This window comes from Cervus elaphus, chromosome 9 (genome assembly GCF_910594005.1).
Source record: "Cervus elaphus chromosome 9, mCerEla1.1, whole genome shotgun sequence".
Taxonomy (NCBI): domain Eukaryota; kingdom Metazoa; phylum Chordata; class Mammalia; order Artiodactyla; family Cervidae; genus Cervus; species Cervus elaphus.
Genome location: NC_057823.1, coordinates 9,032,920 through 9,101,105, shown reverse-complemented (window position 1 = coordinate 9,101,105; position 68,186 = coordinate 9,032,920). Strand labels below are relative to the sequence as shown.

Below are 68,186 nucleotides of genomic sequence, written 5' to 3'. Positions count from 1 at the left end.
GCACGCGCCGCCTGGGGTGGGGGGCGGTTCTCCATGCGCAAGCCCCGCGGTGACGTCACGGAGGTGCGACCGGGCCGGGGCCGGGGGAAGGAGGTAGGAGCGACAGCGGCGCGGGCGGAGCCGGGGGGCGGGGTGCGGGTGAGCCCCGCGGGGTAGCAGGACCTGAGACCACCTCCCTGGGAGGGCTGGAGGTGGGGTTCTCAGAGACGAATGCTCTTCCGACCTCCAGTCTCCTGGGTTCCCGCGGGGGCTATCCCCATTTCCCAGAGCGGACGATTGAGATCCAGCGGGACAGCGTCGTGTTCGAAGCTCCTTAGTTCTGGTAGTGCTCCTGAGCAGCTTACAGGCTTGGGGGTGAGAGAGCTGGGTACGGACGTCCCTGGCCTCATGCAGTAGGATCAGGGCTGGAGAGAGGGACGACGGGCTGGAGGAGCCTAGAAGGGGTAGCTGGAGGATTTCTTGGAGGGGGCGGCGTTGAGTTTCATGTTTTATTCTATCTCTTACTTTCACATCTAATCAGCCACGTGGGTTTTGATTCCCTCCCAAGTGTACTCCCTGCTTTAACCAAAACCACTCATTAGACCCCCTCCTGCTTGAGTTTCATGCTTTTGTCTCAGTCCTCCGTTCACCATCTCAGCAGCCCCAGAGGGCTCTGAGGTCCTAGGAGGGCTGGGAGGTCCTCCGCACCTTCCCTTTACCCTGGAATAGAAATCCGCTCTACCCAGCCTGCCTCCCCCCGACCACTGGGGGCTTGGGTCTCCCCACACCCTTAGGGTTTTCCTTTGATGTCTCCTCCAGGAAACACTTTGACACCCTCTGGGTCAGAAGCTCCCTCCCGACTTCCCCTGGCACCTGCATGGTCCCATCGCAGCTCTGATCTGGAATTAACACTCCTGTTGTCTGTATCGCACCCAGCCTGGGAATCCCGTTTAATCTGGAAGCCCATCGGCACTGCCTCTTTCCCCAGCATCCCACTGATAGTAGGTGCTGCAGTTCATGTTTCAGTTCAGTCGCTCAGTCATGTCCGACTCTTTGCGACCCCATGAACCGCAGCACGCCAGGCCTCCCTGTCCATCCAGCAGTGCATGTTTACTGAATGACAAAGTGTGTGTGTGTTTATTAAACAGAAGAAAAGCTGTCTGTTTTAGTCAGCTCTGGCTGCCCTAACAAAATACCACTGACTGGGTGGCTTAAACAGCAAAAATGTATTTGCTCACAGTTGTGGAGGCTGGGAAGTCTAAGATCAAGTTGTCAACCAGTTTGGTTCCTGGTGCAGGCTTCTTCCTGAATTGCTGCAGATGGCCACCTCACTGTGTTCTCACATGGTGAAGAGAGCAAGTTCTGGTGTCTTTTTCTTCTTAAAGGGGCACCAGCTCTGTTAGATTAGGACCCCACTCTTACGACCTCATTTACCCGTTATCATCTCCTCAGATATCTTGTCTCTGAATACAGTCACATTGAGGGTTAGTCAGTCACAAAATCAACATGTAAATTTTGGAGGGACATAACTATTTCAGTCTTGGCCTGAAGGAGGTGGTCAAAAAAGCCCTTTTCAGGCTTTGGGATGGAATCAGTCTTAAGCAACAGGGGGAGGGGAGGGGACTCCCCCATCTGAGTTGCTGTGAGTGGGCAGGGTTTTCACAGGAGGTGGGTGTATCAGGTGAAGGCACAGCTAGAGAAAAGGCTCAGAGGCTGGGAGGAAAGTGAGCGGGAAGAGAAATGAGAAGCTGAGTTTGGACACAACACAGAGTGTGAAGTAAATACTGAGGGCACCCTGGAAATAAATGCTTGTTTATTCATTTGCTCAAAATATTTTTGAGCCCCCATTGTACAGGACACTGATCAAGGCAGTCCCAGCCCTGCCGTTGCGGAGCTCTCTGCCTAGTGGGGGAGATGGTTGTTGTTCAGTCGCTCAGTCGTGTCTGACTCTTTTTGAGTCCCCATGGACTGCAGCCGGCTAGGCTCCTCTGTTCTTCACTATCCCCTGGAGTTTGCTCAAATTCATGGCCACTGAGTCAGTGATGATATCCAACCATCTCATCCTCTGCCACCCTCTTTTCCCCTTGCCTTCAGTGTCTCCCAGCATCAGGGTGTTTTCCAGTGAATATACTCTTCGCATCAGGTGGCCAAAGTGTTGGAGCTTCAGCATCAGTCCTTCCAATGAATATTCAGGGTTGATTTCCTTTAGGATTGACTGGTTTGATCCCCTTGCAGTCGAAGGGACTCTAAAGAGTTCTCCAGCACCACAATTCAAAAGCATCAGTTCTTTGGCAGTCAGCCTTCTTTACGGTCCAACTCTCACATCCATAACATGACTACCGGAAAAACCTTAGCTTTGACTATGTGGACCTTTGTCAGCAAAGTAATGTCTCTGCTTTTTAATACACTATCTAGGTTTGTCATAGCTTTTCTTTCAAGGAGCAAGCATCTTTTAATTTCGTTTGTTCAATAATCCTGTAAATGAACACAAGACAGCAACCCAAACAAGTACCTCAGGAGAAAGTTTGTCATCTGAGAGTCAAGGGGAGTTTCCAGAAAGGGTTCCTGAAGGTGGCAACACTTTTGCGCTGGGCCCCCGAAGTTTCAGTTGGAATTAACTGGGTAAAAAGAGGAACAAATGTGGAGGGCACAGCAAGTGCAAAGGCCCTGAGGTAGGAACCTGCATAGTAGGTTTGAAAAAAGGCAAGGCAACTGGTGTGGCTGCTGTTGAGAGGGTGAGGGGGAAATGGGGGCGTTTGCTCTACTGAAAGTGTGACCTCCACCGACTTCTTAGTGATCTCCTGGGGAGTCCAGAAGAGGTTTTCTGGTGGGCACAATGTAGATGCTCAGTAATGAATGTTTGATTTAGGGGGCTCAGGAGCAGGATGGGGATCAGGCTGGCATATTCAGCCCTTTTGTGGCAGGTCTTACAACCTGTGCATAGAGGGACTGTAATCAACCTCACTTCTCAGATGAGGAAGCTGAGGCTCAAGGGGAGCATGTCAGCCGCAACTGCAGAGCCAGGACTTAACCCTGAGTCTCCTGGGTCCACTGATCTCCCCAACTGTGCCCTGCTCTTCCCTGTGGGACTTGGTCCCCCACCTCAGCCTGGAGGGACTACCTCTGTGTCAGGGGCACCAGCGGCCTCAAGACCCGGTCTGCCTTGATGTTCCCTGAAGGGCCAGCTGGCAGCCTGGGGTGAGGCAAGGATTGGGACCAAGTTGGGACTGAGCGGCTGGGCCTGGGTTGGAATCTGGGCCCCTCCACTAAGCCACGGGGTGGCCTTGAGCATGTCACCCTGTCAAAGCCTCAGGTTCTTCATCCGTAAAATGGAAGAAAAGTACCTGGCCTTTGCTGCTGTCAGGGGGTGACAGAATGTAGACTGCAACATCAGTCAGTCGGCGCTCCGGTTATTGCCCAGCTCCATCTGACTCCAAGCCTCTGGCTCTGCCCACAGCACCATCCTAATTCCCTCAGCATTGACTGCCACCCTCAGCCCTCGCCCAGCCACGTGACAGCATGAATCAGAATATTTTCATGACCTGCTCAGAGCTGCCTAAAAGTTCTCTGGTGCCCAGAGAATAAAATCCTTGCTCTTCCTTACCCCCAAGATCCTGATCGATCAGCCTCTCACTTTCCCTGTCCCTTCCCCTCCCTCCCAGCAGCACTCCATGCCCCCACCTCCCTCCCAGTCTCTTCCTCCCCCTCCCCTCCTCCTCTCTCCTCCCCACCTCCCCTTCCCTCTCTCCTCCCCTCCTCCCCTCCCCCCTTCTCCCACCTCCCCTCCCCCTCTCTCCCTACTCCCACCTCTCCTCCCCCTCTACTCCTCTCCTCCCCTCCCTCTCTCTCCCTTCTCCCAACTCCCCCTCTCTCCCTTCTCCATCAGCCCCTTCTCCCACCTCCTCCTCTCCTCCCCACCTCCCCTCCCTCCTCTCCTCCCCACCTCTCCTCCCCCTCTCTCCCTTCTCCCACCTCCTCACTCACCCCACTGGCCTCAGTGGCTTCCATGCTTTCTCTAGTGCATGACTTTCCTGCCACAGGGTCTTTGCACATCCTGGGCCCTCTGTCCAGGCGTGTCAGCCGTTCATTCCCACAGGGCTGCTTCCAGTCCATCTTTCAGGTCTCAGCTTGGCCATCACCTGCCAGGGTTGTGAGAATTCACTAAGACACTGTGTGTAAAGCACTGCAGCTGCTGCAAATGGGAGCTGATGTTAGAGTTTCCAGAGGGGCTCGAGGTGGATTTCCCCTCTTCCATAAGCCACACAGCTAGGAGGTGGGTGGGGGTGGGTTGCCTGGTGGTCCTGAGTCAGGATGGACCCCACATTCTCTCCCCTTCTTTCTTGGTTGCTGGGCCTACTTCTCCAAGATTCACTGAGGGACTGAGCTGGAGATTCTCAGTGGGGAGAGAATGACTCAGGAATGAGGAACACCAGCCCATTTCCCAGATGAGGAAAATTGAGGCCTGGAGAGCTGAAGGCTTGTGCCATGACCTGGCAGTGCTTGTGTCAGCACTCTGGGGGGAGGCTGCTCTTAATTTCTTGGTTTCCCTTCCTCACCTGAAAGGCAGGCTTTGGAGGTGAGGCCCCAGGCTCAGGCCTGTGCAGCTTGGCTAGGTACCCTGACTTCCCATTCTCACAAGGGAATGAGGACAGTCCCCGTGTTTAAGACTTTGTGCTGTGCCAATGAGCTGAGTCACTCAGTCGTATCTGATTCTTTGTGACCCCGTGGACTGTAGCCCACCAGGCTCCTCTGTCCATGGGATTCTCCAGGCAAGAATCCTGGAGTGGGTTGCCATGTCCTCCCCTAGGGAATCTTCCTGACCCAGGGATCGAACCCACGTCTCCTGCATCTCCTGCGTTGCGGGCAGATTCTTTATTCACTGAGCCACCGAGGAAGCCGGTTTAAGACTTTGGGAGCATTCAGTGAGGTTGGGCCAGATAAAATGCTTAGTACGGGGCCGGGTGTGGGGGGGTAGCACCTCCCATTTGAGTATGTCATGACTACCCCAGCACCCAGCGTGGGGCTCACACAGAGCAGGCGCCCGCCCTGGACAGCAGCTTTGCGGTTGTTGTAACCTCTCCTGGCTGTGTGAGCCTGGGCCGGGTCACTGGGAGTTCAGGGCAACTGCTTACCCAGGGGCAGGGCATTCAGTTGTGGGATCAGAGGAGTGTGGCCTCAGAGGTGGCAGAGTGGGAGGGTCCTCACAGACTGGCCCACAGGGATCTATAGCCACATGACTTGTAAGAGCCGAAAAGTAGAAAGCAACCACAGGTCCACCATCGTGGACAGATGGATAAACATAACGTGGTCCGTCCATACAGTGGAATATTATACAGACACAAAAAAAGGATCAAAGCACTAGCACATGCGCAAACGTGGATGAACCCGAAGCCATGGTGCTAAGCGAAAGAAATGCAGAAGAGGCAAATCCAGAGAGAGGAGATTAGTGGTTGCTGGGGGAGGTGGGTGTGGAGTGATAGCTAATGGGGTCAGGTCTCCTTTTGGGGATGATGGAAATGTTCTGGAACTAAAAAGAGGTGATGGTTACACCGTATTGTGAATGTGCTAAATACCACTGACTTGTGCACTTTAAGATGGTTCCTTGTGTATTACGTGAACTTCACCTCAGATTTTTAAAAAAGAGATTAGTGAGTCTGAAGCCCTGGTTTTATAGACGAAGCCAGAGGCCCCAAGGGGGTCACGGCTGCACAGGTGTGTGAGGCTGTGGATGGCGGATGCCCTTGACTCGCTGTTCCCTGCCCTCGTCTCACAGCCTGCTGAGGGATGCCCAAGAAGTTCCAGGGCGAGAACACCAAGTCGGCAGCGGCCCGGGCACGGAGGGCTGAGGCCAAGGCGGCAGCTGATGCCAAGAAGCAGAAGGAGCTGGAAGATGCCTACTGGAAGGATGAGGACAAACACGTCATGAGGAAGGAGCAGCGCAAGGTGAGTGGGCCCCGGGCCCCCCGCCCCACCTGTGGGCGAGGCAGGGTGGGCAGCGGAGCGGAAGGTGGCGAGAAGCCCCGGGTCTTTGGCCTGAAGGATGAGGCAGCATTGGACATGGAGCACGGGCAAGGAGGGAGACAGCAGCAGAGGCAAAGGCTTGTGCAGAGTCCCTGAGGAGGCCAGGGTTTGGCACGTTTAGGGAATCACAAGCCCTCCCTGGGTTTCTCTCCTTTATGTGATGCCAAGATTAGACAAGACTGGCAGTGCCTCACCCCTGCGCACGCAGGGACACCTGGCAGCAGCTGGCAGCGGAGGGGCTCCTGGCGTGGGCGGGCCGAGCTGCGGGAGGGTGCTCCACACCCAGTGGTCCCACTTCCGACCTGCTGATGCGGCTCTTCCGGGTGTTTATAAAACTACCAGAGGGCAGGGATAGTCGACTGTCTTCTGCTGGGCCCCAGTGCCTGGCACACCGTGGGTGCTTCATTGATGAGAGGTTCAGGGCTGACGCTGACCCACTTTGTCCAGTAGGTGGCGCCAGAAACCATTCTGAGCCGCTTCTCCTCCTCGTCGTCTGGGCGGGTCCCAGGATCCGCCGGGCTGACCCAGGTTCTAGCATAGCAGTGGGGACACCATCCGTGCATGCCCAGTTCTGGGAGAGCCTGGGTACTTTTGTGAGGTTTTCCCATTGTCTTTTTGCGTAGGGAAAGACAGATCCTGCCTTGTTGTTGTTTTGTTTTGTTTTAATTTTGGAAAGAATCATGAAAGAAAGTGAAAGTGAAGTCGCTCAGTCGCGTCTGACTCTTTATGACCCCATGGACTGTAGCCCGCCAGACTGGGATTTTCCAGGCAAGAGTACTGGGGTTGCCATTTCCTTCTCCCCTGCCTTGTTTTTAGTAGGAATTGAATATCACTGATTCCCTTCCCCTTCAACCCCTCCTCCCCCCAATCTCTCCTCCCGCATGCTATATTCTGGGCCCATGGACGTCTTTCAATTTTTCCTTTTGTTTGGGCGGCTTGCGGGATCTTAGTTGCCCGACCAGGGATCGAACTTGTGCCTCCTGCAGTGGGAGTGCACAGTCCCACTAAACTGCCAGGGAAGCCCCTGTCTTTTTTGACTGTCAACATTTTGACAGTACAGGAAAGTTAAAACCCAAAAGAAAAACGAGTGTCTGTCAAGGATCTGTTACCTAGCCAGAAAAGCCAGAGACCTTTCCACAGTCTCAGAGGCAGCAGTCCAGCCCAGCCCCGCTCCTCAGGCCTGCATGTCGGGCTTCCCATCCTTCGGGTGAGGAAACCGGGGCACAGACCAGACAGGAAGCCCAGGTCACGGGGCTGTGAGTGGGGGCTGCAGCCGGGCGGGGGTCTGCCTTCAGGTTTGCAGTGAGTGCCCTTGCCCCAGGGGCATGGCCCAGGGAGCACCTGCCCGTCCCATCACCTGTGCGCACCCCTGGAAGGACGCACAGGCGGAGGTCAGACAGGCAGTAGGGACCAGACGGGCTCTCAAGGCCACTCGACCAGTGGCTGTAGCACAGGCCACCGAACACAGGTAGACCACAGCTTAACCAAAACAGGCCACAGTTTGCCAAGCCCTGGTCTCCAGAACATTCCCAGCCCCCATGCCCCTCCCAGACAGACCCCTTCCTGAGTGGTTTTTATTTTTTTGCCGCAGCAGCAAAAGTGCTGAAACCTAACCACTAGACCACCAGGGAACTCTCCCCCCTGAGTATTTTACATGGAGCCTCTGATGGTTCTTCTTCCTCACTGGCTGGTTTTCTGGGTTCTGTTTATCCCTCTTCCTGCTGATGGGTGAGGGGGCCCACAGTCTCCACAGCACACCTGGTCCCTCTTTCCTACGTGACAGTTGCTTTAAAAAGATATTGTTTCTATGAAAAGAAAATTCGTGTTTGTTCTAGAGCACTAAAAAAACCCAGCACCCCCCCAACCATGTGATACCAAAGGCTTTTCTCACCCGATGCAGTACCCTACAGGCCATGTCCTCCGTTAAATTGGATCTTGCAGCCAGATTTCTCCCTGCTGCCAGGCATCAGCCTCAAGCTGGGCCATAATTCATCGCCCCGCCCGGAGGGTAGCATTTTGTCTCCATTTGTTCCATATTAAGCAACTCGGCAATGAGCACGTGACTCTCTGGGTTCCATCTCGATTATTTATGAGGCTCATTTTTGATGGCTCCGGAATATTCCACCAGTGGCTTCATCCTTCACCCGTCACCAGATGCTGCCAATTGTTAATTGCCCTTTGTAAAAAAAACTGCGAGTGACTTTTTCAGAAAAATTCTGCTGAATGTCAGAGTGTAAATGCTCATGTTCCTGCCTCAGTCCTAGGTCCCAAGAGACTCATGGCCACAGTCTGCATGTCCTTATTGGGTTCTTGGAGCCTCCTGGAATTCATTCATGCATTCGTCCAGCACACTTTTACTTAAGCACCTACTGTGTGCTGGGCCAGGGCCTGCCTCCGGGATGAGCCAGATGATTGAAAGAGTAGAAACAGGGATTTGTGGGACACAGGAAAGAGCCATGCGGTAGGGCAGGTGGATAGGGAGCCAGGAGCTCAGGATGAGCCAGAATTAACCAGGAGAGGAGGCTGGCAGTGGCATTCCAAGTGGGGAGAACAACTAGTGCAAAGGCCCTGAGGCAGGGTTGTGTTGTGGACAGGGTAAACATGGGCTGTACATGCACCACGCAGCGGTCAAGGAGCCTCACGAGGACCAATGGGGAAACCAGTGGGGAAACTCAGACTCAGAGCACAGTGGCCCTACCCCAGGCACCTGACCACAGATATGTCCAAACAGCCTTGACCTTTAAACCTTCCTCCTTTCCTATCAGTCAGGCAGGTTGGAGGGCAGAGGCCCGGTCCTCAGGAACCCCTCTTCTGGGGCCCTTAGTCCTCTCACCGGGGGCACTACCAGGACACAGACCATCTCCAAGGCCCAGAGGGCGGGTAGCAGAGTTGCAGGCAGTGGGTGGGCAGGCGGGGATGCCTGCAGCACAGGGCTCTGTGGGGGTGCTGGGTGGGCGGCAGCAGAATATCTCAAGCCTGTGGCCACACCACGCTACACATGAACCAGAACCTCGTGCTGTTCCCGGAGCAGTGGAGGGCCAGCAGCCAAGGACAAGTACTGTAGGCTACACGTCTCCTCGACCAGCTGGCATCAGAGTCTTCCCGGGGAGCCAGCGTGGGATCAGTCCCAGCCTCTGTGACACCCAGCGGGGAACACTTCAGCAGTGCCTCCCCAAGGCGTGCTGGCCCATAAAATAACCACTGCCCCAGCTGGCAGATGGGTTCCGACCCTCGAGTGGCTCCTGTCGCCTTTGGAATCCAGTACAAACCCTTCCCCATGCCCTTGAGGCTCCCCGTGGTCCCAGCTGTGCCCTCCCCACCTCTTCTCCCTTCACACTTCCCCTCCTCATTCTAACTTCTTGCCATCCCTGTCATGCTAGGTGGTTCCTGCCTCAGGACCTTTGGACCTGCCATTGAAGAATGGACTAAGGACTAAGCCACTAAGGACTCTCCTCTTCCCCAGCCTAGGCATCACTTTTTCTTCTAGAGCCCCCCCACCCCACTGCCTTGCCTGAGGTTCCCACAGACATGTAGGATGGGAGCCCCCAGGCAGGCCCATGGTGCTCCGTGTCCTTACGACTAGCATGGGGTTTAACACACAGCAGAGTCCCCATCACATGGGTTGGGATGCCACTGGGGCAGGGTCCATGCCTGACTCTCCATCCCTCAGGAGGAGAAGGAGAAGCGGCGCCTGGAGCAGCTGGAGCGCAAGAAGGAGACGCAGCGGCTGCTGGAGGAGGAAGACTCAAAGCTCAAAGGTGGCAAGGCCCCCCGGGTGGCCGCCTCCAGCAAGGTCACCCGCGCGCAGATTGAGGAGACTCTCCGCCGAGACCATCAGCACAAGGAAACCCCTGACCCAGGTGGGGCCCGGGCCCACGCTGGAGCTGCCCTTTTACCTGAGAAACGAGAGGCAGTGGGTCCACCCCCTGGACTGAGTCCGGAGGGCCGCCTCACCTCCAAGGAAGCTGTGTGGGCTCCGCAAGGTGAAGGGTGGCTGGGTGGGGTCTCGGCAGGCCTGGCTCTGATCACAGACGGTAGAGGCACGCACGTGTGTAATGACTTACGCCGCGCCTGACCCTAGCCTGTGCTCTCCCGGGTACCCAAGGCTGATGTGGTGCCCCGAGGCGAGGAGAAGGCAGCGGCTTATGAGATGTCTCCTGAGTGGTGGGCTGCAGGGAAGTCAGTCTGGGGGCTGGGGGACAGGACTGGCCCACCCCGGTAGGTAGGACTTGCGGAGGGGGTCGCGTTTGCATCCTCAATCCTCTGCCTGCCTTTCTCCCCTCCGTTCTCTCATCTCCCTGGAGCTCAGCATCTCTGCTCATGTCTCTCTTTCTGGTACATCTCTGTTCCCCGCTCCCGCCCGCAGCCGAGAAAGCCAAAAGCCACTTGGAGGTGCCGTTGGAGGAGAACGTGAACCGCCGCGTGCTGGAGGAGGGCAGCGTGGAGGCGCGCACCATCGAGGACGCCATCGCTGTGCTCAGGTACCCGGCAGAGCCTAGGCCTTGGGGGCGGGGCTTGGGGCGGGGCGGGGTTGAACCTCGGGTGGGGCTAGGCCCCGGGGCGGGGCGCACCACGCCCCAGCCCCCCTGACGCCTGCGTCCTCGCCTGCGTCTTCACCAGCGTGACGGAGGAGGCGGTGGACAGACACCCGGAGCGCCGCATGCGGGCGGCCTTCACTGCCTTTGAGGAGGCGCAGCTGCCGCGGCTTAAGCAAGAAAATCCCAATATGCGGCTGTCGCAGCTGAAGCAGATGCTCAAAAAGGAGTGGCTGCGTTCACCGGATAACCCCATGAACCAGCGGGCGGTGCCCTTCAACACCCCCAAGTGAGCCTGGAACTGGAGGAGCCGCCCGGGCAGGCGATCAGAGTCGCAGCCCCACACGCCCTCCCGCTGGGTCAGCTCCAAGGGCTACAGAGATATCTGGGGCCATGGCGTGTGTCCTAGGGGCTCGGTGGCATCACTGGCCACATCTCCCGCTACAGGGTCCCTGCTGCAGTGACACCCCTGCCCTTCTTGCGCGCACCAGAATCCTGGGCCCGAGTGCCCAATAAAGGTGGCCGGTGAGGCAGAGTGTGCACTTGAAGTCTACGTGGGTATGGGTCGATGCTTGAGTGGGTGGTGGGAGGAGAGCTGGAACGAGGGGCCACAGCCAGAGAAGATGGGGGCCCCCAAAGCGCTCCTGTCCTAACAGGCTAGTGAGATAGTGAGATAGTGTAGAGCAGACAGTGCTCTGCTTCTACCTGGGCCATTGGTCCAGTGAGAGGCCTATACCATCGTCCCCTGGAAGCTTTGCTGGGTTGCTGCAAAGGGGTAGCTCAGAGAGGTTGAGGCACTGGCTCCAGGTCACACAGTACTGCAGAGGTAGAACCAGAGGAGAGTTGGAGGCAAGTTGTTGGCATCCTGAGATTCTGGTCCCGAATCAGCAGCCAGGTCACATACTGTGTTGGGGTCAGGAGATGCAGGCTGCTCTGCTGTTATTCCAACCTGGGAGGCATCTGGGTTGAGTCCTGGGCAGGCTTTCTGGTGGAGGGTTTCTTTAGAGCAGGCGTTTGTGGGAAATGAGTCAGATTCCATTGCAGAGGCAGGGCACTGGGCAGGCAAGGCCCTGGAAGCTGGAGTGGGCAGGTGGATCTGGGTAGGAATGAGTGTCCGGTCGGAGGCTGAATGTCTGGGAAGGGCTGGGTGAGATCTCAACATGATTCTGGCTTCCTAAAGCTTAGTTGACCTCAGGGAGCCAGTGGAGAGGAAGGGCAGCTGGGAGATGGGCCCAAGTGTGTGGGGCAGGGTCCAAGCATTTATCATGTCACTGCTGTGGGCTCCCACCCAAGTGACTACCTCTCTGCACTCACAAGCCTGCCTCTGCACCTCTGGCCCCCATCCCCTCACCCTCTGCCACCCTTCAGCTCCAGCCCCATCATCTGCTTGTTCTCAACTTCTCCAGCACAGCAGGTTTTTGCCCCTCATGGCCTACATGCTTAGTTCTTCCTGCCAAGAATGCTTTGTCTCCCAGACATCAAGTCTCAGATGCAGATTTTTACAGATGGCCCCAACTGTGTGGGGTCATGGCCGAGCCAAAGGGAGCCAGGCTCTGCCCGGAAGTAGAGGGGTAAAAGGCTTCGTCGGGGGAGGGCCTTGAAGGATGGGAGTTCTCCACACTGACAAGGGACAGAAAAGGGTGAAGAAAACACACATGCAAAGGCCTGGAGTCACAACTCCTATTCTACAGAGTTGTTATTGGTTAGTCACTCAGTCGTGTCTGATTCTTTGCAACTCCCTGGACTGTAACCCACCAGGCTCCTCTGTCCATGGGATTTCTCAGGCAAGAATACTGGAGTGGGTTGCCATTTCCTTCTCCACAGGATCTTCCTGACCCAAGCGTCGAACCTGGGTCTTCTGCATTGGTAGGCAGGTTCTTTACCAACTGAGCCACAAGGGAAGTCCCTGTGATACCCATTTCCAGAGGGGAAAATTGAGACACAGGGCTTCCTAGTTCAACGGGGTTGGGTGGGGGGGGCTGCCTTTAATAATCAAGTACAGCTGAAGTGCAATATAGCAGGTACCTGAAACAATAGTAGCTGATAACTACTATTATCAACTACTGATATACTACTATTATCAACTACTATTATTTATAACTACATAAAAACTAACCAACATACATATTGAGCATTGGCTTAGTTTGGGGATTTCCCCAGGAGCCAACGCTGAGATAGGACTAGAAGCATGTGAGGGGTCCAGGAAGGACCTTGGGAAGATCTCATAGGGTTTGAGGGAAGGAGCCATTCAGAGAAGAATCTGGAGGGGAGCGTTGGGGGTGGGGGGTGTCGGGGACTGGACCAGCTGTGAGAAACATCCTCTGGATTCTAGACCCTGGCCTAGCACATGGTAAGCTTGCTGGGAGAAATATCAATAACCTCAGATACGAAGATGACACCACCCTTATGGCAGAAAGCCAAAAGGAACTAAAGAGCCTCTTGATGAAAGTGAAAAAGAGTGAAAAACCTGGCTTAAAACTCAGCATTCAAAAAAAAAAAACAAAATCAGCATTCAAAAAACTAAGATCATGGCATCCGGCCCCATCACTTCATGGCAAATAGATGGGGATACAATGGAAACTGTGAGAGAGTTTATTTTCTTGGGCTCCAAAAATCACTGCAGATATTGACTGCAGCCATGAAATTAAAAGACGCTTACTCCTTGGAAGAAAAGCTATGACAAACCTAGCATATTAAAAAAGCAGAGATATTACTTTGCCTACAAAGGTCCATATAGTCAAAGCTATGGTTTTTCCAATAGTCATGTGTGGAAGTGAGATTTGGACCATAAAGAAGGCTGAGCACCGAAAACCTGATGCTTTTGAACTGTGGTGTTGGAGGAGGCACTTAAGAATCCCTTGGACAGCAGGGAGATGAAACCAGTTCATCCTAAAGGAAATAAATCCTGAAAAGTCATTGGAAGGACTGATACTGAAGCTGAAGCTCCAATACTTTGGCCACACGATGCAAAGAGCTGACTCATTGGAAAAGACCCTGATGCTGGGAAAGACTGAAGGCAGGAGGAGACGGGGACAACAGAGGATGAGATGGTTGGATGGCATCACCAACTCAATGGACAAGAGTTTGAGCAAGGTCTGGGAGATGGTGATGGACAGGGAAGCCTGGCATGCTGCAGTCCATTGGGTTGCAAAGACTCAGACATGACTGAGCGATTGAACAACAAATGTCATTTTACTGAGCCCTGGGGACAGTCCCCTGTTACACTGATCCTCTTTCTAGATGGAAAAACTAAGGCGCCTGCCTGTGTCACATACTCAAAGCACTCAGTCAGCGGTGTGGAGGTGGGGCCCAGAATTGGGGCTCCGGGTATCAGCTGAGTAACAGAGAAGCCCAGATGGCTCCCCACAAAGGGAAGCCTCTGCCTCTTACCTCTGGGGGCCTTAGACCAAGGCCTTAATGGGTCCAAGCTTGTTTCCTCCTATATAAAATAGGACTGAAAACAGTATCTAAGCCTAGGCCATCTCGAGAATCAAGCAGATGGTGCCCAGGAAGGGCAGATCCTGAAAGGAGCCTCCCCAGGTTTGGGGTATTTGTTGTGGCCAGGGATTAGGGAAGGTCTGGAACCAGTGATGAATAATCGGAGGGAAGAAGCAAGCTGAGCCTGCAGGGCCTTGGATGCCAAGGGTGGGATGAGTGGGGCTTTACCCCAGGGCGACGGAGAGCCACAGTGGATGTGTGAGCAGGGTAGAAAGTACCAGAGCTGTGCGTGGCAAGCTATGCTGGGGACTTGGAGGGGAATGGCTGGTAGGTCAGAGAGTGAAGGTAAAACTCAGGACAGAAGCTAGGAGGACTGCCTTCATTCCTAAGACACAAAGACGACGGTAACGAAGACTGTTTGAAAGAAAACTTCGATCTTCTGGTCCCACCCCCGCGGAATCCCAGGCTCGCGCATGCGCGCAGGCAACAGGGAATCCCCGGCTTCGCCGCAATGCGCGGGAGGGGGCGTGAGACGGGAGTTCCGTGCGCTCCCAGCCCTCTCCGCGCGTTGCCAGGACGACCGGCCGGGGCCGCGGGGACGCCGAACACTCACTGCGCTTGCGCGGGGGTTGTCTCAACAGGGCCAGGGCTTTCCCGTCGCGCGCGAGTCGAAGAGGGAAAAGCCGCGCACGGCGCGCATGCGTCGACCCCCGCCCGACCCCCCGCCCTGTGGGCCAGGGAATCCTCACCTGCCGCACTGCGCACTGGGGGCGGGGCGGGGAAACCGGCTCAAACTGGAGTGGGGTTTGCTGAGGCGTGGGCGGGGGAGGGAGCGAGCGTGGGGTCTTCCCCAGGTTCCCGCTCTCCCCGTCGCCTTGGCAACCGGGTGCGCGGGCCGCAGTGCGGGGGCGGCGGCAGCCTCGGGGAAACCGAGTGGTTCTGCGCCTGCGTGGGTCTCCGCGCCTGCGGCCGGGGTTCCCCTTCGTGCTCCTGGGGGAGATCGATTGGGGGGGGCGGTGTGGGGGGCTGATTGGAGAAGGTGGGTGCCAGGGAAGAGGATGAACGTGGAGAGGGCCTGGGGGACGGGGGAGGATGGTGGTGGAAAAGAGGAGGCGGAGTGGGTGCCCGAGAAGGTAGGGGGGCACGGGAAAGGGTAGAGGTGGTGGGGAGAGGGGTACTGGATGAGGTCGGAGGAGGGATTAATGAGGAAGATAGTAGAGGAAAGGGAACAACAGAGAAGGGAGGAGGAACGGGGAGCAGCTAAAGGACACGGACAGTATGAGGGGAACAAAGAGAAGCTTATGAAGGGAACACAGAAGGGTATAGGGGTGGCTAGGGGGAGGGGACGAACACCTTCAGGACACCACCCCCCCCCCCCCCCCTCCCCGCCAACCTGCAAACCCTAGGTTTGCTGAGCCAGGAAATCTGGATCTAAGATTTCCAGATTTAGAAGAAGAAGAAGAAAAGGTATAGGACACACCAGTTAAACTTGACTTCCAGTTAAGCAATGGAATAATTTTTATTCTAAGTGTGTCCCATTCCGTTCACCGTTTTTACTGGTAGCTCTAATTTTGGTCGGACCACTCCCTTCTCCTCCCGGCCAACCCCATCCCCTGCCTGTCCCTTGAGTCTTTCTGAAAGCCACTGGGGACCTCTCAGATCAGATGATTCCTTTGTTTCTCATCTCTCTGGTGCCCCACAGCCCTGCACACTGGTGCCCTCCCCTGCCATCTCCGATCCTGGCTCCGAACACCACCCTGAGGTAGAGTCCTAGCCAGGCAATACAATGCGCAAAGGTTTGGCACCTCCACCGCCTTCTCTCTTTGTCTCTCTGTGTGGCTGTCTCTGTCTTTCTCAACCCCTAAAGCCCCTCCAAACTCTCTGCCATGGGCCTGACCCTGCTGAGATGATATAATGTCTCTCCCTATCCCAGCTGCCATCACCTCCTTCTCCCGGAACCTCTAGGGCTCCTTACTCTCAAGCCTGAGACCCAGGAACCTCCTACACCAGGCTTCCCCTCCATCTCTGGGCTCACAAGCATATAGTAGATACGGAGAAAAATTTTGGAGGGTAATTTTATGGAGGCAAGTCCTGGGGGTAGTATTTGATTCTTCAACACAGAGAGCTGCATTTTTCCTACATTAGAGGCACACACACCCTGTCCGAGCTTTTGTACCCTTCAACAAAGTAATTTGCCTTTTATCCTCCTCCTTGGTTTTGAAAACAAGTAAGATAATAAAACATTATAGGAAAGCTAATAACAGAAAAGGTCAGTCCCTGGCCCTAGGCTGCCCCTCGATGCCTCCCCCTATCCCCACTTCTCATCTTTGCCGTTCGTATTTATTTGCCATCCGAACACTCAGTCGAACCTCCTGCCTGGCTTCTGCCCAACAGGCCAAAAACTCGGCCCCATGGATCATTTTTCCCAGGGGCGTGTTATTCTGGAAACCAGCAGTCCTCAGAAGGGAAACATTTGAGCCCCCGACTGTGTTTATAGTTTCAGTGTCCTAGGCAACGCCCCTGCAGAATCAGATCCTGGATCTTTTGTGCCATGTCCTAGGGGTGCTTTCTGGAGGTGGGTCACTGGGCAGAGGGTGATGCCATTCCTTTATTTGGAGCTGGTTAACTCCTGGGGTGGTCCTAAGTCAGAGTTGGACCTCTCCACTCATCAGCCAGGCCCAAGTGGAACTGGGTCCCCATTCTCCCAATCCCCATTTCTTGGGGAAGCCAAAGGTGAGTAAGTGAACTGACGACCGCTTCCACTAGGGATTGAGGACAGCAAACTAGGCTGATGTGCCCAGATAAGGAAGGCCTCTAGGCAGGAGGTGACATTGGACCGGGCTTCTGAAAGACAATAGGGGGTGAGGCAAGCTGGGAAAGGGTGATCCTGGCAGAAGGAGCAGCAATGCAAAGGCCCCAAGGCTGGACAGGGTGACAGCTGAAAAGCTGGGGTTAGACCAGACCATGTGGGCCTTGCAAGGGGGGAGGAATGAGGATCATCCTTTCGGTTCAAGGAGGAGGTGGCCGGTAATGTGGGGCAGGATGTGACCAGTCACATGGTTGATGATGGGATTCTGTGGCTGCATCAGAGAAGGGACAGTGGGGTGACACTGGGGACACATGAGCTACGGGACTGAGGGGGCGTTCCGGGGCTTCTGCAGGGCAATTGTGGGGTTCAAGGGCGGGGACACCCCAAAAGATGCGTGTCCTGTCACCAGTGGCTCCGGACTGTCCCTCACGGGGGCCTCAGCATCCCCCCACGGGCTGGAAGTCACTCCCTGAGAGGTGCTGGGGGAGGCCCCTCCTCTGTGGAGTCCCCGCGGTTCCCGCAGCCCTCCCCCTCTCTGCCCACACAATGCAGACCCCGGAGGCCCCCCGCCGCTTTGTTCTCTTTCCCTCCATACATGGCCACGGTCACGCTGGCGGCTCCCTCTGAGCGCGGCTTACACACACATAATGGGAAGGGGGAGGAAAGCGTTCGCAGTCGCCTCCCCCTCCCCATTCGCCTCCGCGGGCCGCCTCCCACAGCCCCTCCCGCACCGCGGGATCCCCGCCTCAGGACCCCTCCCGGGAGCACAGTACCTTTCGCGAGAAGCTCCCGGCCCGGGGTTGGGGGGGGAGGGGGGAGGGTTGGAGAGGGAGGGGGGGTTGGAGGGGGAGGGCTATTTTTAGAATGAATGGAAGAAAAGAAGGGGGGGGGGACGAAAAAAGGGATGTAGGCTCGTAGGAACCTTCTGGCTCCCAAGAGGAAATTGCCCACACCCCCGGCCCAGGTGGAAGGTGGGTGCGGGTTCAGAGACGGGGCGGGCGGAGCTGCGGGGGCAGCGGGCGAAGACAGTGGTCTTTGGGAGGGTGCCACGCTTCCTGGAGGTAAGGGGAAAGTTGGAGACCAGCAAAACGTAGCCGGCAGCCCTACGGATTCCCGAGAGCTGGAGGGACCCCAGAGGCGGGCCCTGTCCAGTCCAGACACTCCGAGAAACAGACTCGGAGAGGGGCTTGGGCAGCGCCAAGGTCATCGGAGGACTGAGCCCTAGGCTCAATACCCCATCCCCTAGTGACCCAGACCTGGGTAGCCGCATTGTTCTCATTTGGCAGTGACCTTCACAAACCCTGCCACCCAGGCCTCTTCCTTTCACGTTCGGCGGGGTCCTGGCATCCTGCATTTAAGAGGGCTGGTTCCAGGGTATCACGACGCAACAGTAATACGAAGAAGTTTACTGTGGTTAGTTTTCTGGACATCCCGGGTCTCCCCTCCCTTGCTGGGACCTTCCAGCCCGGGCAGCATCACCAGCTGCCCCAAACCCCCTATTCCCCCTGGAGCCCCCGGGTCCCACTCAGGGTTCGTGGAGGGGGGCGCTTAATAGTCTTCCTCTGTTGCCCTGGCCTCGGCTCCTTCCCCCGATCCCGGGAGCGGTCCCCGGGGGTGGGGTGGGGGGGCGCGGACAGCTGTCTTCTGTGCTGCTAGGTCGCTGGGCCGGGGCCAGGGGCTCCCCCCGCCCTGGGTCTCAGTTTCCCCACCTAAAAAATGAGCGCCGCGGGCCAGCGGCGGCAGAGGGTCCTCTCGGCTCTTGGAACCTGGTCGGAGATTTGCTGGCACACCCCTGCGGGGAGGGGGCTTGCGCGAGACGGGGATTCCCGCCCCCCACTTCTAGAGCAGCGTGGCGGGGGAGGGGGCGCGCGGTGGCAGCCGCCGGTTGCCTCTCCCTCGGCGCGGTCGGCGCCCCCTCCCAGGGCGGCGGGGCGGGGCCCGGAACGGCGGGGAGGGGGTCAGCTCTGCGGCGGCGCGCACACTCCCTCCCGGCTCACACGCCCTTGCCCGGCCGGGCACTTGTCTTCGCGCTCGGGCCAGGCGCTGGGGCTCCAGCTGCCGCGGCCGACTACGGCCGGTGAGTAGGCAGTAGAGGGGTGGGTTACAGGGTGGAGGTCTCCGCGGCGCTCGCCGTCTCCTCGGTGGGAGTATCGGCCAGGGTTTGCCCGACTCGGAGAATTCAAAGCGGGAGCTGCGGAAGGGAAGGAAACCCCCTTCCATCCCTCTCCCTACTCAACACCAAGCCCCGAGTCAGCTCCAGGGCCCCCAACCCTGGAGAAGGGGGCTTCCGCTCCCGGAATTTGGGATGCAGAGACAGCCTCCCACGGAGGTGAGGGTGGAGACATGCGGACCCTCCCGCGCGGCCCTCAGTGTACTGGGAAGCGGGAGGACTGGCCCCACTGCCCCCTTCCCACCTCCTCCCCCCTCCCCCCGGTCTTTCTCTCCCAGTCTGTGGCAGGGATTCCCCCGGCCGGCCTTGCTGCGGAGTAGAAGGAAACCCCACCTGCCAGCCTACTGTGCGTTTGAGCGCCTGCTCTTTGGAGCTCTCGGCTCTTCTCTCTTCTCCTCTGACCCCCACCCCCGCGGACAGGGAGCGAGGCCCAGAGAGGGTTAGCACTTAGCCAAGGTCACGCAGCTGGGCAGGAGCAGAGCGGGGGGTTTGTGGCTCACTAACCTTAGAAGCCAGCCGGTGGTGTCAGCTCTAGGGTCCTCCGCTCCCTGCGTTTAACCACAGGTGTGAGGGCCCTCTCTGGGGGCCCTGGAAAGGAAGGAGGGTTTCTGTCACTCTCCCTAATCGCTCTGCCCTGCCAGAGGCCCCGATGGGACTGAATGGAGAACCCCCCACACCCCCGACCTGGCTCCTTCCTTTTGGCTTCCAGGTCTCTCCTGCCTCCTAGCCCCCCTCCCCAAGCCAGCCCAAGAACTGGAAGGAAACCCTTGGGGGTGGGGGGAATTCCAGATAGGCAAGCCAAACATTGTGAGCCTATAGAATAATTTCCACTCTGATCACTCACCGGCTATTGACCTTCTACAATTCCCTGCCCTCCGAAGGGCCAGGGTCAACTTCAAAAGGTCCCCTGGCTAGAACAGGCTGCACCAGAGCCATGAACCTGGCCATGAGCCCCCACCCCAGACCTCTGGCAAAAGAAAGGGCGGCTGTGATGTTCACAGCCGGCTGAGTTTTCCCTTCAGTCCCGTTCTGAGGTCTCCCCAACCCTGCGGCACCATGGGACCATCATGCGTCCCCTTCTGCCCTCTCCTCCAGGGCAGGATGAGGGTACCTTGCTCACATGGGGCTTCTGGAGACAGCGATTTCCGTGAGGGAGCCCCAGTCCCCAGGGCAGCTGCAGACCCGGGAGAATTAAGGGGCAGCCAAGAATAGAGCTGGTCAAGCTGGTGATTCCTTGACTCTATCCTCACACCAGCCCATGCCAGCCTCACCCACCCAACCCTTCCTGTGGTGGAGGAATTGGTGGGGGTGTGGTGGGGGGGCGTGGGAGAGGAAGACAGGGACCAACACAAAGAAAGGGAGATAGAGGGTGTCAGGGGAAGGAGGGGGGGCCTCCAGGGAGGGGGTCTAGTGTGTGTGGGGTGTATCTACAGGGGTTCAAAGAGGGGTCCACAGAAGGAAATAGGCCCCCACCTAGACAGACAGTGCCACCACTGATCACAGGTTACCCTGAAACTTACACGGTAAAACTCAGCTTGTCAGAGTAAAGATCATTGTAGTCTGGGAGCTGTCTGCACCCTGCCCTCCTGGGACCCTGGCTCCACCCCACAACCCGTGTCTGGTCTTTACAGGTTGACGGGTTGGGTGTGGGGTGGGGGGGCAAGAAAAGTGGCCACAGCCCCCTGCCAGCCAAGTGGTCGTCCAGTGGGACTAAAGCAGACAATCCCTTTCATCGCGTCTCATCAGGAAGACCCCTGCACTCCAGGGTGAGTGAGTCACAAGTTCAGGTCACCTTTGGGAGCAGGAGGGTGGGCCAGGAGTTGGATAGAAAAACTGGAGACTTCAAAGTGCCAACCTTTGAAATAATACTGCTAATATAATGATAATAATAATTACTGTCATGACTGTGTGTTCTAGAGCCCCCTCTGGAGAGTCACTGTCCATTTTCTCAGGTCACTGGTGGTGGGGAACCTGCTCAGAGAGTCTTGAGTGATCCACCCAGAGTCACGAAGCCAGAAGGAGGGAGTTGAACTGAGTTGGGGTAGCTCTAAAACCCCTGTAGTTTCCACCATCCAGATCCTGTGACATCACTCCCTAGAGACAAACCCTCAGGGAGCAGCTCCTCTGATCCGTTTTTCTCCTATGAATATTGACTGACATTCTGGGCTTGGCAGTGAGCTGCCTGTGTGGCAGGGACCAGGTGCCATTGTCAAATGTGTGGGGTCATTTCATCAGTCAGCAAAGACTAAGCAGTTATGGTATGCCAGGCCCAGGGCTGGGCACTGGGAACACAGTGAGGAAAACAGAACACAGAGATGTGTTAGAGAATGACTGAGAGGTTGGAGAGGCTTCCATAGTTGGGCCTCTCCAGGGAGCTGACCCTGAGCTGAGACACAAGAGAGGAGGTGCAGCCAGTCAGGCAAGAGCCAGGAGAGCAGCATACCAGGCAGAGGGAACAGCATGTGCAAAGGTCCTGAGGCAGAAACGAGCTTGGCGTGTTTGAGGAACAGTGAGGAGACTGGTGTGGCTGGAACAGAATAAGCAAGCGGGAGAGAGGTGGAGGAGGAGGGTGGGGGTTTCTGCAGGCAGGGGCTGTGGTGAAGGAGTGGACTACAGAACGATGGGGAGCTGTGGATGGTGTGTGAGCTGGGGAGAGGTATATTATGATTTATGATTTTCAAAAGCCCCTGTGGCTGCCTTGGAGAACAAGGACTACTGGGGCAGGAATGGAAGTGATAGAAGGCCAGAGGGGAGGCCAAAGGGGCATCTGAGTAGTCAGTTTGGCTGGGACCAGGTCGGGGCTGCAGAGATGCAGAAAAGTGGGCAGATTCTGGACTGAGCTGGGCATGGAAGATTAACTCTTTGGGGCCAGTTTTCTGCCTGATGCTGAGGGACCACGGGGAGAGAAGGAGGGGTCATTGTGCCTGGGGGAAATCTAGGAAGGCATCCTGGAGGAGGTGTGCTTGCTCTTTGAGCTGGTCTTTTTTTTTTTTTTAATTAATTTATTTATTTGGCTGTGCCAGGTCTTAGTTGCGGCACTTGGGGTTGTTGTTCTTTGTTGTGGCATGCAAACTCTTAGTTGCAGCATCTGGGATCTAGTTCCCTGACCAGAGATCAAACTCGGGCCCCCTGCAGTAGGATCGAGGAGTCTCAGCCCCTGGACCACCAGGGAAGTCCCTGTTGTTGTTCAGTTGCTCAGTCACGTCTGACTCTGCGACCCAGTGGACTGCAGCACGCCAGGCTTGCCTGTCCTTCGCTATCTCCCGGAGTTTGCTCAAGCTCATGTCCTTTGAGTCGATGATGCCATCCAACCAGCTCATCCTCCATTGCCCCTTCTCTTCCTGCTCTCAGTCTTTCCCAGCACTGGACTACCAGGGAAATCCCTGAGTTGGGTCTTGAAGGGAGTTTGCCAATGGCCAGCTGGAGCCATGCTGGGGATCTAATCATACAGATGCTGTGAGGGCCACATGGAGCCACTGAGCACTCAGAATTAGCAGCAGCATGATCATATTTTAGCAAGGAAAGATCCCTTCTGGGACCTGGCAGAGACTGGGCTGGAGCCCAAGAGGCCAGGAAGGAGCTTTTGAAATGGTCCAGATCAGGACTTCCCTGGTCATCCAGTGGTTAAGACTCCGAGCTTCCACTGCAGGGGGCACAGGTTTGAGCCATGGTTGAGAATTAAGATCCTGCATGCTGTGAGGTGTGCCCACCACCAAAAAAAAGGCCAGGTCATGATCAGGCTAGTAGCAATGGGGAACATCCAGTCAGCCATCACAGTATTTGTGGCACATTTATTTGGGATTAGCTCCCTAACTCCTCCCCTTGCCCTTGAAGGGTCCTCATTGGCCAGTTCAGGAAACTGAGGCTCAGAGAGGGACAGCCCCTTCTCCATGACCATGCTAAGAGTTTTGGGGGGCAGCCATAACAAATATCTACAACTGTGGTTGGCTTAAAACAACAGAAATGTGTTCTGTCGCATTTTGGAGGCCAACGGTCTGAAATCCAGACATGGTAGGGCCACATTCCCTCTGGAGGCTCCCGGAGAGGTCGCTTCCAGCCTCTGGTGGCTCCAGATATTCCATCGATTGTGGCTGTCTCACTCCAGTCTCTGTCTTCACATAGCCTTCTGCCCTGTGTGCATGTCTGTATCTTCACGTGATCTTATAAGAACACCAGTCATGGGATTAGCACCCACCCTAATGCAGTATGTGAAAGTGAAAAGTATTAGTCGCTCAGTCATGTCCAATTCTTTGCAAGCTCATGGACTAATGTAGCCCATCAGGCTCCTCTGTTCATGGAATTCTCAGGCAAGAATACTGGAGTGGGTAGCCATTCCCGACCCAGGAATTGAACCCGGGGCTCCCCCATTGCAATCAGATTCTTTATTGTCTGAGCCACCAGGAAGACCTCATCTTAATTTAACCACATCTGCAAAGACCAATAATGTGATCAAATAAGGTCCCGTTCTGACATCCTGGACGAGCTGGAATTAGGGGGAAGGATACTGGTCAAATCAAAACAGCCACACAGCGGGGCACCTTGCTTCACAATCAAGCCTTGTGCCGAGGCAGGAGCTGTAGGGATGGGGACAGAGGGGTGGTCTGGAATGAATTCAGAGGTGATCATGGACTGGTCTGTCAGATGTGGGGGACTCTGGGGAGGAAGAGTTAGTCTGGAGCCTTCGAGCCCCAGAGTGGCAAGGACGGGAGGGCAGGCTAGAGTCTGGAGCAAGGATGCAGCTACCAGCTGAATGAGCAAGACAGCCCCAGGGCAGGTCCCCTGGTGGGTATGGAGAGTCTCCCTGCTGCTCAAGGGAACTCTGTGCTAATGACAGAGCCTTCTCTGCCTGCATGCCACCCCCAGGCTCCCATCTCCTCCTCCAGAGTAGGGACCGAGGGCTCCCTTGGTGGGCTGCCCGTGATAAGTAACAGAGGAGGCCAGGCGCGGTCCCTTCCCACCCCTCCCTGGCATCGTCTCCCCTGTGAGCCATCTGCAAGCGCCAGTTGTATTCATTGATTGATTCAATATCTTATCTTGCCCACTGGCCTGAAACCTGCGTTTGGGGGATATTGTGTGTCTTCGTCATCACAGTAGCCCTGAAGACAGGAGGTGCTCAGTAAATACTGATAGAATGAATGAAACTTCTCGGGGTGGGGGCTCCCTGAATACTGAAGAGCCCAGGAACAAGCCCTCTGGAATGCATCCCCACCCCCACAGTTGCCAGGACACTAGGGGGCTAAACCCTTCATGACTTCCTTTCTGCTCAGAGTCCTGCACACAGCCCGGAGAGTGGGACCCCTGCTTGCCTCTGTGACTCCCCCCACCCCACTTACTCCTTCACTGTAGCCCCACCGGTCTCCCTCCTCTTCCTCCATCACATCCTTCTCAGTAGTCTCACCTCAATGCCTTTGCCCTTGCAGTGCCTTCCTCTGGGTGTACCCTTCTTCAGCTTTTCTAGGGCTGGCTTCTTGGCCTGCTTTCAAATGTTCCTTCTTTGAAGAGGCCACCCCAGAACACCCTAGTTAAAGGCTCCCACCTCCGTTCTCGTTTTTCTCAACTTCACTGGATTCTTTTCCAATGCTTTTTTTTTTAAGCTTGTCTATTTTTCTTTTTTTTTTAAGTTAATTTATTTGGCTGTGCTGGGTCTTAGGTGTGGCATGTGGGATCTTCAGTCTTCGTTGCAGCATGCGGAATGTTTAATTGGGGCATGCAGGGTCTTTTAGTTGTGGCATGTGAATCTAGTTCCCTGACTAGGGATCAAACCCTGGTCCCCTGCACTGGGAGCTTGAAGTTTTAACCACCGGACCACCAGGGAAGTCCCTCCCGTGCTTTTGTGTGGAAGCCTTACTAGTCCTTTACCCATAAAGGTTCCCTTCCTTGAGAAGATCAACTCCAAGAGGGGAAGATTTATACCTGTCTCAGACTCTGCATCCTCCGCACCACACTTGGAGAAGATACTCGGTGGATGTGTGAATGAATGAATGAATGTGTGGATAAATGAATGAATGAGAGAGTGAGTGAATACCTTCCCCACTCTGCCATTCCCACACTCACAGGGGATTCAGGGTCCCGCCTCCTTTGAGGCAGTCATTGGTTAGACCCAGGATGGGTCTGAGACTTCTGCGAATATGCAGCTTGGGGGTAGGATGGAGAGGTGGCCAGTCTGCCCCAGCTCAGGCCACTGCCTCTGCCTCTGGGTGCTTCAGTTTCTGTGAGGTTCTCCCATGTCTCCTGCACCCAGACCCACAGCCACTGCCCTGAACTTGTGGTCCACACCTCAGGGCCCTGGAGGAGGGGCGTCGTGTTTAGCCTCTACCTCCTCACCAGTCTGTAGGTCATTTCCTGGGGTCCGAGTCCTGAGGGTCTCCCAGTTGAAGTTCATGCTCCTTGAGTCCCTTCCAGCTAACTGTGGGCTGCTGAGAGGCTCTGGAATGGAAATTCAGATATATCCCACTCAGTGTCTACTGAGTTGCTTCAGTTGTGTCTGACTCTTTGTGACCCCCCCCCCACCCCGGGCTGTAGCCTGACAGGCTCCTCTGTCCATGGGATTCTCCGGGCAAGAACACTGGAGTGGGTTGCCATGCCCTCCTCCAGGGGATCTTCCTGACCCAGGGGTTGAACATGCGTCTTATATCTCCTGCATTGACAGGCGGGTTCTTTACCACTTGTGTCACCTGGGAAGCCCAGAGCGTAGGATGGGAGGACTGGAGGGGCCTCTGCAGTCTGTGGTCGTTGCTCTTGTGAATTACTGGATGTTTACACAGTGGACTTGAATTCAGAAAGCATTCCGATACTGCAGCGGCTTCCCAGATGGCGCAGTGATAAGAATCCACCTGCCAGTGCAGGAGACACGGGTTCAGTCCCTGGGTGGGGAAGATCCCCTGGAGTAGGAACAACCTGCTCCAGTATTCTTGCCTGGAGAAGCCCAGGGACAGAGGATCCTGGTGTGCTGCAGTCTGGGGCATGGCAAAAGAGCAGGGCACGACTGAGCACACACGCCCGGTGCTGCCGGGGCATGACAGCAGCCTGTGCAAGCCTGGGGCAATCCGCAGGCATGGTGAGAATGCTCTGTGTGGGGCAGGGACCCTTATGGGGGCAGGCACAGGCGTCAGGGGCCAGGGCACTGCATGCAACACAGGGATGTGTGCCAGACCCCGAGGGAGCTGTGGGTGGCTCCGTCACTGTTGTGCTTTAGAAAGAGGCCCCAGTGGCTCAGGCAAGGGAACAGCAAGTGCAGAGGCCTGGGAAGGGGGGCTGGTAAATGGATGGAGGGAGGCAGGATGAAGCATGTTTGAGAATGCATCCCCTTACGGTTCCCAAACCACAGTCCCGGAGCCCCTGTGGACACAACAGGGCCTGGGGTCCCCAGGCCTCTGCTTCCCAACTAGCACAGACCATGGCTAGGCCTTCCTCAGGGTGCTCCCAGCAGGCTGGGATCAAGGACAGGCTCTGGAGATGACGGACTAGGAGTCCCATCTGTTGACCCCCCACCCATCACCTGGCTCCACTCACCCTCACCTCCATCACTGACCCCTGGGACTAGCCCTGCCCAAGCCACTGTCCACTCACTCATTCATTCAGCGCAGCTATTTTCTGGGCACCACAGAAAGAACAGACAGCTGCCTGGAGGCAGTGATGAGCAGCCAGATGTTTCTGATCTGGCCCAAAGCTCAGGGCCAAGAGGAAAATAGATGGGGGACTGGGAGAGAAAAGGGGGCACTGCTGCCTCCAGGAGCCCTCAGGCCGGGGAGAACAGAGTCAGGTTCAGTCACCCAGGTGACAGGGTGGGGATAGGGTGAGGCTGAGGTGGTGAGGCTGCCTGAGAAAGGAGGAGGTAAGGGCTCTCCACCTTCCAGTCCCCAAAGCTCCTCTGAGCTTCCGTGAACATTGAATGAGTGTTGCCCAAGGTCATCCTCAGTACCAGGGGAAAGGAGCAGCATTTGGGGGACCCAAAAAATAATCTATTGTTGGCCTGCCATCCTGGCATTGGTTTGGGGAGTTTAGGACTGGGGGGGGGGGGGGGGCTAAATCTGAGTGGATTCTCTCCTCTCAAAGAAGATGGCCTTTGCCCCAGCAAGCACCCCCCACCCCCAGCCCTGAAAGCCCCCACACCCAGCTCCAAGGCACTTTCTACTTGCCATCATCTTGTTTCCCCACTCCAAGACCCCCCACCCCCCCTACACACACACACAGAGCGGAAGTTTGACGAGGTCGTTTCAGGAGGGAGGTGGCCAGTCACTTTGCAAAGTTGTCACCCCCGCAAGTGCGTGCTGTGATCAGCCCCCAGGTGCGCAAATGCTGAAAGGTGGCTGGAGTTTGGGGACCTGATTTCGGAAAACGGGTGGTTAGGAGTTCTCGAGGACGGGAGTTTTCGCTTCGCCATGGTCCTCTCCATCGCGCGGGGCAGGAGGGTGAGTTTGAGGACCAGCCGCGCGCTGAGGGGCGAAGGGGGCGCCTGGGAATGAGGGATCTTTAAATGAAGGCGGGGCTTGCGGGGTCGCCGGGGGCGGTGCCAACCCGGGCTCGGCCAATCGGCCGCGCCGCTGGCGTCGCACCGCCCCCTCCTCTCCCGGCCCGGGCGGGAGCTCGCCCCCCCGGCCGGGCCCGTGTACAGGGCGGCGGGGGATGCGAGCGCTGCCGCTGCCCCCGGCCCCACCGCCCCGGGGCCTCGCGCCTGCCCGCTGCTGCCCGCCCCGTCCGCAGCCCCGGCCCCGGCCCCGGCCCCGACCTGGGGGTCCGTGGCCGCGTGGGTCCCTCTCCCTTCCAGCCTCGTCCGGCCGCCCGAGCCGTGTCCCGCAGGTACTGAGCGGTATGGACGGGGGTACCCAGGGAGACATGTCCCGGAGTGTGATGCCGTTTGGGGCAGAGGCCAGGAGGGAGGATGTCCGTGGGGTCCGCAACCGAGAGGACATGGCAGTGGGGGACTGTGTGTATGTGCACTACCCGAGTGAGTCGATTCACGGATCCCCATCCTGGAGGGGGAGGGTACTGGGTTCACTTTGGCGGGGGCAGAGCACTGAGTCTCCCAACTCCATAGATACGGTGGGGGAGCTCTCGGGGTGGAGGCAGTGACCCAGGACTGGCTTGGGAATGCGAGGAACGAGACCCTCACCACTGGCCCTTCTGTCCAGCCGTTAGGGGCAGCATGGCAGGGTTCGTAAAACTGGCCCCCTAGCTCTCCCAGGACAGAGGTCGGGTACCCAGCACAGCGCACCGTTCTGGCTGTCCTGGAGGGTGGGGCCTCAGATGTGAGTGCTGGAGGCTGGGGGTGAGCCAGAGATGCTGATGGAGACGCATCAGAGTGGAGGGCACTGGGGAGGGCAGGCTAATTGCACCCGGATGGGTGGTGAAGGGGGGAATGCGTAAGGGATGGGGCAGTCAGCCAACGACTTGCTGCACCCACTCTCCAACAGCCCATAGGGTGGGAGGACAAATGGATCCTGTCTACCCAGCAGAGCTGGGGCCTGAAGAGTAATGGAGGAGGAGTGTTTTGGGGTCCTTCCCTACCCTCCACAGGGACACACAGCCCACAACTTGCCCACAAAACCTACAAGATTCTGCCATGTGCTGCTCTGTCCACAGTTCCTGGGAGCAGTGAGGTGGGCATTTTGCCCAAAGGAGGCTCTGCCTTTGAGAGTAATGGGCAGGGGGTACTTTCTCCTGGTCCAGCTCTGAAGGATAGATTGTGGTGTTGGGCAGTGGCACCACAACGTACCCATGACTGTGTGCTAGGCATTTTCCACGTGAGATCTCATTTCTTTCTGGTCACCGACCCTGCTGGGTTGGCACTAAGCTGCCCCGTTACTAAAGAAGTAGCTGAGGAAGTGGCAGTGACCTCGTCCTGGCTGGAACACCTAAAGGTCCCTCTGTAATCAACCCATCATTTGTAAAAGAGCTCACTCAAGGGCCTTTGCTGTCTGGTCATTTTCTTTCTCTTCCTGTTGGGTGGGAAAGTTCAGAGGAGCTGGCCTCCTTGGTCCCTGCTGCCTGCACACTTTCTTCTCTGCTTCAAGAGCCTTCCTGGGTTCCCCCTGCCCCGCTTGGCCTACAGGTTTCCCACAGTATCTCTTGAAATGGTGCAGAAGGCAGGTCTGCTCATCTCCTTACCCCAGCATTCAGGGAACAGAGGTCTTGTGCCCCAGACATGTGAGACAATTTTAGCAATTCCAAGAACCTTCAAAACCAAATACGGCCCACAGGGTGTTTCTCCCTTTTTAGAAGAAGTCCTTGAAGAACTCAGGGCCTTCACCCAGAAAAACACACCCTTTCATGGACATCGAAACCTTGGCTGGGGTTTTATAGGAGTTTCTGGTTCTTCGGGAAAACTCTGAGGATCCTGGGGACCCCACTTTTAGGCCCAGGTTGCAATGAGGGAGGGGAAGGTGAACCTGGGGAGGAGTGGGGTCTCTTGTGCCCAAGGCCTTCTGGTCCCACCCAGTCTTTAGATTATGGGCCAGCCCCTTCCTCCGTGAGATCTCTGGCAGGCCGCTCTGTCCTTCCACTTCCTATGAGGTCATGGGAGGTGTCAGCCGGCCATCACTCCTGTGCCCTGAGCTCTGTGGCCCCTCAAGGGCTGCGCCAGACTGGCTCCCTTTCCGAATAGTTGCTGGACAACAGGGATCCAGGCAGGTCCTGCCACCTCCAGACTGCACTAACTTAGCCCTTGCCCCTCCTGGCTGTGTGACCTCGGGCAACATGCTGAACCTCTCTGAGTCTTGTCTCCCATGTGTAAAATGTGAGTAAGAATGCCACCTGCCTCGCTGAGTAGCCATAGCGATTAAATGCAGTAATTCTGATCAAGGTCTTGGTCCGCCAGGAAAATCCCACGAACGGAGCCTGGCGGGCTACAGTCCACGGGGTCGCAAAAGAGACACGACTGAGCGACTAAGTCGCAAATAACCGCATTAACGTGATGGGCCCTAGGAAGGCCCTCCAGGCCTCCGCCCTCCTGGAAGTCACCTGCTGCCTATCCGCATGCCCCACCCCACTCCCTCTCTGCCCAGGGCATGTCAGGACGCGGCTGCCAGGCAAGGAGGAGCATGGCCGCTGCGTGGCTGAATTTGGCCTGTGTGTTAGGTGGCTGAGTCACATCCCCAAATTGCATCTTCATCGGTGCATTTCAGAAGGTCGTTTGCAGCGCCCCCACCCCCTCCCAGTCCTGTCTGCCAGGCCATCCCCTCTCCTGCCTGTTTTCCTCAAGCCCTGGGCAGGGGCCCTTCTGCACCTTCAGGACGGGAGGTGGGAGGGCTGTCTGAGGTCTCCTTGTCTCTTGGGGAAGAGCAGGTCTGGGGCTGCGGCGTGTGTCCTGGGGGTAGGCTGTTAGCCCCACCTAACAGCTCACGCCCTTCAGGTAGCAAGCAGGGGCCATAGAAGACAGTAGAAGACACCCCAGAAGACAGTGGCAGCTGAGTGCTTGTGAGGACAAAGAGATCAGGGCCAAGATCAGCCTTATAAACTGTGAAGTGCTGGGCCTGCAGGCGATCAGCCCGTACAAACTGTAATGTCCTGGGCCCACGAGGGGCCAGCTCCTATAAACTGTGAAACGTTAGGTCACAGGTGGCCACAGCCTAGTGGGGAGGATGGATGGAAGCGGGACGTGTCCTAAGACTCATAATTCTTGGGTTCTTCCTGTATGTTGGCACCCTCGTCTGGGGACATGTACTGTCTGGGGGCGGGGTGGACGTGGACATAGGTAGTCCTGCAGGGCATGCGGTGGTTGGTGCCCTGGCCAAGGTCATCCGTGTCTCACCTTGCTCATCGTGGTGTGTCCTGGTGTGACATTGTCTGAGTCTCTCACCCCCAGGAGTGTGGTTTCAGGGCCAGGGAGGTGCCTTGTCTCTGCACGCAGCCCCCTCTCCCGAGCCCCCAGCACATGCTAGCTTAGCCTTTCCCAAGAGGACAGCACTGGACCCACAGCCCACTGCCGCCTGGCTTCTTGGGAGAATCCCACAAGGCAGCCTGATGCAGAATCTGCCTTGTGAGGAGACGGACCCTTCAGCGCACAGTGAAGGGAAACTGGTGCCTCAGTTTCCCCATCTGTACAACAGGCCAAATCCTTGAACCCCGTTTTTGGGGATGTTGTGAGAATTAAGGAGAAAACTCTGTGTGAAGGACAGAGCCTGGCATGTAGTGGGTGTTCAGTAAACACAGGCTGTGGTGGCAGCTGGGGGTGCCTGTGGGGGTGAGGAGTGAGGGAGTGGGCTGGGGTGGAGCAGTGGACGGTCTGGCAAGGTTGGACTGCAGGCAGGCCCATCCTGTGCATGTCACCGTCTTCAAGGTCCTTGCTCCTGCACGTGGCACATGGGGCCTGGCCCCAGGCAGGCATAGAATCTGAGGGTGTCAGAGCATATCAGCCTGTCTGCTTCTCGGTAGCCAGTTTCCTTTGTGGGGAAACTGAGGCTGGCCCAAGGCCGCAGGACCAGGCCAAGGTGCTGGGATCTTTTTGTTTTTTTTGACTGCATCACATGGCTTACAGGGTTTTTAGTTCCCTAACCAGGGGTTGAACCCATTCCTCAGCAGTGAGAGCACAGAGTCCTAACGCCTGGACCTCCAGGGAATTCCCTGGGATCTTTTTCTTTTTAAAATTTTATGTCTTTATTTTTAGCCACACCTTGGCTTGTGGGGTCTTAGTTCTTTGACCAGGGATTGAACCCGGGCCCTCAGCAGTGAAAGCACGGAGTCCTAACCACTGGACTGCCAGGGCATTCCTCAATTCTGGGATCTTAGAATTAAATCCTGGATTGTTCCTTTGGTCCTGGAATCCAGGCAGGAGGGAGCTGAGGGTCTCATAGCCATAGTCACAGTCCCTAATATCTCCCTGGCCATACCCTTTGACTGTGTAAGTATATTCAGGCCTTTGGACAACTCTACGTGGTAGTGGTAGGGAATTGGAGGCTCAGTAGAGTGAGATTAATTTGTCCAAGGTTCCAGAAGTCAGGAGACAAGCCTGGGTTGGAACCATCTCCTGACGGCTGACTTGTTCAGTCGCTAAGTCGTATCCGACTCTGCAACTGCATGGACTGCAGCACGCCAGGCTTCCCTGTCCTCCACTATCCCCTGGAGTTTTTCTAAATGCATGTCCATTGAGTCAGTGATGCCATCCAACCATCTCATCCTCTGTTGCCCCCCTTCTCCTCCTGCCTTCAGTCTTTCCTAGCATCAGGGTCTTTTCCGATGAGTTGGCTCTTCTCATCAGGTGGCCAAGGTATTGGACCTTCAGCTTCAGCATCAGTCCTTCCAATGAATATTCAGAACTGATTTCCTTTAGGATTGACTGGTTTGATCTCCTTGCTGTCAAAGGGACTCTCAAGAGTCTTCTCTAACACCACAATTCAAAAGCATCATTTCTTCAATGCTCAGCCTTCGTTATGGTCCAACTCTCATATCCCTACATGACTACTGGAAAAATCATAGCTTTGACTATATGAACCTTTGTCAGCAAAGTAATGTCTCTGCTTTTTAATACACTGTCTTGGTTTGTCACAGCTTTCCTTCCAAGGAGAAGTGTCTTAATTTCATGATTTTAGTCACCATTCACAGTGCTTTTGGGGCCCAAGAAAATATTAATAAAATCTATCGCTGTTTCCACGTTTCCCCCTTCTTTTTGCCATAAAGTGATGGGATTGGATGCCATGATCTTAGTTTTTTGAATGTGGAGTTTCAAGTCAGCTTTTTCACTCTCCTTTTTCACCTTCATCAAGAGGCTTTTCAGTTCCTCTTCACTTTCTGCCATTAGAGTGGTATCATCTGCATATCTGAGGTTGTCAATATTTCTCCTGGCAGTCTTGATTCCAGCTTGCAAGTCGTCCAGCCCAGCATTTCTCATGATGTGCTCTGCATATAAGCTAAATAAGCCCGGTGACAGTATACAGCCTTGACGTACTCCTTTCGCAATTTCAAACCAGTCCACGTCTGGTTCTAACTGTTGCTTCTAGACCTGCATACAAGTTTCTCAGGAGACAGGTATGCTAAGGTAAAGTGGTCTTATCTTAAGACCACCTGAAGGTGGTTCCAGACGGCTCATTTAGGTGGCCTCTAATCCTCCCAGGCAAACCAGCCGGCAGAATTCCATCTTGAGGCTTTCAGAGGTGTTTACTGAGTGTCGCCTGTGTTTATTGCTTTAGGTGTTTATTGCTTTTAGCATCCATTGCTTTAGGTACTTGGAAACACAGAAAAGTCATCGGGCAAAGATCTGGTAGGAAGGTGTCCCAGGGAGAGGGTGCAGCAGGCGCCTCAGAGTGTGCAAGGGCCCTGAAGCAGGACCAGGCTTGTTGGAACCTGGTGATGGGGAGGTCAGTGTGGCTGAAAGGGAGTGACTCTGGGAAAGTGAGAAGGATGAGGTGGGTGGGAGCCAGACGATAGAGGCCGCCTGGCCACAGTGAGGAGTTTTTATCCAATCGTGCTGGAGAGCCACGGGGAGGTTTGTTTTTGTTTTATATTTATTTACTTATTTTTAGCTGCATTGGGTCTTAGTTGCGGCATTTGGGCTCTTCGTTGTGGGCCACAGACTTCTTTCTAGTTGTGACATGTGGGCTCCAGAGTGCGTAGGCTCTGTAGTTGCAGCGTGCAGGCTTAGTTGCCCTGCAACGTATGGGATCTTTGTTCCCCGACCAGGGATCGAACCCACATCCCCTGCATTGGGAGGCGGATTCTTAACCACTGGTCCCCCAGGGCGTCCTGTGTGGAGGTTTTGAGCCAAGGAGGGGCATAGGCTGGCTCGGTTTCTGGGGTGGGGGTCAGTTGGCCAGGCCCTGACATGACTGTGTTCCCTGTGCCCTGCAGGTCAGCGCGGGAGCCCGGTGGCTGAGCCATGCCAGGCCCCAGGCGGCCGGCAGCAAGCCCAACGTCAGCACCCACATAGTCATGAACAGCCACAGACACAGTGGCTGCGAGGGACGGCCGCTAGGTGGCGGGCTGGGTGCCCCGGGCCGAGATCCTCTGGACCCCGAGGCCGGCCACCCCCCGCAGCCTCCAAATGGCCCAGGCATCCAGGTGGTGGTGGCCAAGAGCGAGCCGGCGCAGCCCTCGCCTGGCAGCCCCCAGGGGCAGCCCCAGGACCAGGAAGAGGAGGAAGATGAGGAAGAAGATGAGGCGGTCAGACAGAGGGGCTCAAGGAAGCCCCCCAGCGTTGGCCACCGCCTGGGCCACCGGCGGGCGCTCTTTGAGAAGCGGAAGCGCCTCAGTGACTATGCCCTAATCTTTGGCATGTTCGGCATCGTTGTCATGGTGACAGAGACGGAGCTGTCCTGGGGGGTCTACACCAAGGTAGGCATGGCCCTTCCCCCTGGCACCCCGGGGAGGCCCCGCTGGTCCCACTTGGCTCCCCGAGACCCCCTTGGGCCTGGGGTCTGGGACCACATCGGCCCTAGGAGAGGGGGGCGGGGGACACTGAGGGGACCCTGGAGGTGGGAAGGTGGGGGGCACCCAGGGCCTCCTGTTATTTCCACCCCCTGGGGGCAGCAGGAAGGCCTCAGGTGGGGCCTGAAGTCTCCAGCCCCTTCCCTGCATCTTGCACCATGGGGCTGCGCTTTCGCTGAAGGTGGGAAGGGGGCTATTTCCTGGTCAGGCCCGGAGGAGACAGGGGAGCACCAGAGAAGAGCTGCTTTGAGGAGCAGGGAAGGAACTTTGCTCCTTTTGAGGGCCAGCTGGGCCAGGTTATGAGCCTGGTTGTGGGTCCCCAAGTGGATACCAGGACGGAGGGAGATGAGAGCCAAGTCAGCCTGTAAACTGTGGAGTGCTGCGTCTGCTCGAGGCCTGGTTTTATAAACTATGAAGTGCTGTGCCCATGTGAGGTCTGGCCTTATAAACTGAAGCGCCACCTTGCTATGCGCCCAAGCCTAAGGAGTAAGGACCAGAGCTTCATTTCCCAAGCGAAGTGACCAGGTCGGGGGGTCAGAAGGGCTGCCCGTCTCCACAGTATCTGTCCTGCCCTCTGCTCTCTCTTTGCCCAGGAATCCCTGTACTCATTTGCACTCAAATGCCTCATCAGCCTCTCCACGGTCATCCTGCTGGGCCTGGTCATCCTCTACCATGCCCGGGAGATCCAGGTCAGTGCTCAGTGGGCTTAGGACAGCTCCCCTCTCTGCACCCCAGAGCCCCCCACACCAGCCACCTTCATGCGTGCACGTTCAGTTGTGTCCAACTCTTTGTGACCCTTTGGGCTGTAGCCTGCCAGGCTCCTCTGTCCCTGGGATTCTCCAGGCAAGAATACTAGAGTGGGTTGCCATTTCCTCCTCCAGGGGATCTTCCCGACCCAGGGATCGAACCCGCGTCTCTTGCATCTCCTGCATTGGCATGCGTGTTCTTTACCACTAGCGCCAGCTGGGAAGCCCCCAGGACCTGGGAACCCTCTAAAACATAGAAGGATCAATAGCCACTTTATAGAGTTGGGGGGGGGAAGATCTCCATGGAAACACACTGTTTAGATCACTCTAAATTTCCTGGAATGCCTATCATCATTTTAATTTTCATCAATAATTTGGTAAAGAAGACGAAACAGTGAGAGAGCAGGCAGTGGACTGGGGCTCTGAGGTGCATGTGGATTGTTTTTGCAGCCCTGGGGTCTTCTGAGGTTTTGTAGCCACGGAGTCCAGTGTCTGTGGCACCAGGCTCCTTCTCCTAGTCCACTGGACCTGTGTTTGAAAGATTTCTCATGTGCCAGGGATTCTCCTATTTCAGGGGTTGATCAAAAGCTGGTCAGGTCCCTGGAGAGCCAAGTTCAGGGCTTGTAAGGCAGGTGTTACCACAACAGGACAGCACCAGGGCCTGGGGACACCGAAGGGGGTCAGATCTGGCTTCTGACTCTGGCCTTTGATGACCCCTGACCTCAAGGAGCCACAGCCTGGCAGGAGGTGGGTGTAGGAAAATCCTACCTAGGTTGTACTGTATGCAGACCTGTCAATGGACACCCAGAGTCTGGTATACGGGAGGGGTCCTTAGTCTGGCTAGGGGTTGGGGTAGGAGGATGGTGACCCTTGAAGTAAAGGAAGCAATTCTAAAGGGACGGCTGGGAACAGCAGTCTGGCAGTTCCTCGAGCAGTTAAACATGGAGTTACTATATGACCCAGCAATTCCACCCCAAGTTACACACTTGGAGAAACAGCTACATCCTCACAAAAATGTGTACCCACGTGTTCAGAGCAGCATTATTCACAATTGCCTAAAGGTGGAAACCCCCCAAATGTCCGTTGACTGATGTATGGATAAACAAACGGTGGTCCATCCATACAATGGCGTACTATTCAGCGAAACAGAAAAGAAGGAAGCGCTGTATGTTTGCACACCACAGCTGAGTGTCTTACACAGCAGAAGTATATTTTCTCGTGGGGCTTCCCTGATGGCTTAGACAGTAAAGAATCCGCCTGCAATGCAGGAGACCTGGGTTCAATCCCTGGGTTGGGAAGATCCCCTGGAGAAGGAAATGGCAGCCCACTCCAGTATGCTTGCCTGGGAAATCCCATGGACAGAGCAGTCTGGCGGGCTACAGTCCACGGGGTCATAAAGAGTCAGACATGACTGAGTGACTGACACACACGTGTATTCTCTCACATCTCTGGAGGTTGGAAGGCCAAGGTCAGGTGCTGGCAGGGTTGGTTTCTCCTGAGCCTCTCTCCTTGACTTGCAGGCAGCTGCCTTCTCATTGTGACCTTACATGGCCTTTCCTCTATACGCATATACCCCTCTATGCACATATACCCCTGTATATACCCTTCTTAGAACGACACCAGTCCTATAGGATGGGGGCCCAACCCCTATGACCTCATTTAATCTTAATTATATTTTTAAAGGCTCTATTTCCAAATATAGTCATATTGGGGGCTAGGGCCTTAGCAGTTGAATATTGAGTGGACAAAGTTCAGTCCATAACTCTCCACCCTCTGGCCCACCTCCCAAATCCATGTCCTTCTCCCATGCAAAATGCATCAATCCCAGCAGCCCCCAAAGTCTTAACTCATTCCAGCATCAACTCAAAGTCCAAAATCCCCTTTAAATATCATCTAGGGGCTTCCCCAGTGGTCCAGTGGTTAAGAATCCACACTTGTACTTCAGGGGCCCAGGTTCGATCCCAGATCAGGGAAGTAAGATCCCATGTACTGTGCAGTGCGGCCAAAGGAAAAAAGAAAGAAAGATTATGTTTACAGGTGTGTGTTGTGTTATTTGGTTGTGTCTGACTCTTTGCAACCCCATGGACTGTATAGCCCGCCAGGATCCTTTGTCCATGGGATTATCCCAGCAAGAATACTGGAGTGGGTTGCAGTTTCCTACTCCAGGGGATCTTCCCGACCCAGGGATCAAACTCGCGTCTCTTGCATCTCCTAGATTGGCAGGCTAAGTATCATCTAAAACAGACATGGGTGAGACTTGAGGTACAGTTCCTCTGGAGACAAAATGTTCCTCCAGCTGTGAATCAGATAAGTTGTGTGCTTCCAAAGTACAGTGGTGGGCCTAGCATAGAAGAGACATTCCCATCCCCGAAGCCGAAAAATGTGCAAGGGGAGGAGTGACAGGTCCTAAATTTGTCTCAAACCTGCCCAGGCAAATTCCACTGGGTGTGAAGGTTGGAAAATGATGCTCATTGGCTCAGCGCCCCACCTTCCAGGCCTCCTGAGGTGGCAGCATGCCTCCTTGACTCTAGCCGGTGGCCTTTTGTGACTGCCTTCTTTTACTCAGCATGATGTCTTCACGGAGTAGCATGCCCGTGCTGCACTCCTCTTCATGGCTGGGACACTTTCCACGTGTGGAAGGACCACACTCTGTTTCTTTCTGCATCCCTGGATGGACATTGGGTAGTTTCTACGCTGGGCGCCTGTGAACAGTGCTACTGTCATTGCACGCACACAGGATGTGTTTGAACAACTGTTCTCATCTCTCTCGTCCATTTACCTAGGAATGGGAGGGCTGGGTCATTGGTAACGCTGTGTTTGGCTTTTGGGGGAACACCTGTGCCCTGTTTAGCTTGACTTGTGGCCAACCCTGAGCACTAGGGGGTTTCGCCTGTGAGGCCATGTTTGTTGTAAAAGCGGATGCGGTTTGGGGCTGGGATCTCCCTCCGTGCCCTGGGCACGTGTCCAGCACCCACTGCGTCCTGCCCGCCTGATCTCCGCAGCTGTTCATGGTGGACAACGGGGCGGACGACTGGCGCATCGCCATGACGTGCGAGCGCGTGTTCCTCATCTCCCTGGAGCTGGCGGTGTGCGCCATCCACCCGGTGCCCGGCCACTACCGCTTCACGTGGACGGCACGGCTGGCCTTCACGTACGCGCCGTCGGCGGCCGAGGCCGACGTGGACGTGCTGCTGTCGGTGCCCATGTTCCTGCGTCTCTACCTGCTGGGCCGCGTCATGCTACTGCACAGTAAGATCTTCACGGACGCCTCCAGCCGCAGCATCGGAGCCCTCAACAAGATCACCTTCAACACCCGCTTTGTCATGAAGACGCTCATGACCATCTGCCCGGGCACTGTGCTCCTGGTCTTCAGCATCTCCTCCTGGATCATCGCTGCCTGGACCGTGCGGGTCTGCGAGAGGTGCGCCCCTGACCCCCTGGGCCCTGACCCCCCCTGACCCTTAGGCCCACCCACGATCTTGGTGACCCCAGGGCTCCCCCAGCCGCCACTCTGACCCTGCTGAACCCCATACCCACCCATGGCTCCATCCCCGTGACCCCTGATCCTGCTGACCCCTCCCCCCGGTTCCTGGCCTCAGCGACTGTCTCTCACATGCAGCTTCCTCATCCCTGGGACTCCAGCCCTGTGTCCCCAGCCACCCCCAGCTCCTACCCTGACCCCCACCCCTCCAGGACCCCATCCCTCTTCCCGCTTCCCCTCCCTCCAGGGGCCCCTCCACTGGCCCCGTCTCTGGCCCAGGGTGGTGGAGGCAGCAGGAACAGGGGCCCCCTCCATCCACCTGCGTCTCCCACAATTTAACCTGCTCTCCTTCTCCCCTCTGCCCACCCTGCCGGACTGTAGGGAAAACATGTGAGTCCTACCCTCAGCCGAGCTATGTGTGCAAAGCTGCCAGCTGTCCTGCCCGCCAGGAATTTAAGATCAGCTGCCACCGGGGGAGGGGGCGGAAAGGGGAGGCGGTGTCCGGGACCCGCCCAGAGCCCACGGGCCGTGGGGAGAGCTTGTCCCAGTGCCACCAGCCAGGTGGGTCTGGGTCACTCTTGGGCCTGGTGCTCTGGGCATCCCTAGGGTCCTTGCCACCAAGGAGGGGGCAGCAGAAGGGAGCAGAGGGAAGAAGAGTTTAGCTCTGGTGCCTGGTTGAGGCAGCTGGCCCCAGGGGGCAGGGACAGCTCCTTCAGTGGGTCTGGGATGAACAAGCACAGTCCCAGCTTTTCAGACCCCCATACCAGGGTTTGTTCTGAACGGCCTTGGACGGTGCAGGGCCATCCAGCCAACTTACAGATGAGAACAGTGAGGCTCTGAGGAGCTAAAGGGACACCCTGAGGGCCCAATGCCTGCTTCCCTCCCCCAGGGCTTCATGGAGAGGGAACGGTCCCCCTGGATCTCTCAGGGCAGGGAAATGCCTTGTCTGGGAGGGGGTCTCTCTTGCCTCTTGATGAGCTGGGTATGGGCTGTAATGGGTGGTGCTGGCACTGGGCTTCCTGGGAGGTCCCTGGGCCGGACCTGTCCCCAGAACCCCAATCCTCACCCCTTCAGTTGTCCCCTCCCCGACCCCGCCTCTGCCTGATGAGGGGCTCCTGGCAGAGAGGGCCCAGCTCTTCCCGTCCCCAAGGCTGAGGGTCACATGAGGGCTCCTTATTCCCCTGATGTGCTTGCGTGCCAGCTCCCACAGACCCGAGGGCTGGGCGCTGGGGAGTGGGAGAGGGTGCAGGCATGGCTGAGGTCCAGGCTGGGTCACTGCAGGGGCGTCTGGTGAGGGCGGGGCACGGGGCAAGGCCAGGGGCAGCCAATCCTAAATTCTGAGCCCTGAGACCCCGCTTGACGCCCCCTCGCCCGCCTCGCTCACCCCCGTGGCTCTGTCCCACCCCACCTCCCGCATGCCCCCCACTCCCTGGTCTGGGGTGACCCTGTAGCCCCCACCAGAGCTCCAGCCGGGCCTGGAGCCTCCACGCCCATGTCCGACAGCTGATAGGTTCCCGGCTCCTCCTGCCTCCTGGGTGTGGGGTGCTGGTCTCTGGAGAAGTGGAAGCTGGTGCAGCTTCAGGCTCAGGTGCCACAGTGAAAGACGAGGCTCTGTCCCTGGCGCCCCTCACCCATCAGGCAGCCTGGAAGCCCAGGCTGAACGGAAAGGCCTCCATCCCTCCTTCCCACCTGTTGGGTTTCCATCTCCTCCTTGTCTTTTTAAATTTTTTTTGGTCACGCCCCATGGCATGTGGGATTTTAGTTCCCTGAACAGGGCTTGAACTTGTGCACCATGCATTGGAAGCTCAGAGTCCTAACCACTGGACCTCCAGGGAAGTTTCTGTTTCCATATCTTGAGCCCCTGACCCCAGCCCCCTCTGCCTGGAACAGCCCTCCCCAGCAGCTCCCCCTGCCCAGCCTCTGTGGCCCAAAAGGAGAGGGGTCATCTGGGAAGGGCTTCCTGACCTCCCTGAGCTGTAGGGGTTTTGCAGGCAGGGGACTGGGCTGGAACAAAGCTTTGAACCACCCCCAGATCCAGAGCACCAGTCCCTCAGCCTCTGTGGTCAGCCTGGGCTGACCATAGATAGCACCAGTTCGTTGCCTGTGCAGCCAGGGTCTCGGGCTTGGCTTTGACTGGAAAAAATCATGTCCCTTTGCAAGGCCTTGGAATCTGTCCTCTTGAATAACAAAAGTTGAGTCCCAGGTCTCTCCCCAGAGCTAAACATGCTGCCGCCTTTTCCTCCTAACACCAGAAGACTCTCAGGCCTGAAGCTGGAACAATTGCCCTCCAAGTGTTGACTGTCCTAGGACTCCCATCCCCAGGGCTTGCTCCTCCAGGCTTCTGTCTCCCCGTGGAGTCCTCCTCCCTCCTCAGGGCCTTGCTGATTAGGGAAGTTCTTCCTGGTGTCTGACTTGAATCCTTGCCTCTACTTCCTGCCGCTTCTGGTGCCCATGGCCACCCGTGTTTGCATCTGTCTGTGTGTCTGTCTTTGGGAGGGGGATAGTGTGCTTATGCGTGGACACATGTGGACTCTCCCTCACCTGGACCCCTTACTGCCCCATAACGAGCAGCTTGGCAGTCAGGGGAATGGAGGGTGTTGGAAGGGATGCTGGGAGGAGGGTATGGGTGCCCTCTGCCCTGTGGTATCCTCAGGAGGACCATGGGGCTGTCCTGGGTAGCAACCATTGCCCCACACTGCCCTACAGCAACGCTTTGGACACTTTGAGCCTCCAGCGTGGTTAGCTTCCTGCAGTCAAGGCCCCCGTGCAGCCAGGTGGACCCAGGGCCCTGCCTTCCTGGCACGGCCCCTGGGGCTGTGATGAAGGCAGAGGGACCAGTGTGCGCTGACTAGGCTCTCCCTGGCTCCCCTTCAGGTACCACGACAAGCAGGAAGTGACCAGCAACTTCCTGGGGGCCATGTGGCTCATCTCCATCACCTTCCTCTCCATCGGCTACGGCGACATGGTGCCCCACACCTACTGCGGGAAGGGCGTGTGCCTGCTCACCGGCATCATGGTAAGGGCGAGGGGCCCTGCATGTCCCACTGACGGGAGCTCACCCCATTTCGAGCTGGGCCTGCTCTGAGTTCCTCCCTGTGTCAGCCCTCCATTGCCCCCTTCCCTCTGATGTGACATGAAATCCACCCCTTTAGGCTTCCAGGGGACATCTCTTCTGGCTCCTTCCAGCCTGAGTCATACAGCGTCTTCTGTGCCCGCCAGGCCAGATGCTGTGGTCCACTCTGAACCAAGAGTCACCATTACCCCTTTATGCCCCCACAGCCCACTTAACTCACGGTCCTTGGATCCAGGGCGAGGGGCTTGATGCTTCTGTGCCTTGGTTTCCCTGGCTGTAACCAGTGCCCACTCCCTCTGCTTCTTGCAAGGACTCAGTCCCTTCATTTTTGTGAAATGCCTAAAGCCATGAGTGCCTCAGATACCCAGTCAATACCCGCTGACCCTGCCATCACAACCCAGTTCCCCATCCTTGCCTAACACTCAGGGTGTGCTGACATCCCTCTGAGCCCCTCGGGTGTGAAGTTTATCTCATGTGACTCTGTGGGCCCAGGCAGCACCCTGTCTTCCCTAAAGTCTTCCTAAGTCCGTCTGCTTGTGTGGGCAAACTTTGACGTCTGGTGCCTTGTCTTTACCATGATTCGATCATTAGGTTCCCTGCCCATCCCTTCCTTCTGGAACCTTCTTTCTCTCCAAGCTCCTTTGATCTCCATCAGCGCTTTTCCATGTTTTGAATTATGACTTATTTGACATATGGTCGGGCACACCTATCCCTAGCCCCCAGTTAACATGTTCATTTTGATGGCAGAACTTGGCCTCTGTGTACTGATTTCAAGTCAAATCTTGAAGATAGAGTTTGGGGTGAAATATAAAAGAATAGCTTTATTGCTTTGCCAGACAAAAGGTGACCCAGCAGGCTTGTGCCCCTCAAAACTGTGTGTCCCAAGCCGGGAGGATTTGGTGAAGGGTTTCATGGCAATGGCTCCAGGGTGGAGTTTTCCCTGGTGGTTCAGGCGATGAAGAATCTACCTGCAATGTGGGAGACCCAGGTTTAATCCCTGGGTTGGGAAGATCCCCTGGAGAAGAGAATGGCTACCCACTCCAGTATTCTTGCCTGGAGAACTCCATGGACAGAGGAGCCTGGTGGGCTACAGTCCACGGGGTCGCAATGAATCGGACACAACTTAGCAACTGAACAACAACAAATTTAATTTGCTGGGGGTGGGGTGCTGGAGTAGATTGTGAAATAACATAAAGAAACATGCATAATGCCTTTTAACTAAGAGAGGGCTGGGTCAGCCTAGCCTGTAGAAGCAGGGACCCAGTGGGGGCCAGAGGAGGATGTGTACCCCCAGCTTGTGTCCAAAAAGAAAGAGACAAGGGGCAAAGAGGAGAGAGCGCCGTGGGCCTGGGGAGATGGTGACAGCCTGAGACAGTCAACATGCAGTGAAGGGGGCTGAGTGGACCCAATGGAAACACAGCCCCTCCTCCTGTGGGAGGAAAGAAAACCATGGTGGGGACGATGATGGACTTTTGTACGGACAAATGCATTTCTCTACAAAGGAAAATAAGTGGCCTGGGGAGGACCATGGCGGGAATTAGGTTGGCTTCCTTTGGCTTGTTTGTGTTAATTTTTTCACAAATTGAAATTGAGCAGGATCCTGTGGGCACAGAAACCTTTCAGACAGTTGCTGATCAGGGGAGGGGATACGGCCCTCAGGAGAGGAGCAGCCCGGAAACCACAGTGCCGCCTTGGGCCAGGGTCCCAGCTCTGCATCAGGATACACATCATAGTATCTTTGAGCTCTTCTACAGAACTAAAACCTCCAACCAATGGAAGATGATGAAATACTTGGTGAAGCAGTCTTCATTCCAGAGAGGTCAGTTTGATAACCACAAGAACCACAGAAGCTCATCCAGAGACCACCTGAGGCCAGGTTAAAGGAATGCACACACTCTTGAGCCTTATCAGCAGCTCCCCCCCTGGAACCACTGCTATGAAGAAAAGTGAGAATGTCAGTCTCTCAGTCTTGTCCAACTCTTTGTGACCCCCTGGACTGTAGCCTGCCAGGCTCCTCCGTCCATAGAGTTCTCCAGACAAGAATACTGGAGTGGGTAGCCATTCCCTTCTCTAGGGGATCTTCCTGATGCAGGGATCAAACCCGCATCTCCTGCATTGGCAGGCAAGTTCTTTACTACTGAGCCACCAGGGAAGAACTCAAATGAACTTTACAAATAAAAAAACCAAAGTATTCAGATAAGATGACTTTAAACCCAGAAAACCCACAGTGAAACAGAAAAGCCATGTTCTCTCCACTGGGATGAGCCTCCTTCCAGAAAATCAGTTTGGTATTTAGCCTGCAGCTCACTCCTGGCCCTCGCCTCCAGCAAATGCAAGAGTGTTTATACCCAGAGATATTTCTTGCTCTTCTGTTACCACATAGCCAGGGGTCACATGAAGCCACACCTTGGTCTTTCAAGCCACTTTCTGTTTCTTATTCTCCTGTTACTGTCTCCTCTTCCATCCTTGTCCAAGTGTGTCTCCTCCCTGTCACTGTTCCATGGCCCACCCCCTTCCAATATGTTATAAAACACACATTTGCTCATCCTTGAACTTCAAGGCATCCCAGCATGGCCTCCTCTAAACTCAGAGTCTTTTGCTGGATGTGGCATCTGTGCTGTTGTGTGGCACATTGGCCATCAGCCCATCTTTTTCCTGGCTGCATAGTATTCCACATGGAGGTTCCCAATATGTTCTTTGCCCCAGTTGACAGGGATTTTTGTTTTTAAATTTTTATTGAAGTATAGTTGATTTAGAGTGTTGTGCCAAGCTCTGCTTATAGAAAATGACCCAGTTATACACATAAAACATCCTTTTTATGACATATTCTTTTCCATTGTGGTTTATCACAGGATACCGAATATAGTCTCCTGTGCTCTATTTGTAGGGCCTTGTTGTTTATCCATTCTATATATAATAGTTTATATTTGCTAACGCCTCACTTCCACTCCCTCCCTTCCACTTCCCTCTCCCAGCTGACAAGCACACGTTTGTTCTCTATGTCTGAGTCTGTTTCTGTTCTGTGGATGGGTGCATTGGTGCCACGTTTTAGATTCCACATGTAAATCATACCATGTGGTATTTGTCTTTCTCTTTTTTACTTACTTCACTTAGTATGATAATATCTAGTTTCACCCATGTTGTTGTAAGAGGCATTATTTTATTCTTTTTTATAGCTGAGTAGTATTCCATTGTATGTATGTCCCGCATCCTCTGTATTCATTCATCTGTCAGTGGATATCTAGATGTTTCCATTTCTTAGCTATTGTGAATAGTGTTGCTTTGAATACAGGGGTGCATGTAGCTTTGTGAATTGTAGTTTTGTCTGGGTATATATGCCCAGGAGTGGAATTGCTGGATTGTATGGTAATTCCATTTTCTGTTTTCTGAGGAGCCTCCACACTGTCTTCCATAGTGACTGAACCAATGTACATTCCCATCAACGGTGTAGGAGGGTTTCCTTTTTTTCCACACCCTTTCCAGTATTTGTTGTTTGTAGACCTTTTAATGGTGGTCATTCTGACAGGTGTGAGGAGGTACCTCATTATAGTTTTGATTTGCATTTCTCTCACAGTTGCTGATGATGAGCATCTTTTCATGTGCCTATTGGCCATCTGTATGTCTTCTCTGGAGAAATATCTATTAATGTGTTCTGCTCATTTTTCAACTGGGCTGGGTTTTGTTGTTGAATTGTATGAGCTGTCAGTGTATTTTGGAAATTAAGCCCTTGTCTGTTACATCATTTGCAAATATTTTCTCCCATTCCGTAAGTTGTCTTTTCTTTCTTCTTTGTGTGTGTGTGGTTTCCTTTGCTGTGCAAAAGCGTGTAAGTTTGACTAGTTCCCATTTGTTTATTTTTATTTCTATTGCTTTGGGAGACTGACCTAAGAAAACATTGGTACGATTTATGTCAGAGAATGTTTGAGACAGGGCTTTTCCTGAACACAGACTCCTGAGTCCTCCCAAGGCCTGTATCCTGGCCAGAAATGCATGGTGGGATCTCCTCAAGGGGTGACTTTGTGCCCACCCTTCCCCATAAATGTTTGCTTCCATCTATAAGAAAAACTAGCCACACCCCTGGTCCCCAGGGGCTGGGTTTGGGTCTCTTCCTTCCTTCCATCCTGTATGCAGCACCCACAGGAGGAAGCAGTGGGTGGGTGAGGTGCCAGAGAGAGCCTTGGTAGTCAGGGAGCCACCTTCCGGCCCCTCAGCGGCCCCCCTAGCGGCCCCTGCCACCTCCTCACTGGCCACTGCTGGGCTGACGACAGCCGGATGTCCTGTGTTCCTAGGATCCCGACTCTCAATGGCTGAATGCCCCCTTTCCCTCCTCCATCACTTTCACTGGCCCCCCCTACTCCTGCCTGGCAGCCTCGCCCTCCTCCTTGGGTCCTCGCTCCTGCCCTTCTGCCTCTCAAGTGGCCACCAAGTGGACAAGCAAGCCCTCTCTGGCCTCCTTCCCTCACTGGGGACTGGCTGCCATTCAGGACATACTGGGGAGGGTGGTTGCTAAGAGCAGGAGCCCCATCACAGGGGAGACAACCCCTCCTTTTACTTCCCCGCATCCTGGGACCTACACTCTGCCTCTTCTGTCGTGAAAACGCCCCACCATGGTCGGCTGACCTGATCTTCTTTCTCACCACCCTTCTGACCCTACCAGTTAGCTGCATTACCAGTCAGCAACATGTCAGCTGGGTCTCTGTCTCCATCATGTAGACCCCAAAGCCTGGATGGAAATTCTTCCCATCCTCCCACCTCCATGGGCGTCAGCCCCAAATGCACATGTAGATTCTGCCTGCGTCTTGTCCTTTTTCTTATCTTTGAGCCTCACTTTTCCCCTCTGCCCAAGAGGGATAAGAGTGGTCCTGCCTCCTGGGGTTGTTGGGAATCAAACGGACTGATGTATGGCACAGACTCCCTGGACATTCAGTGGTGTTAAGCAAGGGCGGTTTAGAGTCAGTGAACTCAGAAGACGAGATTTGCCAACGCTGCAGGTTTGGAGGGCAAAGGTGAGGAGGGGAACCAGGAAGGCGTCCTGCAGGAGGGAGGGGGTCCTACTTGTGACCCGTATGCAGTGGATTCTGACATGCCCGCTCACCTTCTCCATGCAGGGGGCTGGCTGCACGGCACTCGTGGTGGCCGTGGTGGCCCGGAAGCTGGAGCTCACCAAGGCGGAGAAACACGTGCACAACTTCATGATGGACACTCAGCTCACCAAGCGGGTACGGACCCCAGCCCCTCACGGCCATTTCTCCTCCTGGTCCTCCGGGCCGGCTCTCCCCACCGTACTTCTGCACGTGCGCCCCTGGGTCTCGCCCGGCTGCCTGTGTGTGCCCAGAGAGCCCTGAGCTGCGCCGCCGTGTGAACGCCTTTGAGCTGTGCAGAGTCGTGGCTGCGGCCACAGCTGTCCCCTTCACGCTCGGTCACAGCCCAGCCGCGGGCCGCTCAGCAAGAGGCAGGGGCGTCATCACCAGGCAGCCGGGTGCAGCTTATAAGCTCTATGACCTCAGCAGGTGGGTCTCTCTGTGCCTGTTTCCTCACATATAAAGTGAGAGAGATCCCACCATGTGGAGATTCACCCAGTTAATATTAGCAAGATGCATAGAAAGGGTCTGGCCTGTGGTGAGTGATGTTTGTCAGGCACGCGTGCATGCCCACACACAGAGTGCAGATGTGGCTGGCTAAACATGGCCCTGTCTTACAGCCCCAGGACCCCAGAGGGACACTTCCGTTCCAGTTTCTGGGAGTTTCTGGAAGCTTCCAGAAGTTTCCAGAGCCTTCCATAGTTTTGTGCCTACTCGGGGCTTCCCAGGTGGCTCAGTGGTAAAGAATCCACCTGTCCATGCAGTAGATGTAGGTTTGATCCCTGGGCCGGGAAGATCCCCTGGAGGAGGAAATGGCAACCCACTCCAATATTCTTGCCTGAAAAATCCCATGGACAGAGGAGCCTGGCGGGCTAGAGTCTATGGGGTCACAGAGAGCCGGACACAGCTGAGTAGCTGAGCAGCAGCAGCAGCAGCAAGGAAATGTTCTTTCTCTGGCCTCAGGTAAAAAACGCCGCTGCTAACGTTCTCAGGGAGACGTGGCTCATCTACAAACACACCAGGCTGGTGAAAAAGCCAGACCAGGCCCGGGTTCGGAAACACCAGCGTAAGTTCCTCCAAGCCATCCATCAGTAAGTCCAGCACCTTTCCCACTCGCGTTTCTGTGTCCACCGGGCACAGAGGCAGCCCTGGCTCGCGGGGAGGAGGCTGCAGACTAGGCCAGACAGCTCGCCGTGGCCACAGACATCATGACCATTCCCCTTCCGGGCGGTCAGTTGGTTGGGGCCTACGGCTTCTGTGCTGGGTGGGATAGTGGGACCAGCACTTTTCCAGGACAGTCACCTCTGATAAATCATGCAGACCACCCAACATAAGTGGCAGGAAGCATATTTTCTTCTCTGGAATAGCCAAAATGCCTTTCCCCTTGGGCACGAAAGCAATTTCCTCTTTTTGCTTTGCCTTCCAGGAAGTTCAGAATTAAATTTGTGGCCTGATTTGTATGATCATGTGGGGTAATCAGAGATCACTTAATTTTCTCTGTTCTCCCTTTTTCCTGAGAATTATTTAATCAAGTAGTTCTCATGTTGACTGCTCATTGCAGTCACCTAGGGAGTGCTTTTTAAAATCCCATAGGCCATACCGAATGCCAATTACAGTAGAGTCTGGGATACAGCCTGAGCTCAAGTTTAAGCTCCTCAGGGGAATCCAATGCTCAGCCAGAGTCGGCAGACTTTTTCTGTAAAGGACCAGATATTAATTATCTCAGGCTTTGTGAGCCAGAATGTCTCTGTTGCGACTACTCGGCTCTGCTGTTGTAGCAGGAAGGCAGCAAGGTGAATGGGTGTGACTATGCGCCAATAAAACTTTGTTTTCTAAAACAAACAGCTGCCCGGAATTTGGCCTATAAACCATAATATGCCAATCACTGTCCATAAGAAATATTATGTAAGTAACATACATAGTTTAAAATTTTCTAGTACCCACATTATAAAAAGGTGAAAAGAAACAAGTGAAATTAATTTTAATATATTTATTCAACCTAATATATAAAAATCATTATCAGTTACTAATATGTGATTAATATAGAAATCATTAATATTTTAGAACGTCTCTGATACTAAATCTTTGCAGTCTGGTGGTTATTTTACACTACGACCTGTTTTTATTCAGACAAGTCACATTTCAATGTTCACTAGCTACATATAGGAGGTATGGGACAGTGCAGTCTAGAATTTAAACAGGTCCAAATTCTGTGGGATCCAGCACTCAACAATAAATTAGAGTTGAGTCACATAGTACCTGATTTAAAATTTTCAAGCATTTTAAGGCACTTCTCAGAATGGGCCTATGCATCCCCAGCTCTTACATTCTGGAAAACCTCATTCACAATTGGGCTTCCCTGGGAACATCAGATGGATTCTTGCCCTAAGAACTCCTCAACCAGACTCAGGGGCTGATGAATCAGAGAGTGAGGCAAACAGTGTTAGGGTCTGAGCTAGTACAACAGGAAGGCAATCAAGTCAGCCATAAGGAACAGAGATGGGAAGCAACACTGCCAACCCCCGCGTGGGCAGGAGAGTCAGGCAGCTTGTTGTGGGGAGACTCCAGGTCCTGGCTAGTGTGGGCAGCTACTGGGGCACCACAGCGTAGCAGAGTGTGGCCGCAGAAGACCAGGCCATGAGCGAGGAAGCTCAGCTAGCTCACTTTAACTCCTTCAATCCTGGTTACTCATTTTGCCTCTTTTTAAAGAACAGCTTTATTAAAGTATAATCAACATACAGTCAAGTGCGGCTGTTGAGAGTGCACAGTTTGATCAGTATTAACATATGTGTACCCCCATGAAACTGTCCCCACGGTCAAGATAATGAACAGATTCATTGCCCTAGAAGTCTTCTTGAGCCCCGATCATCCTTGTCTTTTAACTAGAGACTTTAGTCCGTTAACATTTATTGTGTTTACTGTACCATCCTTGTTTTTTAGCTAGAGTTTAATCCATTGTGTTTACTGTTATGATTGAATTAATTTCTCATGATCACAATCTCTACTTCACAAGACTGTGGGGAGGTCTAAATGGAGTGATATGCAAAAATGCCTGGCATAGGTCATGGCACAGAGCAAGTTTTCAGTAACACATGGTACCCCCAACCTCTGCTTCCATAATCACCTACGAAGCAGGGGAAGAAATCAGTACCCCCACCTACTTGGCGTCACTGTGCCCAGGTGTTTGTCCTATTTACTCACAAGACCCTACAGCCCTCCTTGTTGACCCTTCAAATGTTGTTTACTGACCACAGGGTCCCAGTCTGGTCTCTGCCACCTAACTGCGGGGCCTGAGCAAGTGACTATGCTACTTCAAGCTTCATTTTCTTATCTGTAAAGTGGAAACAGTGGTGACATCCCTCTTCTCCAGGAATGGAGTGTGGATGAAACACAATCGGGGTGACCAGATGACTTGCCTGTGCCTGCCTGCCACATAGTATTTTCTGAAAATGGGAACTGGTGGTGTTGTTGACATCCTCAATATGTTCACTTGGTTAAGCCACAAGAATTTCCTCCACCAGCTGGTGTGCCAGGCATGGAGGGCACAGACATGTCTCTGCTCTGGACCTTGCTCTCAGGGATATCCCTGAAAGTTCTCTGGGAGAAGTGGGAGGGTAGGAATTGAGGACAGTTAGGTCAGTGGAGAAGGCACCTCCTCTGTGAGTTCCCTGTGTTCTTTTGCTCTGGGGCAGGACTATGTCACTCACCTTTAGGTCCCCCTGCAACCCCCCCCCCCCCCCCAAATAGTGGCCTTATAAGAACAGCTGATGAAATCAAGCACATTTGAACTAGGGCCTGAAAGATGGATGGGATTTGGGTAGGAAACCAAGAGGTGGGCATGCATACCAAGGAGTGTGCACAGTTTGGACAAGGGTGGGAGGTGGGAGCACAGTGCCCAGCAGATGAGAGGTGCCACCAGCAGGTATGAGGGAGCCATGGCATCTTCTTGAGCTGGAGAGTCCCCACGACGGGAGTGCGGTGTGAGCAGCCAGTGGAAAGGAAGACATGGTCTCAGAGGGGACAGACAGGACACAGCCTACGGCGTACACGTACCACAAGCTGGGTGGTTTAAAACAGAATTTGTGATCGCACCACTCTGGAGGCCAGAAGTCCACAATCAAGGTGTTGGCAGGACCATTCTCCCTCTGAGGACATTAGGGGAAGATTTGTCGTAGGCGTCTCTCCTAGCTGTTGGCAGCCCCAGGCATTCCTTGGCTCGTAGAAACATTGCTCCGATCCTCCATCTTCATGTGTTCTCCCTGTGTCTTCACATCATTCTCCTTCCCTGTGTGTGTGTCCAAATTTGCCCCCTTTTATAAGGATACCAGTATACCAGTTATCTTAACCGGATTAAATCTGGAAAGACTCCATTTCCAAACAGTCACATTGTGAGGTGCTGGAGGTTAGGACTTCAGTATGTCTTTTGCGGGGACACCATTCAACCTGTAACAGGAAGGTTCCAGAGATGCCAAGAATGACTTCCCCAGGGCAGGCATGTCTGTGGCTCCTTAGCAAGCCTCTGTTATCCTCTCCAGGGCACCCCCAGACTTCCAGTGTTGGGGTTGCCTGTATCTGCCTCCACTTCTCCAGACCGAGAAGTGGGTCCTCCCAGGGGTCCTGACAACACCCAGGATGGGTGGGACCCAAGGGTCCTCTCCAAGCGTCTGTCACATGTTAGATGTGCAGGGCTTGAGTTCGGACCAGTGAGGAGGAAAAAAAGAGTCCTGCCTGAAATGGTCTCCCTGGGCTGGCTTAGCTACAGAAGGGGCGGAGGGAAGGGGTGAGGACAAACCCCCACGCCCGCATAGGGAGCCGTCCACAGGGCCAGGGTCTCAGAGGCTGAGCGGCAGGCAGCGCAGCCTCAAGTGCTGGTAGGAGGCTGGTAGGCGCCGGCTTTGCCCGCTCTGAGCCTCGGTTTCCCCCTCAGGAAATGTGTGGGCACAGTTTTCTGGACTAAATGCCATCTCCAGGGCCGGGAGCTCGGCACAGGCTGGCATACAGCGCGGCTGCAGGGCTGAAGGCAGCTGCATTTGGTGGGAGGGCGCTGCTGGAGAGAGGAAGCAGAGAGCGGCTGCATCCCTGAGGGCTGGCACCACCGCCTCAGAGGCTGGACCTCTCCCAAGAGCAAGGGCGGTTGCCCCTCTGCTGTCTAGGGCCCCCAGTCTGGCCCTGGGGTGCCGCCCATGGGAGGTGGGCCGGGTTGGGTACGGGCCGCCCAGCTGTGCTGAGATTAAAATTGCCTTGTGGTTTCTCTCTGCTCCGCCGGGTCCCACCAGAGCGCAGAAGTAAGTCTCTTCCCTGGGGGTTGGTGCATGTGTGCTGAACCATCCCCCAGGCCCTGCTGCCCCCTGCATGCCAGGAAGGGATGGGCTGCAAGGGGACCTCCAGCTTGCCCCTCATCCCCCGACTGCACACCCCACAAGGTGACTCTGGGTGGGGTGAGTTGCATGGAAGACCCCTGACCCCACTGCAGCCTCTGCACAACCCCACCTGCCCACCTGTCCCCCAGGCTCCGGAGTGTGAAGATTGAGCAAGGGAAGCTGAATGACCAGACCAACACACTCGCAGACCTGGCCAAGGTGAGGAGGGCAGGGCAAGGTGGGGCAGCCCCGGGGGCCAGAAGGGGTTGGTTGGGCCTTCAGGGGAGGCTCAGTCATGTCCGACTCTTTTGTGACCCCAGGGACTGTAGCCCGCCAGGCTCCTCTGTCCATGGGATTCTCCAGGCAAGAATACTGGAGTGGGTTGCCATTCCCTTCTCCAGGGGATCTTCCCAACCCAGGGATCTAACCTGGGTCTCCTGCATTGCAGGCAGATTCTTTACCATCTGAGCCATCAGGGAAGCCTGGTGGAAGAGGAGGAGGAGGAGGAGGGGAAGGAGGGGGAGGAGGGGGAGGAGGAGGGGGGGAGGGGGAGGAGGGGTGCTCAGTAAAGAACCAGGCCCAGCTCCTGCCAGGGAGGGAGGAGCAGTGCTGGTGCCCATGGTACAGTCCAGGGATGCAGGGCAGGGAGCATCCACTGTGAACATGAGCCGTGTCTGCAAGGGTCCACTGTGACCAGAGGCTCCAGTTGTTAGAGAGATGCCAGAAATCTACATCTGTGTGTAAAATCTTTACTTTGGAATGTTGGTGGCTATTTTACAGTTTTAATTAATAGCTCTAATAAGAATATGTAATTAGTGGGCTACACTGGTGAAGTGGTACGTTCATATTTAGAAATGTCAGCCACATACAGGCTCTAAAGTTTAAGAGAAAAACAAATTTCTTTTGCTATGAATATAAGTTCAAATTATAGACTTCCCAAGCGGCTCAGTGGTAAAAGAATCCACTTGGAAATTCAGGAGACACAGGTTTAATCCCTGGGTGGGAAAGATCCCCTGAAGAAGGAAATGGATACCCACTCTAGCATTCTTGCCTGGAGAATCCCATGGACAGAGGAGCCTGGCGGACTATAGGCCATGCAGTCGCAAAGAGTCAGACGTGACTTGGCGACTAAATAAGCAAGAACAGAGCCTCAGGAGAAAGCTTATTTGTATAACAATTAAATATCTTTGAGGAGATTAAAGTTAATTGCCAGAGCTCTGTAAGATCAGTTTGTGTTAGAAATGGATCTGTTTGTTAGTTCTAACTTCAGGTCCCATCCGATTTCTAGCTTTCTATTCATCCATTAGAAGATATGTCAACTGACTCAACTTCAGATGGGCAAGCTCTTAGAATATTTGTCACGCTCTTCTCAGCTCCCATCTGCCCTTCCACAAATTGCTCACGTATGAACTTTGCTAACTGGCTACATCTCCTAATCAATTAGTAGATCTGAGCCTAATTTAATATTATCCTTAGAAAATGTGAAGTCCTCTTCTATTTTACTAGTCATACCTCATCACATTTTGGACTCACTCTCTTCATCATTAGCAAGAGAATGCAATTTAAGGGAGTTTCCTAGTAGCCTAGTGGTTAGGACTCCAGGCTTTCACTGCTGTGGCCCCAGATTCAATCCCTGGTCAGAGAACTGAGATCACACAAGCCATGCAGTATGGCCAAAATTAAAAAAAGAATGCAATTTAATTTAATACTAACTTACATAAACTTAATTTGGAAGGGAATGTTACAGAGGAAAAAACATTCTAGAAGCCTGAAGAAATGATTCAGTTGGTAGTAGAAAGATCATAATCCTAAGAGCATGTAGAAGTCCTTGGCCAACTAATTTGATGCGAATGAGATAACAGTTCCAAATATATATATTAAATGCCTTTGAAAAACTCGGGTATATTATAGTCTGGATTATCCATTATCACACTTACTTCATGAGTATAGATGATTAAAATGTGAACTGCTAAAAGTTATTTAAACCTATAATTATAGCAGTATGCTTTTCTCAAAATACATTTAAGGAAGGCTTCTTTGAAGTAAGTCTTTCACTGGATTGGATGATATGGTTTCTAATTTTTTTAAAAAATTTAATGAGGTTAAAATGTTTTCCAGTATTAAATTTTAATGCTTTCCAAGGTTGCTGATTTAATTTGTATCTCTCCAACAAAAACAAAATATATATTCTAATAAAAACTTAAACCTAAAAAAAAAAAAAAAAGCTTAAACCTCAGAGAGGGCCAAAAAGAACCATCCAGCGGCTGTTCGTTCAGTTGCTCAGTCGTGTCCAACTCTTTGTGACTCCACGGACTGCAGCCTGCCAGCCGCCTCTGTCCACAGAATTCTCCAGGCAAGAATACCTGAAGGGGTTGCCATTTCCTCCTCCAGTCGGAGGGCTGGATACCTCCAGATGTTACTCCCTGGCCTTGGGGACTGTGTGGTCCCTTGAGGCAGGCTGGGATGAGGGTCTGTGGCCCTAGGAAGGCCCCAGAGGCATTTGTTCACCCTGGGATGGGATTTGCTTATCACTAACAGTAAAGAGTGGAAGGCACAGCCCAGGTAAAGATTCGGGGCTGAGAGGCTGTGGGTACAGTGCAGAAAGAAGGTGTTGTGGCGTGGATGAGCAGTCTCCCTCCCACAGAGCATGGCCAGGGAGGGTGGGGTCACACAAGCCCTAGCCCCAGAATAGGTGGTGAGCTGCGGACCGCCCCTGGAGGGCGGGTGGAGGTGGGGGAAGGAGGGTCTAGTCTGCAGGGAGCTGGGCTGAGAATGGAACCACGGTCTAGCGCCACCTGGTGGCTGCAGCGACATCTGCACCGAGGGCTGTCCGCGTGTGTCCCGCCTCCCCCCACGACTCCCCGGCTCATCTGTCTGGACACCCCCGCTTGCTGGGTTGTGAGAAGCGGCCGAGGTGGCAGGGACGCCCCACCACCTGGTGTAACAGGGACTGTTGTGGCGGTCGTGTCCCCTGGTCTGTGATGGAGTCAGATGCTTGGGGCGGTCACCTCTCCCCGGAACCCCCATCTCCTTCCCAATCTAATGTGGGAAGTGGGGGACAGTTCACCTAGCCTCCTCCCCCTCGACAGTGTTCCCAGCCTGGAGCAACGTCAGTCCAGAATCACCCAAGACCAGCCTCTGATTTTATGCACCATGTGGCTAGTTCATCCCCTCAGGGCAACTCTGGTCACACTCACTGGGCCCCAGACCTTCCCCTGGACCTTCCCTGCTGGCCCCGAGCCTGGCATTCAAGACCTGTGTCTCGCCTCACCTGTTCCCCCACCGCTCCCTGGGGTCCACCCAAGAGACCTTCGGCTGGGCCGGTAGAGCCCTTATAGCCGCCCCTCACTTAGGTCCAGTTAGTGGGTCGCCACCCAATCAGGGCTGCCCTGCCGTCTCTGGGCCCATCCCTCCCTCTCTCACCTGCTTTCTCCTCTCTCTCCCGCCTCTCTGTCCGGCAGACCCAGAATGTCATGTACGACCTCATGTCCGAGCTGCACGCCCAGCACGAGGAGCTTGAGGCCCGCCTGGCTGCCCTCGAAAGCCGCCTGGATGCGCTGGGCACCTCCCTGCAGGCCCTGCCTGGCCTCATCGCCCAAGCCATACGCCCGCCCCCGCCCGCCCTGCCGCCCTGGCCTGGCTCCGGCCCCCTAGACCAGGTGGCTCGGAGTCCCCCCCACTGGTGGCCACCCGTGGCCCCTTCAGACTGCGGGTGACAGCCCTGCCTGCCACCGGACCCCTCAATTTTGGCCATCGTGTGGCCGCCACTTCCACGCCATCCAAGAAGCCCTGTACAGTGGCGCCTCTTGGAGTTCAAGGAGCCGAAGCTGAGTTGGGCTGAGTGGACTGGGGCCCGAACCACTGCACCCCACCCAGACTGTTCGGGCAGAGAGTAGGGCCAGGCGGCAGGCGAGGGCAGATCTGCCTCCTCCCTGCTTGGCGCTGGGGGAGCTTGGAGCTTCCTCTGGCCCACCGATTCCCCGGTACGCCCCTCCCCCACCCTCGGCTCTCTCCAGGCCCCGGGTGGGTGTGGGGCAGCCAGGAGAGGGGTCCTTGCCGGTTCCAAATAAAGCAGGACCCGCCCACTTGCAGCCTGTTGTGTGTGGCTGGTGGAGACTCGTATCACAACATGGGCAGTGGACACCCGGGCCCTGGGGATTCCAGACCGGATGTGGGGGTCAAGGTGAGCCCAGCCCATCCTGGCCTAGTGGTCTCCCGGGCCTGGACGCCACACCTCCCTGCGGACATCTGCACCTGTCCCACCTGGTACCCACAGAGGGATCCTGCAGGGAGCAGGGCCCAGCCCTGGCCCGCAGGGAAGTGGATAGTCAGGACGCCCCACCAGCTCGCTTTGCCAGAGGACCCTGTAGGGGCCAGGCTCCAGTGGGACTGTCGGTCCTGGTCCAGAGGGGGAGGTGACATGAGTGAGGAGGGCCATTCCCTGTTTGATGAACATGGATTGAGCACCTGCTGTATACAGCCAATATAATGACGACTCTTCCCCAGAACCTGACCAGGGTAGGATGGGGAGACTCAGAGAAGTGAAACCACCTGCCTGGGGCTACAGAGTGAAGAGAGCTGAGCCAGGATTTAAACTCAGCGGTCCATAGGCCAAGGGGAAGAATGCACTCGGTGGAGGTCACTCCATGGGGAGGGGACTGCTGTGATCCTGGGCTGAGAGAGGCCTCTCTGGGGCAGAATGGAGGGGAAGGTCTCAGACAAGTAGAATCAGAAAGGTCCTTCCAGGCCTTGGGCTCAGAGCGCTGGAGTCAGGTGGGGAGGCAGGCTCTTGGCAGATGCTGGGCCCTGTGGAGAGGGAGGCTACTCTGGATCCAGCTGAGAGCCCAGGCTCTGGCAGCCTCTGATAAGGCCATGGGCCACCTGCCTGGGGGTGATAGGTGGGACACAAGAACAAGAAGGATCCGGGGAGGTGTCGGTGGGCTGAGGTCAGACGTGGGTTCGAGTCCTGAGTCAGCCGCCGCTGGGTGCCTATGGGCAGCGGCTGCCCTTCCGGGGGCCTCAGTTTCCCCTTCTGTAAGATCAGGTGCTGAAAACAGGGCACAGTGCTCACCCTTGGGGACACCCAGTCTGTTAGAGGAGGCACTGCAGTGAACCCACCGCAGTCAAAAACACAGCAGCCAGAGCCACATAGAATTAAGTCCAGAGCATGTTTCCGAGGAGGTGACATTTGGGCATGGAGACCTGGAGAAGGGCGTTCCTAGCAGCAACCGCCGGCGCAAAGGCCAAGAAGCGAGACCCAAGCTTGGTGTGTTTGGGGAACAACCAGATGATGGCAGGAAGGCCGGGGAGGAGCTGGGGCCGCGCCGAGTCCAAAGGTGCCGGGCAGGGGACGAATGTGTCCACTAGACAGACCCCGGGTGGTTGCCTCCGCTCCGCGCCAGCCACATCCGCCCCCGCCCGCCTCTGACTCAACGGCGCCTACCCTGCAAAAACAGAACCCGCCCCGCCCTGGGGGGTAGCAAAGTCAAACGCGCGGACACGCGGGCGGCACGTCCCCGGAGGCCCGAGCGCGTCACGAGGGCGGACACGGAGGACCAGGAAGTCAGCCAAGTACGCGCCGGCCCCGGGCCGGCGGCGTCCACACAGGTTCGTAGAAGCAGGAGAAGGCTCGGGAGGGGTGTCCGGCGCGGCGAAGACCAGCACCGAGACCAGAGAGGTCGGCAGACGCGGCCCAGCAGCGCGCCGGGCGGAGCCGCGGCGGTACAGCATCCCCGCCGCGCGCCCTGGTCCCCGCCATGCGTCCGGGGGGCGTGCGCAGCTTCGCGCTGGAGCTGGCGCGGGGCCCGGACGACGCGTACCGCGGCGGGGAGCGCCTGTGCGGCCGGGTGCTGCTGGAGGTGGCGGCGCCGCTGCGGGTGCTAGCGCTCGAGGTGGCGGCGCGCGGCGGGGCGGTCACGCACTGGCTCGAGGGCCGAAGCGTGGGTGTCAACGCCGTGTCCAGCGACTACGCGGCCGCCGAGACGTACCTGCGACGGCGGCAGCTGCTGCTCCGAGGTGAGCCGCTCATCTCCCCCACCCCCGAGCCAGAATCCCCGCCACCGACCCCTCTTCTCAGGTCTGCTAGGACTCCCTTGACCTAGAGGATATGCGGTGAAGACATCCCCCCCACCCCCCGCCCCCCTATGGAGTCTGGGGTGTTACCAATCGCTTGCCACCCGGATACAGCAGTGAGGAATCAAATCCGCCGGACAAAGTTTTGGGTGAAGTGGAAAAGTATAGTTTTACTGCTTTGCCAGGCAAAGGGAGACACACCTGGTTCTGCCTTGAAAAACGATGTCTCCACCCCAGAAAACTAGATGAGGGGTTTTATCACAGTGGTTCAACACTGGGGGTCTTTGATGACATTAAGGTGTGAGCGGGGCTTGCACACCCTTAATCTCATCTCAGGTGGTCTTCTAATTTTTGTGAGCTTCTCAGTTCCCTGTCATCTTCTCTCGGGTGGTTTCTTGGCTTCTCCCTTGATTAGCAACTGTTCAAATCCGCCCTATGAAACTCAGGAAAGGTTATGGGGCTGGAGTCAAGAAATGGGGTCAGAAAGGCCTCTGTGCTTGGGAGCCCCACAGGACCCCCTTCGTTTCAGGGGATGGTGGAGCTAGGAGATCCTCCTCTCTGAACACCAGGACGCCTCGTTAGCCCCAGGCCTGGGGGCTCTGATTTCCCAAGAAGGCCCATGTCTCAACCCCCGCCAGTGCCCCTTACCAGTGTTTACAGGAAGGGTTGTTTGCTGGATTGGGGATTTTGGTGGTGTTTGCAGGTAAGGGGTGGGAATACATCCCAGGCAGGGAGAAGACTTGGGGTAGGGTCAGATCAGGTTAGGAGTCTTGGACATGTCCCTGCTTGCTCTGAGCCTCCGTCCTCCTCCCTTAGGCCATATGGCCAGTTGAGAGCGAAAGTAGGGGAGGGCAGGGACAAAGAGAAAGTCTGTGCTCTAGCACCTGCTGAGTGACTGAAGAGGGTGTTGGCCTCCCTGGGCTGCCCTGGCCACTTCTTCAGGGAAGGCAGACCTCACTATACCCATCTGCAAGATGGGTAGAAACAGGATGCAGCTCAAATCTGGCTCCCTGCCCACAGCACCCTTACTTCCGGCCCTGCACACACTAGATGCTTTGCCTACAGACTTACTGCTTTGTCCAAACAGCCGCCAGGTGTGGGAGGCTCTCGCCTGATGCGCTGTGGAAACCAAAGTGTAGCTGGCATGGAATGAAGCACAAAGGGGCCTTGTAGGCACTTCCCTTTCCTTGAGGCTTAGGGACATCGGAGCTGGTCTCACCCTCCAGCCCTCCTGCTCCCACTCACTGGTAGCCTCCTTAAGATACTGGGGGAGTGAAGCAGAGTTGCTGTGACTTCCGCTGAGTCCCTGCTCGTCTCTGGGGGAACCCATCTGTGAAATGGACTGAGGACCCTGGCTCAGAATGAACCTTCCCAGGATTACCCTGGCAGTCCAGTGGTTAAAACTCTTGAGCTTCCATCGCAGGGGGCGTGGGTTTGATATCTGGTACCTGGTCATGAAACTAAGATCCCACAAGTCTTGTGTGACCAAAAAGAAAGCATGAGCCATCCCATCCCCCCAAGGTCACTCTATTCCCTGCCTCCTCCTGGGCCTATGGCCTCCTGTCTTCTTTCTAGGCTTCCCTTGGCCCTGGGAGAAGGTCCTAGTGCCTTATTTCAGCCCCAGAGCCCTTCAGCAGGCTGATCACTGAGTGGACAGCCTCTACCCCTCTCTACCGGTTTGCCCTGACCTCTATCACTGACTGGGTGTGTCAGTTATGGCCGCCTCCCCCTGGGGGTGTCTTGGCCTCAGTTGGGGTTCCAGCCAGGCTGAGCCAGACTCAGAAGGCATGGCCAAGGTAGGGGGTTTTAAGACTTCCTAAAGGAAATCAGCCCTGAATATTCATTGGGAGGACTGATGCTGAAGCTGAAGCTCTGATACTTTGGCCACTTGATGGGAAAAGCCTACTCATTGGAAAAGACCCTGATGCTGGGGAAGGTTGAGGGCAGGAGGAGAAGGGGGCAACAGACGATGAGATGATTGCATGACATGAGTTTGAGCAAACTCTGAGAAATAGTGAAGGACAGGGAAGCCTGGTGTCCTGCAGTTCATGGGGTCGCAAAAAGTTGGATACGACTTGGGGACTGAATAAGGTAGGGGGTTCAAGCAGCAATGTATGACGCTGCCATCAGAGGGCGCAGGCGCTTCGCGGATCGCGTACAGGCAGCTTCCAACCTGGAAACCCTACTTAAGGTTCTTATCTGTGGAAACTGAGGTCCAGAGAGTGGTTACCGTCCCAAAGGCATACCGCAGCCCTGAACCCGGGGATTCTATGAGCTTCCCCGGCACTTGGCTCTGTCTGTGAGGGGACGAGCTGGGTCAAAAGAGCAAAGAGAAGTTTGCGGAGGCAGGGAGGGTGGGGAATGAGGGGTGGAGAGGGCAGGAGCTGAAAGGTTGGAAAGGAACGTGGAGCAAAAGCGCAGAGGCGCCGCTGAATGAGGCACGGTGTCAGGGGCGGATGGATGAGTCGGGAGAGAGGCTCTGGGAGGGGTCGAGTAGGGCTACACCGCGATTCATGCACAACTCTCTGAGGTCGGGACTGATCTTCTTCTGGCTCTACAAACGTGGAAACTCAGGCTCCGAGATGTCATTAAACCAGGTCACCCAGCTGAGCGGGTTTCAAATCAGGTGGGGGCAGCAGGCGCCCAGTGTTGGAAGGCCCCAACCACTTCTTCCTCCCTCCCCCATTGCACGGGGTGGAGGTGGGGTGGGCGGGCCGAGCTGAGGCCCCGAGGTAGTCAGTCCTAGACTCTCGGGGACCTGGCCGTTCCCTCCAGCTCCGGCTGGACATGCACCGAGTCACGTCTGCAAGTGGCGGCCGGTAGATGATTAAGCCGGCGGCAGAACGCTCTTGCTAGGTGACCTGGCCTGGGTTTTTCCTGTTCTCCCCTGCAGTATGAGAGATACTTGTTCTGTGCCGCGATGCTTGTCTCATCCCAGAATCCCAGAGAGTAGCAGGGGTAGAAGGCCGCCAGCCGCAAACCAAGGCTTTTGTTATTTTGCTCCAAGCCTGGGCAAGGCCACGCCTCTTGCCGCGCCATTGGCGTATTCCCTTCCGGGGGCGGGACCTGCGTCTCGCCCCGCCCCTCTCGCCGTATAAATGCGGCGCCGGCGCAGGCTGTGAGGAGTCTTTGGCCCGACCTTCGAGTGCGCCTGCGTGCGCCTGGTGGGCTCGCGCCCTGGGCTGCAGCCGTCGAGCCGCCGCGCCGCGGGTTCGAAGCCAGGGGCCGCGCGCCGCGAGTTCGTATCCCCGCGGCGATGCTCTTCGACAAGGTGAAGGCATTCGTGGTGCTACTGGATGGTGCTGGCGCGGGCTCTGAGCCCGTGTTCAGCGGCGGCCAGGCGGTGGCCGGCCGAGTGCTTCTGGAGCTAGCGGGCCCAGCGCGAGTGAGCTCCCTGAAGCTGCGCGCGCGGGGTCGCGCCCATGTGCACTGGACCGAGTCGCGCAGCGCGGGCTCGAGCACGGCGTACACGCAGAGCTACAGCGAGCGCGTGGAGGTTGTGAGCCACCGTGCCACGCTGCTCGCGCCAGGTACCAGCCGGGGGACCCCTGCGCTGCGCTTGCTCTGTGCTCCGGGAGCCCCTTCGCAGCCACTGAGCCTCCCCCTCTTACTCCCACTTGCAGGCACTGGAGAGACCACAACGCTGCCTCCTGGGCGTCATGAATTCCCATTCAGCTTCCAGCTGCCACCGTAAGTCGAGCGGGGTGCAGGATTGTGGGGGAGCCTCTAAGTGTCCCTAAGTCTGCAGCCCCTTCCAGGTTTGGGACTCCACTGCTCGGTACCTGGGGGCCACTGAGACCCCAGATTGTCTCCCTGGGAGGCCCCCCCAGAGTGTCTCCTGTCTCTCATCCCCCAGAGCATTTGGGGATCTCCCACCTGGGTGTCTCTGGGTCTTACCTTCTTTCCCCGCCCAGGACGCTAGTGACTTCCTTTGAAGGCAAACACGGCAGTGTCAGATACTGCATCAAAGCCACCCTCCACCGGCCCTGGGTCCCTGCCCGTCGGACGAGGAAGGTGTTTACTGTCATTGAGCCTGTGGACATCAACACACCGGCTCTCCTGGTGCGTGGCTGCCCTTGGTGGGTTGGGGGCACTGCGGGCAAGGTCCTGGCTACATGGTGATTGGCTGCTCATTCCTCTGTTCACAAAGTGGGGGTCACAGCTGAGCCCTGGCATGGAGGGAGGCAGGCCAGGGAATGCCAGTGGAGCTAGGTGTGAGAACCAGCTGCACCAGTTTGCTCTGTGGCTCTGTGTGAGTGTCTCACCCTCTCTGAGCCTCCCACGCATCCCTCGTCTGTGAAAGGGGGCGCAGTCAGAGCTTACAATAATAATGGCTTACCGAGCACTCATTAACACTCTGAGTGCCAGCTTGTTCACTTGTTTTTAGCTTGATGAGATGGGTCACATTCCTGGATCCATTTTGCAAACAGACTGTTAGAAACCAGGATGCTAGGCCCTGCCCCAAATCTTCCTTCAGCTGAGGGTGGTTTAGAAGCTCCACAGGGTCTGTGGTTGGTACAATGGGACCCATTTCACATCCTTTTCCTCCCCTCGACCCCCGGCCAGGCCCCTCAAGCCGGAGCTCGGGAAAAGATCGCCCGATCCTGGTACAGTAACCATGGCCTTGTCTCCCTCTCAGCCAAGATCGACCGCAAGGGCTACACTCCAGGTAACAGGTGGGAGGGCCTGGACTGGGAAGAAGACCAGCGTCAGGGGTGCAGGTGGGGAAACTGAGGCCCTGTGGTTTCACCTAACAGGTGAAGTGATCCCTGTCTTCGCTGAGATCGACAACGGCTCCACGCGCCCCGTGCTGCCTCGGGCAGCCGTGGTCCAGACCCAGACCTTCATGGCGCGAGGTGCCCGCAAACAGAAGCGAACCGTGGTGGCTAGTCTCTCGGGGGAGCCTGTGGGCCCCGGGCGGCGGGCACTGTGGCAGGGCCGGGCTCTGCGGATCCCTCCCGTGGGTCCTTCCATCTTGCACTGTCGCGTGTTACACGTGGACTACGCCCTCAAGGTAGAGTATCCTCCGAGGCCGGGGTGGTTGCATTTGCTGTGTCCCTGATGCTGGGAAGGATTGAGGGCAGGAGGAAAAGAGGGAGACAGAGAATGAGATGGTTGGATGAGATCACTGACTCAATGGACATGAGTTTGAGCAAACTCAGGGAGATAGTGAAGGACTGGGAAGCCTGGCATGCTGCAGTCCATGGGGTCACAGAGTTGGACACAACTTAGTTACCGAACAGCAGCAACAACCAGCCTGGGGTCCCCCTCCCTCCTTGAGGCTAGAGCTGGGACCGCTGGGCCTCCTCCTGTAAGAAGGAGCGTGTGGCCAAGGCTGCCCGTGTGGCTGGTCTTCTATATTGTGGCGCTTCCCTCCAGGTCTGCGTGGACATCCCGGGCTCATCCAAGCTGCTCTTGGAGCTCCCACTGGTCATCGGCACCATCCCCCTGCACCCTTTCGGCAGCCGCTCATCCAGCGTGGGCAGCCATGCCAGCTTCCTGATGGACTGGGGGCTGGGGGTCCTGCCAGAGCGGCCTGAAGGTGAACTCTCCCTCCTGCTGTGGGTGGGCATGGGTGGGAGAGAGGCGAGGGCCTGGCTGACTCTCTTCCCCTCCAGCCTCGCTGGCTGCCCCCATCTCTAGAAGTGCTCCGAAACAATCATGTTGGCAACCGGAGTCCCCCCCAAGAATCCCAATCCAAGGGCACACAGCCCAATAGCCCCAGAACTGGCACACGCCAGCTCCACCTGGCCATTGCCCCCAATTCTGGGGCTCCCCTCCTCCTCCCCCAGCCTCACCCACCCTGTCTCTCAATTCTAGCCCCTCCCGAGTACTCCGAGGTGGTGCCCGACGAGGAGGTGGCAGCCATGGAGCAGAGCCTCTTGCCACTACTGCAGGACCCTGACGTGAGCATGGAAGGCCCCTTCTTTGCCTACATCCAGGAGTTCCGCTACCGCCCACCGCCCCTGTACTCCGAGGTGAGCTTGGGGGCTCGAGAAGCCCCTGTGCCTCTCCAAGGCCCTGGGAGCCAAGAGGAGGGGAAGGAACCACAGGTGAATCTACAGTAATGATAGAACTCCTAGGGACTTCCCTGGTGGTCCAGGGAGGAATCCACCTTCCAAGACGGGACGAGGGTTCGATCCCTGGTCGGGCCAGTAGGATCCCACATACTGTGAGGCAGTCAAGCCCGTGCGCCCCGACTGCTGAGTCCTCGAGCCTCGACTTGAGAGCCCGAGATTGCAAACGGCAGAGCCCACACGCTCTGAAGCCTGCACCATCTCAACTAGAGAGAAGCCTGTGGGCAGCAGTTAAGACCCAATGCAGTCAAAACTCAATTTCTTCTATTTTAAAGTGATAGCGCATCTTCTGCATCCTGTTCAGGGCCTGAACCCACTTTGCATCTCAATCTTTTCCTAAGTGTTGCTCCCTAACCTAGTGTGAGAGTGGAGATCAGGAGGATGGGGTGGGGGGTTGTTTCTGAGCCTCCAGGGCCTCCTAAGACTTGATGGGATCATTTCTGGCAGGAGGATCCAAACCCACCCTCTGAGGCCAGGAGGCCCCGCTGCATGACCTGCTGAGTGTCAAGTGGAAACTTCAAAGAATAAGGTGTTTACACATGCTTCCCACCACCATGGACATAGCAAGGAGTGGCTAGATGAAGAACAGACTGGGCTGACTACATTGAAGTTGGGGAAACTGAGTCTTGGAACAAAACAGGGCCATTCCAACATCACACAGAGGAAGAGCCAGTCTGGAGTCTTGATATATCTGAACTGGTCCTCATAAGGTACCAGATACCCACAGTAGGATCTGAGAAACCATTCAACCTGTCTATGTCGGCCTGTGTTCCCTCAGAAGCCTCCAGTCTGGGAGCGACAGAACCAAACATAAATACTTCCAGACCCACAGGACCAGAGGAAAGGACCCAGAGCTGGGAGAGTCCAAAGAGGGAGCGGAGAAGGCTTCCTGGGGAAAGGGCATTTTAGCTAAGGCTTTGATGTGTGAATAAGAGCTTGGTAGGCAGGCAAGCGAGAGGAAATGTCGAAGAAGGTCCGAGCTGACTGATGTTTGGAGACCGTCCCCTTCATCTTTGGAGTGGGGCTCAGAGAGCAAATGCCTCAGTCGAGGCCATGCTGCAAGGTCCAGGAGGCACGAGGGCCCAGGAACGAGGCATTCAGGAAAGCAGGTCATCAGGGCTGTGTGGGGCTGAGGGTGGCAGGTGCAGCGACTCCAGCCTTAAAACCTTTGACAACCAGAGACTCCTGTCCCAGGCTGGAGTGCCTGGGCCCCTCCTCACGCTCCAGGACATGAGCACTGCCTGGGTACTGCATGGCCTAAAAAACACAGGTTCAAAGGACAGACAAGACCGGCTACATAACTTGCAGAATGAAGACGTGGGGCCACTTGTTCAAGAATTGAGAATTTCAAGACAGGGACAGCAGAGCATTAAACCAGGCTGTGGGGACAGAGGTCAGCCTGGGGGGCAGAGAAGGGCCACAGTATGCTTCTGAACACCCCCTGTGTTCAGAAGGGACGTCCCAGAGGGACAAAATATGATGGGGCAGCTGGACAAGCCTCCAAGTGCAGAGACCCGGCTGAGGCAGGGCCCCCGCCTGGGACTCCACCTTTCTGATAAGCCTTAAGTTGTTCTCTTTTGTACATTTTTTTAAAAAATAAAAATCGCAGAGGAAGAGCTTGGGCTTAGTGGTTTATTGCCCCAGGTGCTGAGGAAGTTGGGTGGCCTTGACCACCATCTTGGGTCTGGATCGCAGATGAAATTCCAGGCCGAGGAGAGTTGAGGGGCCCATTGACCAGAAGGTGAAGGTGAGGCCCGAGGGCACAGAGGGAGACCGATACCACATCTCTCCCTTTGTAGTTGCAAGGCTGGGAGCAAAGCTGGTGGAGGCCTCATCTTTCTCCACAGAATGGAGCTGAGCAGCTGGGAGGAGGGCCAGAAGCAGGAGGATCCTGCTTGTCTGTGGAGTCTGGGCTGTTTTTGCTTCTGTTGTCATTGTTGAGTCACTCAGTCTTGTCTGACTCTTTGCAACCCCATGGACTGTAGCCCGCCAGGCTCCTCTCTCTGTCCATGGGATTTCCCAGGCAAGCATACTGGAGTGGGTTGCCATTTCCTTCTCCAGGGGCTCTTCCTGACCCAGGGGTCGAACCCACTTTTATTGAGATTCAATTCATTTGTCATTCGTAAGTGTGCTTATCATTTAGGACCTTTCCAATATTTTGCCACCATCACCTGTAATTCCCAATTATGGCTCATCAGTCCCAAAGGAGACCCTGTCCCCGCGAGCTGTCACTCCCCATTCCTCCTCCCTCAGCCCCAGGCAAACACTCATCTGCTTTCTTTGGTCTCTGAATTTGCCTGTTCTGGACATTTCATGTAGATGAGCTCATCGAATATGTGGCCTTTTTTGTCTGGCTTCTTTCACTCAGCGTGAAGTTCAGCCACTTTTGTTAAAACAGGAATCCATGCTTCGGTCCTTTTGATGGCCAAATAATATTCCATTGTGTAGCTGCACCAAGTTTTATTTATCCACCCAGCCCCTGTTGATGGACGTTTGGGTCATTCCCACCCCCTGATAATTGGGACTCATGTGGCTGTGGTTGTCTTCTGCAGGGTTCGTTTGAGCACCCACAGAGCTGTAGTTTAGCTAGCAGCCCAGAGTGGCCACGGGTAGGGCTGAGGGGCAGGATTGAGGACCAGGGGGGCCCTGGAGCAGGACACTGGGAGCTCAGTGTTCAGGCTTTGCTCTCTGTGATGATGGGTTCAGAAGTCACTTGCTCCTAAACCTCAGTTTCCCCATTTGAGACTCTAGGACACTTCCTCCTCACACTAATCACTCTCCTCCCTGGTCTAAATTTAGGCCCTGATTCCCAACATCTCCTAGTCTTGGGGTTCACCCAGTCTTCCCAGTTCAGCAGTATCTACCCTGGGTAGCTGATTGGCCATCAAGCTTGAAACTTGTCAGACTTGGGGCTCCTGGGGGCCCAGTGGCAGGGGGAGATGTTCCTACAGCACAGTTACCCAGATCCCCAAATGGCGGCCTCAGGTGGGGCTGAGTTCCCCATCAGCTGGATTTTGGAAGATGCCAGATAGCAGTTTCCAGATTCATGTTCCCAAACTAAGAAGTCTAAGGTGTTTATTGCAACAGCGGATGTGGGTACACTTCTATGAAACGTTCCCCCAGGGGGCTTGGGAGGACAAGCTACCTCGTGTCCCCAGGACTCCTGCGTCTGCAACTCTCTGGAACCTGATCCCTAAAGGAGGTGGATTTTCTGATTCGGATAAATGACAAGCAGCATGGAGCTAGGCCAGGCAGTCCAGAATTCAGGGAACTCCCTGGATGTTGAATGGGGCCCACGGAGTATAGAGGAGTGTGGCCAAATGTTCTTCTGAAAAAAAATCCCTCCCCTCCTTGGTCCTCTAAGACCAGTACCCACCTCTCCCTCCAGTTTCCCCCTCCATCCCTGGCTGCTACTCAAACACCCCAAGCTGACTCCCACTTCAGGGGCTTCACACATGCTGATCCTTCTGCTAAAAAGCTGTTCCCTATCGCTGTACTGTAGCCTTAAATTTCAGGGATAGCCCAACCTAAAGTCACCACTCCTCATCATTCCCTCCCCCATCTCCCTCACCTATGTTTTCTTTGCCTTCATCAGTCTCTGAAATTTGTACTTAGGTATTCACTTGTTTTGGCTGAGACCCTGAGAGCCGGACTAAGTCAGGGGTGTGTCTGGGGACCCAGCACACAGCAGGTATGAGTGCCTAGAGGGGATTCCCCATCTACTCTGGCGTGAACGAAGACTCTGATGGGGGTAGGAGGGTCACTGCTTCACGTTTATTCCCAGGACCCCCGAGAATCAGAACTGTCACCGGTTTAGAGTCGAGGCCAGGTCTCTCACTGTCTCTCTGCCTCTTTTGGTCACCATCTGTCTCTCTCTGTCTCTGACCCTTTCACCATCTCTCTCCTGCCCTGGCCGGGCCAGGCCCGGGGAATGGGGTGACAGGCAGGCAGGGCGCCTGCTGCTTGTTTTCCGCCCTCACTGGCAGC

General features: G+C 55.6%; 3 protein-coding genes across 10 annotated transcripts in view; all 3 read left to right on the top strand.

Annotated features, from left to right (window-relative positions):
- CCDC124 (coiled-coil domain containing 124) overlaps positions 1–11,083 on the top strand; it is an 11,133-nt gene extending 50 nt beyond the window's left edge. The window contains exons 1-5 of the mRNA XM_043910976.1: positions 1–93; positions 5,753–5,922; positions 9,671–9,860; positions 10,367–10,481; positions 10,621–11,083. The exon at positions 1–93 is cut by the window's left edge and continues 50 nt beyond it. Of these exons, the coding sequence (XP_043766911.1) occupies positions 5,764–5,922; positions 9,671–9,860; positions 10,367–10,481; positions 10,621–10,828 (672 nt within the window). The 5' untranslated portion in view covers positions 1–93; positions 5,753–5,763 and the 3' untranslated portion in view covers positions 10,829–11,083. The remainder of the gene's footprint in view (positions 94–5,752; positions 5,923–9,670; positions 9,861–10,366; positions 10,482–10,620) is intronic.
- Positions 11,084–18,798: 7,715 nt separating this feature from the next.
- KCNN1 (potassium calcium-activated channel subfamily N member 1) lies at positions 18,799–56,150 on the top strand. Of its 7 annotated transcripts, none has more exons than XM_043910975.1 (11): positions 18,799–18,859; positions 33,734–34,216; positions 34,903–34,998; positions 38,058–38,476; positions 38,918–38,926; positions 41,411–41,552; positions 46,718–46,828; positions 47,654–47,781; positions 51,967–51,975; positions 52,200–52,269; positions 55,512–56,150. In XM_043910975.1, the coding sequence occupies exons 2-11, from the start codon at positions 33,815–33,817 to the stop codon at positions 55,764–55,766; spliced, it is 1,641 nt and encodes a 546-aa protein (XP_043766910.1). In that variant the 5' UTR covers positions 18,799–18,859; positions 33,734–33,814; the 3' UTR covers positions 55,767–56,150. The 7 variants fall into 7 exon arrangements, 5 of the variants coding, with proteins under 5 accessions (XP_043766910.1, XP_043766906.1, XP_043766908.1 ...); XM_043910971.1 differs by lacking the exon at positions 18,799–18,859 and adding an exon at positions 27,533–27,751; XR_006342580.1 differs by lacking the exon at positions 18,799–18,859 and adding an exon at positions 27,548–27,751 and having other exon boundaries at positions 47,654–47,756; positions 55,512–55,648.
- Positions 56,151–57,315: 1,165 nt separating this feature from the next.
- ARRDC2 (arrestin domain containing 2) lies at positions 57,316–65,815 on the top strand. Of its 2 annotated transcripts, none has more exons than XM_043910970.1 (8): positions 57,316–58,065; positions 61,746–61,812; positions 62,037–62,184; positions 62,689–62,791; positions 62,880–63,136; positions 63,502–63,664; positions 63,943–64,100; positions 64,647–65,815. In XM_043910970.1, the coding sequence occupies exons 1-8, from the start codon at positions 57,807–57,809 to the stop codon at positions 64,698–64,700; spliced, it is 1,209 nt and encodes a 402-aa protein (XP_043766905.1). In that variant the 5' UTR covers positions 57,316–57,806; the 3' UTR covers positions 64,701–65,815. The 2 variants fall into 2 exon arrangements, with proteins under 2 accessions (XP_043766905.1, XP_043766903.1); XM_043910968.1 differs by lacking the exon at positions 57,316–58,065 and adding an exon at positions 61,251–61,652.
- Positions 65,816–68,186: the final 2,371 nt, after the last annotated feature.

Coding starts and splice junctions, on each gene's coding strand:
- KCNN1 (XM_043910971.1), top strand. CDS start 27,578: ATGCGAGCGCTGCCGCTGCCCCCGGCCCCACCGCCCCGGGGCCTCGCG. Junction 41,553..46,717: donor GCCTGCTCACCGGCATCATG/GTAAGGGCGAGG, acceptor TTCTCCATGCAG/GGGGCTGGCTGCACGGCACT. Junction 52,270..55,511: donor CACTCGCAGACCTGGCCAAG/GTGAGGAGGGCA, acceptor TCTGTCCGGCAG/ACCCAGAATGTCATGTACGA.
- ARRDC2 (XM_043910968.1), top strand. CDS start 61,379: ATGCTCTTCGACAAGGTGAAGGCATTCGTGGTGCTACTGGATGGTGCT. Junction 62,792..62,879: donor CCGCAAGGGCTACACTCCAG/GTAACAGGTGGG, acceptor TTCACCTAACAG/GTGAAGTGATCCCTGTCTTC. Junction 64,101..64,646: donor CACCGCCCCTGTACTCCGAG/GTGAGCTTGGGG, acceptor CATTTCTGGCAG/GAGGATCCAAACCCACCCTC.